The sequence below is a fragment of the Anabrus simplex genome, chromosome 10 (assembly GCF_040414725.1).
Source record: "Anabrus simplex isolate iqAnaSimp1 chromosome 10, ASM4041472v1, whole genome shotgun sequence".
Lineage (NCBI taxonomy): Eukaryota > Metazoa > Arthropoda > Insecta > Orthoptera > Tettigoniidae > Anabrus > Anabrus simplex.
This window is the reverse complement of record NC_090274.1, coordinates 919,898-991,986: the sequence shown is the minus strand read 5'-3', so window position 1 is coordinate 991,986 and position 72,089 is coordinate 919,898. Positions and strand designations below refer to the sequence as shown.

Below are 72,089 nucleotides of genomic sequence, written 5' to 3'. Positions count from 1 at the left end.
CGATACGAAATGGCTAGAACTTGGAAAGAAGCATCTGTGGCCTTTCCAGTCAGAACATTTGCCTGGCGTGGAAATGGGAAACCACGGTTCTTGCAAAGATGTTCCTGAAGATGGAATCTATCTTAACTGTATGTACTTTACCACTATTGATATACATTTACTAATCAAAGTCTTATTGATATTAGACCGTTGGAAGAGAAAAGTAGGACTGCCTTCTGAAGTGAATTACACAACCTTTATAGTAGGAATCCATTCCCGGCCAACTCGTTCGGTAAAATAAATTATTATTTGAGGGAATATGACCATAAAAATGGAACAAATATATTACGCAAATTGCAGTACACTTTATTTTCTACCTGAAATTAATATAGACCTAAACGTTCTAACCTATCTCTGTTCATGCAACGCAAAGCAACTTGCACAAATACATTTTTTAAAAAAATGTAGCCGAGACGAGACTCAAACTCACGTCATTGAGGTCCACAGACAAGTACGGTGACCACTTGGCCACTGCTCCAGTTGAATGCGGTGTAACTCTCCAAGTATATATGCCTTGCATTGGAATCGGGGATTCATCAGTTTTCGGGAATTATTACGTTGTGGACCTGACATATTTAACTAAAATGTGTTCACCTTTTAGTGTTCTCTCACCTCCACTTGGTCCGAAGCGGATCCTGCGTCATAACATTTCACCTCAATTTTTTTGAAAACAAAAGCATATTGACCTAAACTCTTCTACACGAGTTGCTGTTGAGTGTCCCCCCACAGGTACATCAAAGCTTGTTGAAATCGGTTGGGCACAGGGTCTGGCGTCTCCTTGTTAGCTCAGGAAAGTGATTAGGTCACCAAAGTTGGTTTGTTATCCGGATTTACATTTACACAAAGCCAGATGGATATATCCTAACCTTTCCTCTTTCTTGGTCTCTTGAAGGAGTGACCAAAAAGGAACGCTAATTAATTTGACCTCTTGTTTCAACTGAAATCAGGGGAGTGGAGTTTGTGAGCATTCCGAATTATGAATTTGGAGAAATGCATCGAATTACACAGAGAAAATGTTAATATGTGCATAAGTAAATTAATATGTAGTTTGCTTAAGTGAGTGAAGGTAAGACTAAGAAGCCAGAGGACTCCTTCAGGTTGTTATTTAACTAAGCACAAAGTTCACAAGCTTTAATAACAGGGGTTTAAACTTATACTGCCAAGTACTAAAAGCCCATGTCTAAAGAGAAATTCGATAGCTGGCCGACTTGAACTCATTTCTAAACAATTGTACGGAAGATAACAGTAATTTGAAATGTAGAAAGTGCTGAGAGCAATAAGAAATCTGTCAACTGAGTATTACGATGATAGAAATAGCGATATGTCACTGTGCACATGTTCAGTTATTGCTGAATTGGAAGAATCCTATCTGTTTTACTGTACTTCCCACTGTGAATACACTTGTCCTCTTTCGATAATTCACTTCAGATCCCATTTATATAACACCAATTTTGTCAAACATCCAAGGAACACTGCTTTTGTGATTCGTAGACAAAATACAGAAAATCCATAATTAACTCCCATGAAAAAATTTGGGGATAAATCCGTAAGCGTTAAGTGAACTTTTAAACCTAAGAGTAATGACTTTATTGCACCTAAAGAGTCTTATTTTGTATGAATTTCATTACTCTCTTCCTACAAACTTGTCTTTACTCTCCTTCAATTCAGGTTTTCTGTTCATTTTTGTGAATGCATCTACAATGATGCATTTTCTGTTCTTTGGTTCAAGATCAGGAAGAAAGAATGGAATACAAAAATTCCAGCATTCGTAACTGAATTCATTGTTTATAAGCTACAGCCTTTCTGGCCAAACAATCCTTACAGTCGTAGCCCTGCTGATGCTGCGAGACCGGGATGACAAATAATAATAATAATTGAATGGTCTCAGGATTAATACAAGCATCAACCCGCCATCGCACTGAATCCCGGATGTGTTGAAGTATTCATGCATGAAAGAGTTTTATGTATTATGCTGGTATGTTCTGTTCCTGTGTGTTCCCAACGATTATGTAGAGTTGTAGAAAATGAGTTCTAACAGGCCGATGTCTTCTTCTATGTGTGACGAATGTGTCGTGAAAGTTACACCCAGAGACGTATTTAGGCAGGGACCTTATGGGCCTGTCTAATAGTTTGAAAAAACTTTCCTAGTATTCAAAAGCGAAAGCTCCCGACATGATGTCAGTGATAATATTATAAATACCACCACAATGTTGAAACGCAGTCCCCTCGCATCTGCGTAGGGGTATCAAGATGAATTTGGGCTGCAACTTAGTCAAGCGGGTGTCAAGCCATTACACCAAGAGTTCTGCAGAAGTCTGTGAAAGCCATTTTTACAATACAGAGGGTCTAAAACAATTACGGTAAGTGGCACAGATTAGCAGAGGAGGAGGGAAACTGAATTGTTCTCTCAAACACTAAAATTAGACTTGTTTTCCACAGGATCCAAACTGTAACTCAAACAACTTCTCATGCAATGACGAAAAGAAAAGTGATGGTAATGGTACAGAAAACGATGAGTATACGCGCCACTTTTAGTTACGTTTCCATTGTGGTCTGCTGTTGTAACTGTAAGTGAAAATTGTGAAGACAATCTAGTAGCAAGAGAAGGTAACAACTGGCTTCAATGACTGGAAGCACGCAAATCAGCGGTTAACAGAAGATGAGAATTTCCACTCTCATCGTAATTACAGGGTAATGTTTAAAAGCCGGGGTAGGACTACTGAATTGTTCAGAGTTGACAGAAGTCTGCTCTTTCAGTTGGAATTATTATTTGATCATATTAATGCTCAATATTTCACCTTGGAGGCATTTTATTGTATTACTTATCCAGCTCCACAGCTAAATGGTTAGCATGCTGGCCTTTGGTCACAGGGGTCCCGGGTTCGATTCCCGGCAGAGTCGGGAATTTTAACCACCATTGGTTAATTTCCCCGACATAGGGGCTGGGTGTGTGTGTTGTCTTCATCATAATTTCATCCTCATCACGACGCGCAGGTCGCCTACGGGAGTCCAATCAAAAGATCTGCACCTGGCGAGCTGAACCCATCCTGGGATCTCCCAGCACTAAATTCCATACGCCATTTCCATTTCATTATATTACTTTATTCATTAAATAAACATAATAGTAATTTTGTGTTATCAAGTTTTAAGGAAGGGGGCTGCAAAATTATTTGGGCCTAGAGGCGTTGCATCAGTTAAATTCGGCCCTGGTTACATCCTGTAGAATGACATAAACCTGGTCAATGACGCAGAGAGATGAGAATAGCCATCCAAAGAGTGTAGTACAGAAGACAAGGAGGGGTACAGTGAGAAATAAAGAAGTGCAAAAGCTAAATGAAAAACTGGAGCAAAACAGGCAGAAGCAGTTTAGACTTATCAAGTGGATGAAGCACTGGATGGACAAATGAGAGGAAAGAAAGGGCGAGAAAGAACATGATAATGATAGAGGTAGTTGGTGAAGTATAGTACAAGACAACAGAACCTGGACTGGAAGACACTGCTGGTTGACAAATCGTGGAGAGTCGGAACAAAGTGGGGAGGAATACAAATACCACTGGATTAATCCAAGATTGAGTCTATCACCTTGGGCTAGCTGGCCAGGACTCTTCTGTAAGAGGCACTCAGCTTGGCCTACAATATTTTTCAATCATTATTTTTAGCAAAACTTTCAAAGCTCCCTCCTTTCCTTTGTCCCACTTTGACAGATAAGCAATGATTACATGTGCACAATTTAATATGGATATTTCTATTATAATTATGAATACATATCTTACATTTTAATTTCTTGAAATAAAAAAATTTGAAACAATTTCACTGTCATGTTAAGGAAGAAATAGCATTACTCGTATCTGAGTTCTTTCAGATGTCAAGAGAAAAGGCATGAAAGTGAGTGAAGAGAAACCGTCCGTTACCATTCTTATTGTCGTATATAAGACACATATTACAACCCTGTCACTCACGTCACTTGCCAACATTAAGACACCGTTTTGTTCACTGCCTGTGGATATACACTTCAAGCTTCAAGCAAGAAAAAGTGAGAGAGAAACATATGCAGTGATGAGCACTTGTTCTACCACTGTTTAAAACATAATTATCTTCATAAATTTAATTCATTATTTTTGACAGAGTCTAGCCTACAGATCAACATAGAAGTTTCCCACTGGTATGATCTGAAGGACAAGAATAGGTACACTGATTCTCAGCTAACACACCTAACAAGGGAACTATTAATGGGCTCATATCAAAACTCATCTTGAAATTTTTCTAAAATCACCTACTTACTAAAAATTATCTGCGACTTTTAATTGGAAGGTTCCAAAATTGAGCTCGGAATATGCCACACGAAAGCAGTGAGTTAGCAGCAGTCTGGCAATCCTGAACATTTCCAGACACTTAAGCGAAGGTGGGGAGCGTACTTGGCCACAGCATACATGTATGTGTTGCGGCAGTAATCAGGGCTGCCCAAACGTAACTCTAACATCCTATCCAGTTGCATTACTATGTTTCTCTGGATTTTGGTTTTGATTTTGGAACCTTCTAATCAATTTTCTTGTAGCTAATTTTGGTAAATGTGCTTCTTATAGGATGTGGACGATGTTAGCAAAATTTCAAGGTAGATTTCAATATGAGCTCACTGATAGTCCTCTTAGAGTTATCAGTCGTCTTAGAAGTGGTTTTCTCCATTTTTTTCAGCTGAATGCAGGGATGGTACAAAATACACGCACTATGATTGCTTCGTTCCCAATCTTGAACTCAGACAGAGATCATTCCTCACAGCTTATCTCTGTCACTTGTTTACCAAAACGTTCTAACTAGAAATAACAACTAACCTGTACCCCATTGCATCCCTGAGATTGTGATGACTACGAGGGTTGTAAATAAAGCAGTGGCAATACTCGCAGGAGATCGGGATACGGGAGTGTCATCTAGTTTGGAGTGTTGTTGCTGTATGGCGATAAAGGTAAGAGTGACAATTTCACCGCTCTAAAGCATGTTTTCAAACGGTAATCAGCGTTCACGGTTTTAAATTGAGGTTGCTCGCGGCAAGAATACATTAGAATGTTATAGAGAATTATGCAAAGTCTGTGGCGGGAATGCATTACTGTACATGACGGTTGCACGATGGGTCAAGGCATTTCGTGCGGATCGGAACGAGGTCTTGCAACACCCTTCGTACTCACCAGACACGAGTCCTTGCGACTTCAACCTCTCCTGTCGTGGGATCTGTTTTCCGTGCCCGACATTTGGCAGACCTGATATAGATGTTGATTCCCATAGGGAATCTGAAATATTTGTCCTGAATGAGCAAGTTTATAATACCAATATAAATGGTCCGTTATTGGACATTATAAATTTTCCAGCTAGCTCATTCTTGGTTGCCAGCGTTTCGTCCTCGTGTGCTAGGGTGGGCTCATCAGTTGGTACCTAGCACACCTACCAATACGCTGGCTAGTGCATACCGCGGAGGCCACTGCGTAGGCTAACTGGAGCCACCGGCAGTGCCAATGCACTAAGAGACTTTGTCTCATCACTAAAAATTGATGCCTGCTTGGCCATCAGATGATATAGATGGTGATTCCCATAGGGAATCTGAAATATTTGTCCTGAATGAGCAAATTTATAATACCAATATAAATGGTCCGTTATTGGACATTATAAATTTTCCAGCTAGCTCATTCTTGGTTGCCAGCGTTTCGCCCTCGTGTGCTAGGGTGGGCTCATCAGTTGGTACCTAGCACACCTACCAATACGCTGGCTAGTGCATACCGCGGAGGCCACTGCGTAGGCTAACTGGAGCCACCGGCAGTGCCAATGCTCTAAGAGACTTTGTCTCATCACTAAAAATTGATGCCTGCTTGGCCATCAGATGATATAGATGTTGATTCCCATTTATATTGGTATTATAAATTGGTATTATAAATTTGCTCATTCAGGACAAATATTTCAGATTCCCTATGGGAATCAACATCTATATCATCTGATGGCCAAGCAGGCATCAATTTTTAGTGATGAGACAAAGTCTCTTAGTGCATTGGCACTGCCGGTGGCTCCAGTTAGCCTACGCAGTGGCCTCCGCGGTATGCACTAGCCAGCGTATTGGTAGGTGTGCTAGGTACCAACTGATGAGCCCACCCTAGCACACGAGGGCGAAACGCTGGCAACCAAGAATGAGCTAGCTGGAAAATTTATAATGTCCAATAACGGACCATTTATATTGGTATTTGGCAGACCTTGCGGGTGATTACACTAAAGGAATCTAATGCAATTGTACTCGTCGCATTCAATCAATATCGGTACAGTTTTACTTTTAGTGCTCACATTTAGCTCTTGGCTTTAGTAACCAATCAACACCTGTCCATCCCCAGTTTCGTGTTATCGCAGCACTTGTTTTTATACAGGGTCATTTATATAAACCGGGTGGTTTTCAAAACGACCCCATTTCTGTCTGACAGCAGATAGGAGGGTGCAACTGCTTTCTAAATGTAAAGAAACTCTGGGAGACTCGCTTACCAACATTAGCCAATGATACGCAAGTTATTCTTCGTTAGGTGTCAATTGTTTCCTCAATTTTGCTGTAAATTCATTCATGATGCAGTAAACATTGCCACAGAAAGTGTTTTTAGCAAAAAATTATTGGATTATGAAGTCCATTGTAGGTATTTAGAAATTTCATGACCCAAAACAGTTTACCCTTGCCTTGGAAGATTTGAATTTGTTTACTCCGTCTAATGACGGAATATTTATTGTATTGAATTAGGAGGATACTCTCATTTTTCACCTTCGTAAAGTGAAAACCGTCAATACGGAATGATTCTAATATCTTGTAATTGGAAGATGTATTCAAAACCTTTCATTGGGATAAGAAAGGAATAAAATTCAACGGGTTAGATTTGAACCACCTGCGTTTTGCCAATGACATTGTGCTCATAAGTGAAAATCGAGATGAGCTAGAAAGCATGATCCAAGAATTAAAAACTGCCTCTGCTAAGATTGGTTTGGAAATGAACATTAATAAAACGAAAATACTAAGCCCAGACAGTCAACCACTTAAAATGGGAAACCAATATATAGAAGCTGTCAATGAGTACATCTATCTTGGACACAAGATAAAACTTGGAAAAGACAACCAACGTGCAGGAATTCCTCGCAGAATAGGTATAAGTTGGATAGCATTCCGAAAACTAAGATTCATCCTCACCAACAAGGATGTACCAATTAACCTGAAGACCAAGGTTTATAATATGTGCGTGCTGCCAGTTACTACTTACGGTCTGTAAACGATGATTCTGATGAAGGAAAGTGCTCGCAAGCTTCAGCGAACACAACGAGCCATGGAGCAACAGATGCTAGGGATCAGCCTTAGGGATAAGATCCGTTCAGAGGGCATCAGGAGAACAACGAATGTAACAGACATCCTAGAGATAGTGGCAAGACTAAAATGGCAATGGGTAGGATACGTAGCTCGACAAGACTACAACAGGTGGACTTCTAGGATTGTTCACTGAAGACCATGGGAACACAAGAGAGGCATTGGAAGACCCCAGAAGAGATGGCTCAAGACCGAAGATGTTGGAAGCATATGGAAAAGGCGTATGTCCAGCAGTGGATTGAAATAGGCGAGAAAAGAAGAAGAAGAAGAAGTATTGAAGTGGGATTACAATAACTGAAATTATTAGGGGTCCTCCTATTCAATACAAAGACATTTATTAATGTGAATAGATCACATGAGGTACTAGTTTCGGCACTTAACTTGTGCCATCATCAGCCAACGAGTCAAATCGGGCAAACACAAACAACTTTAAAACACACTGTAACACCTGCACAGATCAATATTAAATAAAATATGACGATATTGCACTTTGGTATAAAATCCTTTTAATAATGATGGTGATTCTGTTGATTTCTACACATGATGGTTTGTCCAGCTTGTATAAGTATTTAATTCTTTAATCTTATGAAAATATGCTGCAGAGTTTTATTAATGTCTTATGAAGTTGACACTTTGTTTAATCATTGGTTTGGTTCTGAGAAAATATAAACGTGTATGTGATGGACTTGGTTAGACCCAAAGAATTAATTCTCACTTCAATATGGAGGTTTGAAACCTGGAGAAGAAATTAAAAACCGAATTAGGCAAAATATAGAAGGAAAGAATAAAAATAAATGTCTAGTAAAGAAGAGAAACGACCACCATGTGTAGAAAACAACAGAATCACCATTTTATACTAAAGTGCAATATCATCATATTTCATTTAATATTCATCTATGCATGTGTTACAGTGTGTTTTAAAGTTGTTTGTGTTTGACTCGTTGGCTGATGAAGGCACAAGTTAAGTGCCGAAACTAGTACCTCATGTGATGTATTCACATTAATAATGTCTTTGTATTGAATAGGAGGACCTAATAATTTCAACACCGAGCGAGTTGGCCGTGCGCGTAGAGGCGCGCGGCTGTGAGCTTGCATCCGGGAGATAGTAGGTTCGAATCCCACTATTGGCAGCCCTGAAAATGGTTTTCCGTGGTTTCCCATTTTCACACCAGGCAAATGCTGCGGCTGTACCTTAATTAAGGCCATGGCCGCTTCCTTCCAACTCCTAGGCCTTTCCTATCCCATCATCGCCATAAGACCTATCTGTGTCAGTGCGACGTAAAGCCCCTAGCAAAAAAAATAAAATAAAAAAAAAATAAAATTCAATTATTGTTATGAAGTCCATTGTAGCCACGCAAAGGGCGTTCAGGAGAGTCCTCAGAACAGAGACATGATACTGGCTACAGTAAAAGTTGGAAACAACTGGACTTATGCTGTGGCTCTTTGCTCCATGTCTCCAGAAGAAAATCTCGACTGTTCACGAGGAAGACTTAGAATGCTTATCGTCGGTCATTGAAAGGGCTTGCTGCATGCTGGCACAGTGCGAGCTGATGATATCGGGTCATGATATCGTGTTCCCACTCTTACCCACACTAAATACGTAAAAATCCTAACAATTTCAACAGGGACGCTGGCTATCAGTTGCCAGCCATTAAGGATTTCCTGTCCTTTCAATTCTGTTATTTTGTTTTGTGTTTTCCACATTCGTAAGTTCACTCCAGGCTATAACGCGTGTACACCGGTTATGCACCCCCTCCCCTCCCACATCATCATCATCATCCACACACTTTCTTTCAGCTCTGCTCTATTCTACCCTGGGTGTCTTCATATTATTTTCTACTTTGTGTCTACAAGTACGGGCCGTGAAAGCCTCAACTGCGTCTTTGTTCCGAGAGTATGGCAAGCGTCGCACATCTGGTTTGGCAGAAAACATGCAGACTAGCTTGTTTCGTGACCTAGGAAATCGCTACGTCATTTGTCTTAGGAGGCGGGGTATTTGTATTACGTGTGTCAAAGAGCGACCATGGTAAAGGAACTGTGACTATACAAGATGACTGCCATTCATGAGTTGCATGATGCGAGTCCATTAGTGCACACGGTTCCTGGATTTTACTTTACGGCTACCGACAATTCTGAACATCACGTGGTTCACAGATAAGGCCTGGTTCAGTGAATTCTCAAAATATGTGCATTTGTCAATCAATCAATCAATCAATCAATCAATCAATCAATCAATCAATCAATCAATCAATCAATCAATCAATCAATCAATCAATCAATCAATCAATCAATCAATCAATCAATCAATCAATCAATCAATCAATCAATCAGCCAACCAATCATCTACATTTAGGTCTGTCGCCCAGGTGACAGATTCTCTTTCAATTGTTTACCTGGCTTTTTCTTAAATATTTTCAATGAACTTGGAAATTTATCAAATATTTCTCTCGATAATTTATTCCAATACGTTACTCCTCATCCTATAAATTGATATTTGCCCCAATATGTCCTCTTGAATTCCAACTTGATCTTCATATTATGATCTTTCCTACTTTTAAAAGCTCCACTCAAGCTTATTCTTCTACTTATAAACATACCAACTTTAATATGACATCTCTTAAATTTTTTAGCTCCTACCTCACTGACCGTCGGCAACGAGTATCATTAGGAACAATGTACTCAGGATGGCACAACAAAATAATAGGTGTCCCGCAGGGGTCGGTTTTGGGCCCACTTTTATTTGTTGTTAGTGTGAACGACATAGGGGACGCATTGAAATATAGCAAGTACCATATCTATGCAGATGATCTTCAGATTTATCATCACTCATATCCACAAGACATAGATGTAGCCATTGACAGTAAATTTTGACTTACGACGACTGAATGACTATGCAAAAAATAACAGCTTGTTAATAAATGCTAACAAAACTCAGACTATTATATTTGGTACCAAAATAAACCTCAACTTGTTAAAAAGTAGACATGTACCCCCCAATTATTTTAAATAACATTGTCGTGCCCTATTGTACGTCAGTAAGAAACTTAGGCGTTATAATGACTGAGACCCTCAACTGGACTGAACAAGTGACAAATACATGCCGTAAAGTGCAGAAATCCCTTTTTCCTCTCAAACGCTACTCTACTATATTTCCAAAAAAATCTTAAAATACAACTGGTAAAATCCCTAATCTTACCAATTCTAGACTACTGCGACACTGTACTTACGGACATATCTCAAGACAGTAACAAGATGCTTGAACGGAGTTTAAACACTTGTATTCAATTCATATTTAAGCTGCGATATGGTTCTCACATTTCACCTTATTACAGGGAGTTGTCATGGCTTCATGTTCATGAGCGTCGCAGTCTCCACATGTTGTCTCTTCTGCATGGAGTTCTAAACACAGGTGTACTGAATTATCTCTCTTCAAAATTTAATTATCTCTCCTCCTATCATAACCACGATACACGATCTGGCTCCTGTTTAACAATATCTCTCAGTCACTCCAGGACCTACAACCGCTGCTTTGTAGTCACTGCCGCGAGGCTGTGTAATACCCTACCTGCTACCATTAGGGATTTGCGTTCTCGTTGGAGATTTAAGATGGATTGCCGAAATCACTTTCTGAATACCTCTAGCTGACTTTTCGATGTGTGTAGTGTGAATGAGTGCGTGAATGAGCATATATTCATAAAAATTAGAAATATATTTGCTAGTTATAGGTTTTTTTTCTTCTGTGTTTCCGTCTCTTATTATCAATAGTGTTAGTTTTATATTTATTATCATGTACACTTAGATTGTAGTGTTGTACATTCTATAATAGTTTTTTTATTACAATCTCCAAATTTTCTATTAGTACCATATTATTTTAAAAGATATGTTGTATTTAAATATTATATGTACGTTAATCATTTTAAATATTGTGGTTAAGTGTAAGAGAGGGCCTTGAGCCCTACCTTCGCCACGAATAAAGACGAATTACTTACTTACACATAGTCAATCATCTTGTCTCCTTACTCCCAAGCCTTCCCAGCCCAAAATTTACAACATTTTAGTAACACTACTCGTTTGTCAGAAATCGCCCAGAACAAATCGTGCTGCTTTCCTTTGAATTTTTTCCAGTTCTCATGTCAAGTGAGGGTCCCATACACTGGAGCCATACTCTAACGGTGGTCTTACCAGAGACTTATACGCCCTCTCCTTTACATCCTTACTACAACCCCTAAATACTCTCATAACCATGTGAAGAGATTTGTAACCTTTCTTAACTACCTTGTTAACATTATTTATTACCCCAATGAAGATAATTCCTTACTTTGTTCCCAACAAGATACAATCACTCCACCAACACAATAATTAAAACTGAGGGGACTTTTCCTTTTGGTGAAACTTACAACTTGACCTTTTATCTCATTTGCATTAATACCATTGTCTGCTGTCCATCGCACCCCGTGCAATCACTCACAATCCTGCAACTCATTTACTACTCTATACAGCAAGAAATAAACCCATATTGTCAGCCTCAACAAGGATTGAGTCACTCCACCTTTACAATACAATACAAATCTGTGTTCACATGTGACAGATTGAGTCACCTTGACTCTTCAACATTTTAATATATGCGATTGTTTTTTAGTATTAAGATTATCATGTATTTTACCATAATAGCTTAGGTTGAAGATGTCTCACAATAGAAGAGACGAAACATGTCCCTTTTCTTAAAATAAAGTAAAAAAGAATATTGTAATCTACTGTAGTGTAAAGGTGGAGTCACTCAATCAATAAGATGTTATTTCTTGTCTACTCTATACATACAATAAAGCTGAGTACAAATGATCCACCTTATTGTATGTTAGTCTCCTTTCAATACGGACCAAATATCAAGTTTTTAACATTAAATACTCTATATAGTATAACATCAGCTGCAAATATCCTTATCTGTGATTACAGATCTTTAAGAAAACAAAGTTCCAATAATACTGCTCTGTGGCACCCTCCTCTTAGAGATAACACTTCACATACTCTAATTCTCTGAGTTCTATTTTCTAAAATTTAGTCACCCACTGAACCACTCTTTTGTCTAGTCCAACAGCCCCATTTTTGTCAGTAATCTCCCATGATCTAGCCTATCACACAGTATTCAAGAAAGACCCTTGCACCCACAGAAGGTACTATCCAAACATTCACCTGGAATGAGAATGTGGAGTGGAGGAGAAAACTACCAGACAAAACAGCTGTTGACAAAATATTCACACAAACTTTCCTTGTGTACATCACTGATATCAACAAGTCTTGCTCATCACTACAAACTTAATAAGGTGGAAATTTTAAAGCACATGTTATAACAAGGATAAAATTTTACTCCGAAAATCTAACACAATTCTTTATGTTGCAAGAAAAGGTGTCGGAACACATTCTCGTCAAGGGTAACAAGATATACTTCATTTCTGTTACATTCTTTAACTTTTTCTACTTTTAAATATATCTTAAAAACAGTCAAAATAAACAAATTTGTTTGAATTGCTTTCAATTTTACTTAAATATATATAAATACAGTATATGATATTCTTAAACATTGTAGCGACACCTTTTGTTTTATAAACTTTCATCAAATTTCAAATTACATACTTTGGATGTAATCCAGATATTCTTCAATGATTTTGATTAAAACAGAACAGTAATATCCATCTTGTGTCTCAATTTATGACTACAATCTAGCATTCTTTGATAAATTATTCTCCAAAATAATAGCAGTTACACCATAATGGTGAAAACAACTGTCAACTGTTCTAAAGAATCTACAAGATCCTAGTTACATGCTTCAATTATATTAAATCACACACACTCTCTCTCTCTCTCTCGCAACCGAAACAATTACAGACTGGATTATCAAGCTATTCACTGAGTTCCGTCGGCATTTGCAAGCACAGTGCCGGACATTGAGTGTGTTGCGCTGATCTTCAGGAGCTAGCAATTCGCTTCAATCAAGCGACTCGTCTTCGATTTCTACACTATTTTGGACTTCATATTCATTAAATTATGTTGTGACTTTACGTGTGATAATATATGCATGCTGTCTCAGTTAATTGTTCACCTCTTCTTGTAAACATTTGGAAACATTGTCGAACTTTGCGTGTGTTGTGCTACTATTCAGAAGATCGCGCCTTACTTCATATAAGTGACTGACCTACTTCGTCTAGATTTTACGATTTAAAATCACACAGTGCAAATCCCCATCATCTTATTTTTGCCTCTTCAACTGTTTTTGTGAAAGACTCATTCTTTAATTTCTTATTTACCTATGCATTGTTTTTGCATTTTATTCGGCTGATGATGACCCAAATTGGGGTCGAAACCGGTGCCGCTTCCGCTTATAATTAAATAGAAATGTAACTACATTTCTTATTTATTTGTATTGAATAGGTTGAACTACGTTATTTGTTATTTCAATTTAATTGTCACTCTTATGCCCTGCAAAATTATAGACGATATATTTATTTTAAATGAAGTTTCATGTGAGAGAAAGTCTCACGTGCGACCACTCGTGTTACAATTCGGCTAGCGACCATTTGCAGTTCTGAAGACACAGGGGTTGCCAGGACCAAATAAAACACGGAGGAGGACATATTAGCTATTAGAAGGCATACAGTATGTATTATGTAAATAAATGAAAAATGTGTATTTTATTGCCGTGTACCGATTAATTTGCATGGGACTGTACATACAGTCTCTAAGGTCTTCATAGAACATGGAAAGGTTTTGTAGTCAAATAAGGTGGTAATGTACAGAAAAAACTTCTTAATAGAAGGTTAGTAGTAACAATGCTAAAGTGTAGCTCAGAAAAGAGACTGAGGACATGGTTATTTCTGTTCACAGTTGTAAAATTTTAGTTCAAAAATTAAAAAAAATCTATTATTTAAAAAGAAATCAAAGCTGATGAATTCTGAGACATTAAAAGCACCTGAAACACAGTATTTACCCATGAAATTTTCAAGCTCTCATATTTCTGTAACAAACTTTCACAAGTACACCGTTAACAATACGAGTATATTATCAACCATACCATACAGAGCATGTCTTTCAACACAGACCAGCAACTAGTTGTGGAAAAAAATCATAGTTTTCTACAAAGAAGACACATTCTAAATCTAGGCACTTCATGTACTTCTCCTCTTATGTAAAATCTCTTCCCTGTATTCATACTTTGACAAACTGAAAACAAACAGATTCATTATAACATGATTTAATGATATATAGAGAAATCTCCCAATGATAAATTTTATATGTTTATGATCTAGCAATAAATGAAAGGATTGGCTGTTTATTCTCAGGGTTCTCTGACCATAATCTGAAGCTTGTTTGAAGTCCATTGCTAGATGATGATGATGATAATAATAATAATAAAAACAAACGTATATCTTCATAACAGACTATTATGCCTTTCAGCATTCAGTCTACAATCCTCTGTAAATTAATCAAGTGCCTTAAAGGCAAAGAGAAGCAGAGAGAGACCAGATGTGACCCAGTTTGTAAGGTTTTTAAGATAAGAGGTGTGGAACTTAACGAGGCCACAGAGATAGTTGTATATATAGGACCGTGGTGATGCATAGTTAATACACAGAGGCTTATAGATTGAGCGCTGAAAGTCATAACAGTCTGTAACAAAGTAGAGGGTTGCCCAAATGAAACTGACACTTCTGCTGGTTTCTGTAAGGGTTTATTGTTTGGAAAACGTGAGCATACAGAAAGTAATGTATGTCTAAATACTGTCAGCCTGTTGGTTTAAGGAGTGTGCCAGCAGTGCACTTGACGACTGATACCCCGAGAGAACGACGTGCACACTTGGCAGTAGAACCATTCTTCATCGGCTTTACAAATTCACCATTGCTTGCATCCCTTAATTGTGTTTTCTCTCACACGAAGCTTTCCACAGTGCCTGGCATCATGTCAACACTGTGCAGCATTATACACAAATATCAGCTCTGCTAACACTATCTCTCACCAGATGCTGGGCAATTCTGGACAAATTCATGGCAAAATTGTACCTAGTCACTTTACTTCTGCATGCACAAACAACACACAAATCAGGATACCAGATGACATGCAAATGACGCATGCACAATGTTCTCTTTCTTTGAATAACATTGCTCGTACTAAAGTCTGAGTTTGATTTGGACAACCCTCATACGTATGTATACTAGAATGTGCACATCTATAACTTTCTATCTATCTAGCTTGCCTACAGATAATAATAATTGTTATTTTTCAAAATTAACAGGAATGATTTAAAATTTGAATATGTCTCTATAGGGTTCACACTTTAAAACACCTGTGGTTCAGTTACATGTAATTCCATCATTATTTAATAAATATATTTAATGGTTATACCTTATAAAATTATTAACTGTGTGATATGTAACATCAGAAGAGCCGTCTTACTTTTAGAGATTAAGTTTTAAAAGCAGAATTTTAAATCATTTCTGTAGACTTATGTATTTGATTACTTAATTTCTTCAAGAAATGTAAGTGTGACATCAGATTCTTTTTCATATTTTTTTAGTGAGGACAATATGAATTCTTCTGTCTTTTCCCTGCAAAGAGCAATAGGTATTAATATTTATCTATATGTATGGATTTGGGAGGCTTCTCAGAAAGGACCAGAGAACCCTAGAATAAAAAATCAATGCTCTGTTTCTTTTAAGTGAAGAAGAGCCCTTCACGTGTGCTAAGTAGTTGGCTGCAGTGTATGATGCCAGTACCAGTTTCATAGACTTTTGCTGCCAGATCATATCTACGCATGGCGGCACTGTACTGCATCCAGAAACATTTCTTTACCAACATATCATCTTTATATGGGCAAAAGGACTGCCAGAGACTAAGATGCTATAGGATTCATCATTTGGGGTTGATAAATTTCACTGGTTTGCTCATAAACACAACAATAACCACCGCCATGATTTTCCTTGTCAAGCCGAGTGGTTAGATGGTGGTGGTGGTGATTATAGTTCTAAGAGGAAGTACAACTGGACAACTATCCTCTATTAACACTAATCGGAGGGGAAAAAAAGGAAGGGATCCGACACTTCAAAAAAAGTGAAGGACAAGGGCCATGTAGGGCATGAAAATCCCCAGCATCGAATGCTCTAATACTGTCGAAGTCAGAAAAGAACAAATGATTAGACCACACTGGTTGAGCGGTGAGGTAAACAGATCCTCATTCTGTATGAACCTGCTGTAATGATGCAGACTGCAACATTTCAGGCAGGCCTGTTCAAAAACTAACCAAACTTTGAAAATAAATCCTTTTATTTACAGCCTAGTAAGCTTTGTCTCCTCACCTCCAGAGTTGTACACGACAGCTCATGCTGAGCTAGCCAGACTGTTACGTTTGCTCGTCCGCACGCTGCGGTGGACCAACTTTTGTCTACCGAGCTAAATTTGGCTCAGCCTGCACCATTTCTACGCGAGACAGAGGATCTGAGCCGTGCAAACACTGGTGGCTGCTTGCGAAGGTTAATGGCTCCACACCCCTTAGCAGGAAAATCCAGAGAACCAGATCGCTGATTATGTACCATATTCACTTGCCTCATTAATTTTCAACTATAGGGGGGAAAAAAAATTGGGAAAAAAAAAGAATCAAGGAAAAAATAATAAAAATCTTAAAAGTGACTAGGCAGCAAATGCAACATTTCAATTAACGGTAAAAGCCACACTTCTGCACCACTTGTGAATTGGCCTTGCCTACTCTCTCCCCCTAACCTCTAATTCTCAATGCCCTTCCAGCTTCCGAACTCTGCGTCCCGCACAGTGGTGTATATCTCTATCAACAGTGGTGTATAGTCGTAGTGCGTAATTAGGAAGTGTCCAATGCACAAGTAGCAGTGAAAATGAGCAAGAGAACAAGTTTTACGGCATCCTTCGAATGGAAAATGTTACAATATGTTGCAGAAAATGGAGTTAGAGCAGGCAGTTTGCATTTGGGTGGTATTTTCAAAGTTTGGCTATTGTTTGAACAAGCCTTATACATTATGATTTTCTTTTGTTTGGGCGCTATGTTTGAGAGAGACTTCATATTGTTTTTCCTCTGAACAACTTGGTAAAGTGTTGGCAAGGAAAGATTTCCGGATGAGGCACCTCTGTCTGATACAACGGTACAGATAATAGCAATGCCCTTTCCAATCAACTCCTGCAGAAGCAACTCCACATAGGTTGCTGCCTACTGTTACTGCTGCTTGAGGAACTTCTATCAAAGCGCACGTGCCACGTTTTACATGTGGAGTGTGCTGCCCGGGGCCCATCAGCTGCTCCAGTCTCCCGTCTCCCGCAATGCTCTGGAGGTCAGGCGTTCAATCTCGCACAACAGCTGCTCAGTTTCTGCGTCCAGCTCCCCTCGGTTATCGCCGCCGGAGTCGGAGGCGAGAGGTGCTTCCACAGGATCCCACTCCAAGGAGTCGGGCGTTGACAGGCGGGACCAGCCCGCGGTCGATTCGTCGTCCTCCTCCGGCAGTGTGGCAATAGGAGGGGGAACACTCCGGGGCACAAAGTCTGTGGAAGAAATACACCAAAATATGTATACTTGCAATCAGAGAATCTTAGGTTATTCCATTTTGCTATACAATGGCGGATATCGAAAATGGAAAAAGGGAAATCTCCAGCAATATACAGAATCAAGAAGAAATAGTAAAAAAACGCGTAAGAAGTGGCAAGTCATACCGTATTTTTCAGAATCCAAGACAAACCTTTTTTTCTCAGAATCTCATGTGAAAAATCAAGGGTCGTCTTGCATTCGCAACCTAACAGGAATGAACACCACTGGCAGCTATCACGGTAACCATGCTGCTTCCCTTCACCCCCCACATGCGCAAAACTCTTGGACCATCGACGTCCGCGACAACCAACTGTACAGTGCCTCTGTGTAACGTCACTGGATCTCAGGATAGCGACGAGAGAATGACATTCTATCAGCCTCCACAAAAACGTTTCTCAAATCCAGAGAATGGCATCAAACATACGAGCCTTGGAATTCTTAGAAAGGCCATAGCTTCTCAGTGGCCGAGTTATAGCACGTCTACTGTACCTGAAGCTTAGTAAAATTAACAGTTTTATGGACAGCAGGAATATTTTCGTGATGGATTGTCGTATTATTGTAGAGACACATGGAACAGGTATTGCCGGCAAATTTTCAACAGGTTCTCTTCGATATTATGATGGCAATTTTAAGTTAAGAAATTAAGAATAATTGTGCAGCCGCAAGAAAATACGCCATAAGTAAAGCCATTGTTCTGCGTTAGCATGAAGATAAAGATAGCTTAACCACTTGACGTACTTTGACGGATCTCTCCGTCCTGGCTCTCGACTGCACTCCGGTACAAAGACGGATCTCTCCGTCCGCACGTAGTGTTTATTTCCGTACCCACTCCAAGCCGGTTTCCTTTGTGAAAGTATTTGATATTAGTAAGGTAACTTCTTGACAGATGGAATCACTGTTTTATTCCATTGATGTATTTGATAAGCAGGTCTGTGCAGTTATTCCGCGTAAGTGAAATCATGGCTGCCTCCATGTTGAGTGACGAAGCGATTATATGGGAAGTTTTAGAAGAGAATGAAATTGATATAGAAATAAGCGACGAAGAATTTAGTAGATATGGAAAGTAGTGAAAGTAGTTCGTGTGATAGAAACTGTAACACTGGTAGGGGTGAACAAAGTGCTGTTTTGCCGTCAAATATGACACTGAATTTTAGGCCTACAACTGATGCCGCACCAGCGGCTTCTAATCATGTTTTACGCAATAGGGTATGGAACTGGGAGCACGTAAGTAATACTCCAGAGTATCATTCATGCATCGCAACTGGTGAAATAGTGTTTTCCGAAGGCACCTAGGACACTGCCCGAACGAACTACAAGTTGTGAACGAATTTCTAACAGCAGACTTTTCAGGAACATCTAACCAATGAGGTAAATGCTTGTGCAAGTAAATGTCTTGTATCGGCTGCCGAGGATATAAATAGGGTAATGTAATTTGGAAAGGAGCACTGGTTTCCTGTATCTGTGGATGAAATGAAGGCCAGATTACCTTGAAGTGATAATGTATGATGGAAAAAGACATTCAGACCCAATCTTGTTGTTGACTACAACTATGGAAAGGGTGGTGTTGATTCCCATGACCAGGGAGTCGCATCATTCCCCTTGATGAGGAAGTATGTAAAAGGATACACAAAATATACTTCTACATGCTAGACATGACACTTCTGAATTCCAACATCATTCGTCCCCTCCTCAACCCTGAAAAGAAGCGAGTAGTCTTTGCCACCTTCCGGATCAATTTAGCCGAACAGCTGTTGGCAAGTGTGACCTTGCCTGACTATCCAAAATAAGGCACCCAAGCCCTGGGGATACACCACTGAGACTTCAAGAGAGGCACTGGGGACACTTTCTGACCAAAATACCCCCAACAACGAAGAAGGTTATCCCATCACGGAAATGCAAAGTCTGTGTGACACGGGGTCTGAGGAAGGAATCTTCATTTGAATGCCACCGGTGCAAGGTGGCGATGCACGAATATGACTGTTTTATGATCTACCATATTCATAAAGACTTCACAAAGTACATCTGAGAGTAGTTTGGATATTTCCTCTCATTAAGTTGCTGGAAAGCATGCTTTTTCAGTGTCGGTGATAATATCATGTAATGTAATGAAAATAAATGGTACACCAAGGCATAAATAAGTTCAGTTAAATGGTATGTGAATGGGTTAAAAAATGCATACTGTACGAGCAAATGCATTCAGTGGCCCACAACAAGGATGCTCTGAACAAGTCGAAGATGAATTGTGAGGTAAGTGCTTGAAAATGCAGTGGCTAAACGGCCATACCATGCCGCAATAAACGTTGATTCAGACCCCGCGTCTTTATTATACATCACTAGTCGCTGAAGTTGGCCAAAGCTGGCAAGCGAGAAGTGCGCCTAGTGGCAGCCGGTAGTACATGACGCTTAGTAAAAGTACCGCGATAGTTTTAATAACGGACTGTCTTATTGTAGAGACACATGGAACAGGTATTTCCAACAAGGTTCTCTTCGATATTATGATGCCAATTTTATGTTAATGGTTATTAAACTCGTGGAAATAAAGAATAATTATGCAGTTATATTAAAAATATATTGTGGATCCATCTATTCAATACAAGAAAACTTAATAATGCAAGGTCACAACTGGGACCGGTTTCGACCTCTAGTCACGGTCATCTTCATCGTTCAAAAGGTGCAAGGTAAAAATTCACTGGAAAATAACAAGAGTAAGTAGAAAGCATAAACTTGTTTCACATGACGAAAGATGCACTGGGTATTCAAAGGTCTTATAAATCTTGATGTGGAGATAAATAATTATCACGATGTTGGATGTTGTATAGTACGCGAAACGTAACAAAAAGGATTGTTGGCGTCTCTTTTTAGATGTCACAAAAGCATTTGACTCTATCGGACATGAACATATCAAACTATCTCTTCGACAATCTGAAATTCCTCCTAACTTATGTAGATTAATTGAAGTATTTCTTACAAAGAACACAGTTCAAGTGGAAGCTGATCATAAGAAATAAAAACTCATCGAAATTGAGTGTGGCGTAGCTCAAGGGTCCCGTATCTCACCACTGCTGTTCAATTTAGCAATCAATACTGTAATACAAAGTCTCACTGACCATGACATATCCCAACGTTATGGCTATATTTTATCTGATGATCTACCACAGTTATCCTCATTTGCTTTCGCAGATGACCTAGTCATACTCAGCATAACCGAAAATGATGCTACTACCTTGTTAAATTTAGCTGAAAGCAGCTTAGCAGAAATTGGTTTACATATCCATCCTCTTAAAAGCAAATCTATAATCCTGAAGAAAAGAAAATTAACTGAAGGAAACGTCACTACAGTTGAAGGATAAATAATCCCATCGATAAAAACAAACAATGAATGAATCAAGTATTTAGGAACCGACTTCAACAATGAAATTTCTCTTGACAGACATAAACTAATAAGCACAATAACTTCTGACTTAAATAATCTGGTAAAAACAAAACTTCTAAAACCAGAGCAAAAGATCAAGATTATTAACGAGTTTGTTTGGACGGGTTTGATCTATCCTCTACAATGTGCCCCTCTGACACAACTATCAAACACTTTTCTTAAAGATCTGGACAAAATTATAAGAAGTTCTGTAAAAGAAATAATGATGCTGCCAGATGGTACTCCAAATTCGATGCTGTATAGAGCCAGAAAGGTAGAGGGATGGGAATAATTTGCGCAGAATGGGAAGCTAATGTACAGCATTACAATATTTGTAATCGCTTACTCCATCTTCAGGACGTTCACCTACCATACGTAAGGAAGTTACCTGAAGAACAAGATATGGCACTCCACAGACTTGACATAAAAAAAGAAAGTCTCTCCCTAAAGATTGACGGAAGAAAACTACATGAAATTATGAGAAATCGATCCTTTCAGCTGTGGTGCCAGCTACTACATAAAGGAAAAGGAGTAGTATTATATTCAGACTGCCCGAAAGCAAACTCCTGGATGACTCGTAAATCACCTCTGTCCTCTTCTGAATACATAAACGCAGTGAAGATGACATGCAAACTCACCACAGTCAGGTCGGTTCCCGGTAGGTCATTCAACATAACCCGTTGCTGCCAAAATGGCTGCAATGAGACAGAAACCCTTGGACATGTGCTGGGATTCTGCTGGAGCACTTAACTGATGCACAACCATCACCACCACCGTGTCAGAATGTCGATTGCCCAAGGTTTGAAACAGCGTGGATGGGAGGTGCACGAGGAAGTTCACTGAATCTCTACCGATGACTCTAATCGGAGGGCGGACATCGTAGCCATCAACAGAGAGGACATTAAAGCAATGGTCTTAGATCCCACCATTCGCTTTGAGAGAGACCTTAATCAGGATCGGGATGTGGACCTAGAAAAGCAAGCTATTTATGTTCCATGTTTGCCTTACCTTTCATCTAAGTATAAAATACCTATCGATCGGTGGATTGTCAGAGGCCTGCTATTCGGAGCAAGAGGCACCCTCCCTAGTCAGACATCAAACTTCCTACAAAACTTGAAAGTTCCATTCTGCGAGTTAGAAAAAATAGTAATACAGATACTGAGGGACTCTCTGCAAATCATTCATTTCCATCTGTACCTGAGAACGTAATTGACATTCCTCCCCCACTAACCCTGGGAAAAAAAGAAGAACGATTAAATTTTCATTTCTTGATATTTTTAAACTTCATTGAAATCGAAACTGTATTCCGGATCCAAATGGTCACCCTCATTGGAGGACGAATGATTTATTTCTTTAATAAATCTCTCTCTCTCTAGTGATACATGGACACCCTAGTGCTGAATCGGGAGACCTTGGTTATCTTCGAGATTCGTACTGGCAACCTTTGAAACACAAACTATGAATTGCTTATGCATCACCGTGAGGGTCTGGCGTACACTTTACATATTAGTACTGTTGTTGTTTACACAGCAAAGCCAATCTATAGAATTCATGCTAGGAACAAGATTCACATCGAGAAATGTTATATAATGTGTGTGTGAGATACAGTTGTTGGCTGAAGATAATGAAGGTTTAGAAAATTGTCCTCTTGAATTCCAACTTTATCTTCATATTGTGATCTTTCCTACTTTTATAAATGCCTTTCAAATTTATTCGTCTACTAATGTCATTCCACGCCATCTCTCCGCTGACAGCTCGGAACATACCCCTTATGTCTCAAGTATTATTACAATATTATAAGTCCACCTGTTCAATACAGGTATTGTATTGTATTGTATTGTATTGAACAGGTGGACTTATAATATTGTAATAATACTTGAGACATACGTCAACTTCAATACGGAACCAAAATGAGAATAGTTACTTGTAACATACCCCTTAGTCGAGCAGCTCTTCTTCTTTCTCTCAATTCTTCCCAACCCAAACATTGCAACATTTTTGTAACGCTACTCTTTTGTCGGAAATCACTCAGAACAAATCGAGCTGCTTTTCTTTGGATTTTTTCCAGTTCTTGAATCAGGTAATCCTGGTGAGGGTCCCATACACTGGAACCATACTCTAGTTGGGGTCTTACCAGAGACTTATATGCCCTCTCCTTTACATCCTTACTACAACCCCTAAACACCCTCATAACCACGTGCAGAGATCGGTACCCTTTATTTACAATCCTATTTATGTGATTACCCCAATGAAGATCTTTCCTTATATTAACACCTAGATACTTACAATGATCCCCAAAAGGAACTTTCACCCCATCAACGCAGTAATTAAAACTGAGAGGACTTTTTCTATTTGTGAAACTCACAACCTGACTTTTAACCCCGTTTATCAACATACCATTGCCTGCTGTCCATCTCACAACATTTTTGAGGTCACGTTGCAGTTGCTCACAATCTTGTAACTTATTTATCACTCTATAGAGAATAACATCATCCGCAAAAAGCCTTACCTCCGATTCCACTCCTTTACTCATATCATTTATATATATAAGAAAACATAAAGGTCCGATAACACTGCCCTGAGGAACTCCCCTCTCAACTATTACAGGGTCAGACAAAACTTCACCTACACTAACTCTCTAAGATCTATTTTCTAGAAATATAGCAACCCATTCAGTCACTCTTTTGTCTAGTCCAATTGCACTCATTTTTGCCAGTAGTCTCCCATGATCCACCCTATCAAATGCTTTAGACAGGTCAATCGCGATACAGTCCATTTGACCTCCAGAATCCAAGATATCTGCTATATCTTGCCGGAATCCTACAAGTTGAGCTTCAGTGGAATAATCTTTCCTAAAACCGAATTGCCTTCTATCGAACCAGTTATTAATTTCACAAACATGTCTAATATAATCAGAAAGAATGCCTTCCCAAAGCTTACATACAATGCATGTCAAACTTAATGGCCTGTAATTTTCAGCTTTATGTCTATCTTCTTCTTTTCCTACCACTTTTTCCCACACCTGTGGGGTCGCGGGTGCGAACTGGGTCGCACATGTGGATTTGGCCGTTTTACGGCCGGATGCCCTTCCTGACGCCAACCCTATGTGGAGGGATGTAATCACTATTGCGTGTTTCTGTGGTGGTTTGTAGTGTGGTATGTTGTCTGAATTTGAAGAGGAGAGTGTTGGGACGGACACAAACACCCAGTCCCCGAGTCAGAAGAATTAATCATAAGCGATTAAAATCCCCGACCCGGCCGGGAATCGAACCCGGGACCCTCTGAACCGAAGGCCAGTACGCTGACCATTCAGCCAACGAGTCGGACCAGCTTTATGTCTATCACCCTTTCCATTATACACAGGGGCTACTATAGCAACTCTCCATTCATCTGGTATAGCTCCTCCGACCAAACAATAATCAAATAAATACTTCAGATATGGTACTATATCCCAACCCATTGTCTTTAGTATATCCCCAGAAATCTGATCAATTCCAGCCGCTTTTCTAGTTTTCAACTTTTGTATCTTATTGTAAATGTCATTGTTAATATATGTAAATTTTATTACTTCTTTGGCCTTAGTCTCCTCCTCTATCTTGACATTATCCTTGAAACCAACAATCTTTACATACTGCTGACTGAATACTTCTGCCTTTTGAAGATCTTCACATACACACTCCCCTTGTTCATTAATTATTCCTGGAATGTCCTTCTTGGAACCTGTTTCTGCCTTAAAATACCTATACATACCCTTCCATTTTTCACTAAAATTTGTATGACTGCCAATTATGCTTGCCATCATGTTATCCTTAGCTGCCTTCTTTGCTAGATTCAATTTTCTAGTAAGTTCCTTCAATTTCTCCTTACTTCCACAGCCATTTCTAACTCTATTTCTTTCCAGTCTGCACCTCCTTCTTAGTCTCTTTATTTCTCTATTATAATAAGGCGGGTCTTTACCATTCCTTACCACCCTTAAAGGTACAAACCTGTTTTCGCATTCCTCAACAATTTCTTTAAACCCATCCCAGAGTCTGTTTACATTTTTATTTACCGTTTTCCACCGATCATAGTTACTTTTTAGAAACTGTCTCATGCCTGCTTTATCAGCCATATGGTACTGCCTAACAGTCCTACTTTTAAGACCTTCCTTTCTATCACATTTATTTTTAACTACCACAAAAACAGCTTCATGATCACTAATACCATCTATTACTTCAGTTTCCCTATAGAGCTCATCTGGTTTTATCAGCACCACATCCAGGATATTTTTCCCTCTGGTTGGTTCCATCACTTTCTGAATCAGCTGTCCTTCCCATATTAACTTATTTGCCATTTGTTGGTCATGCTTCCTGTCGTTCGCATTTCCTTCCCAATTGACATCTGGCAAATTCAGATCTCCCGCTACAATCACATTTCTTTCCATGTCGTTTCCCACATAGCTGACTATCCTATCAAATAATTCCGAATCCGCGTCAGTGCTACCCTTTCCCGATCTGTACACTCCAAATATATCAAGTTGCCTATTATCTTTAGAAATGAGCCTTACACCTAGAATTTCATGTGTCTCATCTTTAACTTTTTCGTAGCTTACAAATTCTTCTTTCACCAGAATGAACACTCCCCCTCCCACCATTCCTATCCTATCTCTACGATACACACTCCAGTGCCATGAGAAAATTTCTGCATCCATTATATCATTTCTCAGCCATGATTCAACTCCTATTACAATATCTGGTAAATATATATCTATTAAATTACTTAATTCTATTCCTTTCTTTACAATACTTCTACAGTTCAACACTAACAATTTTATGTCATCCCTACTTGATTTCCAGTTCCCTGTTCCCTTATCACCGCTCCCTAGGCCATCCTGTTTCCCTGAATGTACCTCCCTATTACCCTTCCAAACAAATTTCCTAACTTATATGTACCACTGCGGTTTAAATGAAGGCCATCTGAGCGCAGATCCCTATCTCCTACCCACCCATTAGGATCTAGAAATTTCACTCCCAGTTTCCCACATACCCACTCCATAGTCTCATTTAAATCCCCAATCACCCTCCAGTCAGTATCCCTCCTACACAGTATTCCACTAATAACAATCTCCGCTTTCTTAAACTTCACCCGTGCTGCATTTACCAGATCCCACACATCTCCAACTATGTTGGTACTTATATCAGCTTGCCTTACGTAGTTGGTACCAACGTGAAACACTACCACCTTCTGCTTCCCCTCCTACCTCTCTTCTACTTTCCTCAACATCTGCCTCAACCTAATTCCTGGATAACATTCTACCCTGGTTCCTTTTCCTCCACACACTTTCCCCACGTGTCTAACGATGGAATCCCCCATGACCAGAGCCTCAACCCTCCCCACCTCATCTGATCCCCTCCCCTCCTGGTCAGCCCTATCTTCTCTCACTGCTGCAGAAGCTACTTCCTCCTCCCTTTTCTCCTTCCCATGACCCTGTTCCACCTGTCTTTTCCTATCCTCTACTCTACATTTCCCTTTCCTACCTTTTCCCTTCCTCCTACTTCCACGCATCTCAGCAACAGTTCCCTGTCCCTCATCTTCCCTCTGTTGTTCTACCTGGAGTGACTCGTACCGATTTCGCACAGACACCTGTCCTGAATTCTGATCCTGAATAGAGCCCTTAGCCTGCAATCTCCTTCCCCTTAGAACATTAGACCACCTGTCTTCTACAACTCCTCCCTTTCCTTCCCCTCCCTCTTGTACACCTACTGTAACCTGTACATTGTTTGAGGGAGTCCTATCTTCCTTCCTGTCTTCTGTGAGAATCCTAATTATCTCCCTCAAACTTTCCAACTTCTCCCTCATACCCCTCAATGCCTCACCACACCCACAATAAGTACACTCGCGCTCCTTAGCCATTCTTTACGGGGGGAAAAAAAAATTAAATTAAAAAAATAAAATAACTTATTTGCAAAAAAGAAATGAACGAAGGGATATATTGTCTGGGATAGTACACAACAATAAGGTAATTAATATACGACTACACTACAATACTACTTAGTCGTGCTCTATTTTTTTAAATTCTACAACCCGTAACAGGATAAATACTGCTGTTAATTACTGAATATCGAAAGTAATACACAAGAACTACACAATTCCAAACTGCAATTAAGCCTATCCTAATTACAACAACAGTATTTTAGTAAGAGTTTCTACGGATACCTCTACTACACCAGTACTACACAAATATTTTACAATAATAAAATAAGCACACTCAATTCTAATAGGATATTACTCGTATACTACTGTACAGTACACTACAGTAATTTTTAAACTACTTTCAGACGTATCCTAATTACGATAGGTCTCATCGGTATGTTGTCTTTGTGTATTTTCGGATAAGCGTTAGCAGTAGAAAGTACTTCAAAGTAGTCAAGAAATTCAATGTAAGCAAGTAAAAAACTGACCCTGTCCGCTGATGATTTAATGATACTGTTCTGCTTTTATCAATTATAAAGAACATCTGGGAGGATTACTCACCTTCGTGCTCCCATTCCAGCTCCAGAGAACTTGGCGGCGTAGAGGAGGCGACGCTACGTTCCCTGCCAGCTGCTGTCCTAGCGGTTAGCAACGAACGGGCATCTAATGGCTCGAGATATGTGTCCACCTCACTGCCAACAAGTGTGAGACATAATTACAGGGCAAATTTAAAAAAAAAAATTTGATTCTTCACCTTACAACTGCAAAAGTAATAAGCAACTAGATTTTTAAGTAGTAATAATAATAATAATAATAATAATAATAATAATAATAATAACAATAATAATAATAAAAAGTAAGATAATAAACGGACAATAGAATGGGTGATTTCCAATAAAGAAAGAAAGGTAAGATCTGAGAGAACAGAGAAATACTGGGCTGACAGAAAACTGGAAAATCCTCTTATTTTATAAAAGTGACTAAAGTTGTAACATAAAGCATAGAGGGTTTGAACCCCACTGTTCACAGCTGAGGATGTTTTTTCATAGTTTCCCATTTTCATACCAGGCTAATGCTTAATTAACGACACAGTCGCTTCCTTCGCAATCCTAGTCCTTTACTCCATAAACCTATGCGTGTTGGTTGTAACATAAAGCAAAATGCAAAAAAAAATAAAGATATTAAAAAATGGGGGAGTATTGAAAATCCAGATAGGGTGGTGAGCATTAAGCATCCTAAGTCACTGAAACAACATGGGGAAAAAAAGTTGCCTGTGGATATTTCTAGCCTGGTGCAGCCCTTGTGGAAGAAGAGCAAAGTCTGCGATGTATATGGGAGGAAGTGCACAAGGGTTGGCGATTGTGGGGCCCTCGCAGAGTCTCGCTTTGCTGTGGATATTTCTAGCCTGGTGCAGTCCTTGTGGAAGCAGAGTAAAACCTGCGATGTATATGGGAGGTGGTGAACAAGGGTTGGCGATGGTGGCCCTCACCGAGTCTGGCCTTGCTGTGGATATTTCTAGCCTGGTGCAGTCCTTGTGGAAGCAGAGCAAAGCCTGCGATGTATATGGGAGGTGGTGAACAAGGGTTGGCGATGGTGGCCCTCACCGAGTCTGGCCTTGCTGTGGATATTTCTAGCCTGGTGCAGTCCTTGTGGAAGCAGAGTAAAGCCTGCGATGTATATGGGAGGTGGTGAACAAGGGTTGGTGATGGTGGCCCTCACCGAGTCTGGCCTTGCTGTGGATATTTCTAGCCTGGTGCAGTCCTTGTGGAAGCAGAGTAAAGCCTGCGATGTATATGGGAGCTAGTGCACAAGGGTTGACGATCGTGGGGCCCTCGGCGAGTCGGGCCTTGCTGTGGATATTTCTAGCCTGATGCAGTCCTTGTGGAAGCGGAGCAAATGTGCGATGTATATGGGAGCTAGTGCACAAGGGTTGACGATCGTGGGGCCCTCGGCGAGTCTGGCCTTGCTGTGGATATTTCTAGCCCAGTGCAGCCCTTATGGAAGCAGAGTAAAGTCTGCGATGTATATGGGAGCTAGTGCACAAGGGTTGGCGATGGTAGGGCCCTCGCAGAGTCTGTTCTTGCTGTGGATATTTCTAGCCCAGTGCAGCCCTTGTGGAAGCAGAGCAAAGTGTGCGATGTATATGGGAGCTAGTGCACAAGGGTTGATGATCGTGGGGCCCTCGCAGAGTCTGTTCTTGCTGTGGATATTTCTAGCCTGGTGCAGCCCTGGTGGAAGAAGAGCAAAGTGTGCGATGTATATGGGAGCTAGTGCACAAGGGTTGGCGATGGTAGGGCCCTCGCCGAGTCTGTTTTTGCTGTGGATATTTCTAGCCTGGTGGAAGCAGAGCAAAGTTTGCGATGTATATGGGAGCTAGTGCACAAGGGTTGGCAATGGTGGGCCCTCACCGAGTCTGGCCTTGCTGTGGATATTTCTAGCCTGATGCAGCCCTGGTGGAAGAAGAGCAAAGTGTGCGATGTATATGGGAGCTAGTGCACAAGGGTTGGCGATGGTAGGGCCCTCGCCGAGTCTGTTTTTGCTGTGGATATTTCTAGCCTGGCGGAAGCAGAGCAAAGTTTGCGATGTATATGGGAGCTAGTGCACAAGGGTTGGCAATGGTGGGCCCTCACCGAGTCTGGCCTTGCTGTGGATATTTCTAGCCTGATGCAGCCCTTGTGGAAACAGAGCAAATGTGCGATGTATATGGGAGCTAGTGTACAAGGGTTGGCAATGGTGGGGCCCTCGCCGGTTCTGGCCTTGCTGTGGATATTTCTAGCCCAGTGCAGCCCTTGTGGAAGCAGAGCAAAGTCTGCAATGTATGTGAGAGCTAGTGCACAAGGGTTGGCGATGGTAGGGCCCTCGCAGAGTCTGTTCTTGCTGTGGATATTTCTAGCCTGGTGCAGCCCTTGTGGAAGAAGAGCAAAGTCTGCGATGTATATGGGAGCTAGTGCACAAGGGTTGACGATCGTGGGGCCCTCGCAGAGTCTGTTCTTGCTGTGGATATTTCTAGCCCAGTGCAGCCCTTGTGGAAGAAGAGCAAAGTGTGGGATGTATATGGGAGCTAGTGCACAAGGGTTGACGATCGTGGGGCCCTCGCAGAGTCTGTTCTTGCTGTGGATATTTCTAGCCTGGTGCAGCCCTTGTGGAAGAAGAGCAAAGTCTGCAATGTATGTGAGAGCTAGTGCACAAGGGTTGACGATCGTGGGGCCCTCGCAGAGTCTGTTCTTGCTGTGGATATTTCTAGCCTGGTGCAGCCCTTGTGGAAGAAGAGCAAAGTCTGCAATGTATGTGAGAGCTAGTGCACAAGGGTTGGCGATGGTAGGGCCCTCGCAGAGTCTGTTCTTGCTGTGGATATTTCTAGCCTGGTGCAGCCCTTGTGGAAGAAGAGCAAAGTCTGCGATGTATATGGGAGGTAGTGCAAGAGGGTTGGTGATGGTAGGGCCCTCGCAGAGTCTGTTCTTGCTGTGGATATTTCTAGCCTGGTGCAGCCCTTGTGGAAGAAGAGCAAAGTCTGCGATGTATATGGGAGCTAGTGCACAAGGGTTGACGATCGTGGGGCCCTCGCAGAGTCTCGCTTTGCTGTGGATATTTCTAGCCTGGTGCAGCCCTTGTGGAAGCAGAGCAAAGTCTGCGATGTATATGGGAGGTAGTGCAAGAGGGTTGGTGATGGTAGGGCCCTCGCAGAGTCTGTTCTTGCTGTGGATATTTCTAGCCTGGTGCAGACCTTGTGGAAGCAGAGCAAAGTGTGCGATGTATATGGGAGGTAGTGTACAAGGGATGGCAATCGTGGGGTCCTCGCCCAGTCTGGCTCCACCCTTTTCTATCCGACCTTCCTTTGATCCCGAAAGTATTACGTTATTAATTTTCACACCCTTTGTGGCTCTTCCCTTTTTTTATCCAACCCTTCAAATTAACTGAAACTCCGACCCTCAGGTCCAAAGCCCCAGGCAGTCATAAATCAATCACACAGCTAGACATTTTGAAAACTGAATGGGTTAGCAGAAAAATGAACATTTCTTAATAAAAATACATTTTTAAAAATTGGTTTTATATCCCACTAACTAATTTTGAGTTTCTGATGTCACTGAGGTGCTAGAATTTATCCCAGAGCAGTTATTTTCTGTTGTGGTAAATTAACCAATGAGGCTGATTCAAACTGAGCTTGGATCAAACTCATCACTTTCAGTTACCATCTGAGCCACTCGCCATGGCTGATTAGTTATAAGAGAGGGTGGTTATCTCTCACTTCAACCAGGCATGTCAAAGTCACGAGCTCACCAACAGTTATGTGTGCATAAGATCTGTACTATACAATACAAGTATATATTCTTTCTGCAGGGCTGAGTGGCTCAGGTGGTTGAGGCGCTGGCCTTCTGACCCCAACTTGGCAGGTTCGATCTGGCTCAGTCCGATGTTCAAATACGTCAGCCTCGTGTCAGCAAATTTACTGGCACGTAAAAGAACTCGCGTGGGACTAAATTACAGTATCTGAAAACCGTAAAAGTAGCTGGTGGACGTACAGCAAACAAAATTATTATTATTCTTTCATATAAGGACATACATCGTTAAATGTGTTCAACATGATGTTTGCATAAAATGTGTCTAACAACATGCTTTTTAATCACCGAGTACTAGGAAAAGAAGAACACTAAAGGTTGTCATAAACATTAAAGTACAAAATAAAAGGCTTTTTTTAAAGCAGAAGAATGCCAAATACTAAGCCGCTACTGTACAGTTCTGCAACAAAACATTATATTTTTATGAACTTAAACAAAAGGAACTAGGCTAGGATAAAACTAGCATCTCTTCAAAACACAGTGTTTAGGCAAAAGTACACAAAAACACGCACTAACAAGTCATTTTGCCACAGCCTATATAGCTGTGTGATTCAACCATTACTTGTAGAGCTAAACAGATAACTGCAGCCTGTCATCGGTAGGTATGCAGGGCCTCAAGACAGCAACATGGGGGAGTACAAGCCGACTGAGGTACAGAAATCTGCACCTGTGTGCAGACAGAGAGTGTGCGCTTATGACACGCAAGGTTTGACAATCACCACCGCTATCACCTGTTTGGTGCAATATACAAGATAAGATGCTGCTTACCGTTCTCCATTCTGAGATGTTTTGGGAAGCCTTGTACTACTCTCAGGCCTAGACCAAGAGTCATCTGTCAACTCGAGCACCACTTCTTGAGCTGGCTGCTAAGGAAAACAAGGAAAATGTTACTGAAAATGAATGGAATATAAGACCTGTCAGATATCTTAATTGAATTCATAAAGTAGAAAAGGATCTGAAAAAAGTAATGATCAAACACATACAATTGTTACAACAGCATTCAGACCCAAGCAGGTAGTATGGGGAAGTGTGCTGACACCATTATTGTTCATAAGAGTCAGGGAGTTGCAGATAACACTGTGGTATGGGAAAAAAAAAATGGAGGAAGTCCAAGGTCAAGTGAATATATGTGATGTCGCCAAAATCATTTTACGTTTTTTCCCTTCCTTCCTTCTTTACAATTCTGAACAATTAAAAAAATGTTAATCTCTCTAGCAGTAAAATAAATAATACTAATCGTATGGCCTCAGCTACCGTGTGCAGACATTTTAATTTGACGCCATCTGGCTGTCTGCTCATCAATTTTGACATTCTGTTTTACTCCAGGCCTACTAGATGGCACACGGAATAAACCGGATCTCTCTTGGGTGTCTACGGCTGAGATTTAATGAATTTTGTCGGGTAAACACCAAATGTGTCACCAGAGATCTTTTACATGCCAACATTGTACGACACGGGGTGTCAAATGGACTTTTTTTCCGCCCTTCAAGAATCCGACTACCTCTGCCAGGTTTGAACCCGCTATGTTGGGTTCCAGCAGTAAAATGAGATCTCTGATAGTATATCAAACTTTTACATACATTTTTACGATCGTCCTCCTCCTTTCCTCTTATCCAGTTCATGCCAGGTCGGCACTTCTTCACCTTCCTCCATTTTGTCCCAGTCCAGGTTTCTTCTTCTTGCACTCCTCTTTACTGAATTGATCCACCTCGTTCTAGCTGTCTGTCTCAAACTTCATCTCCACCATCTGTTTTGCTATTCTCTTCTCGTCCATCCTCTTTACATGTCCAAACCATCTTAGTTTATTCCCATCAATTCTCTCATTTTGTTTTCTATTCCACCTTCCTTTCTAACATCTTATTTCCTATCACACTACTTAAGTATTTCATTTTGCTGGCCTGAATTCTACTCTCGTCCCTACTTGTCAATATGGGTGCATACACTTCCACCTGAATTCTACTCTCGTCCCTACTTGTCAATATGGGTGCATATACTTCCACCTTAATTCTACTCTCGCCCCTACTTGTCAATACGGGTGCATACACTTCCACCTTAATTCTACTCTCGTCCCTACTTGTCAATACGGGTGCATACACTTCCACCTTAATTCTACTCTCGTCCCTACTTGTCAATACGGGTGCATACACTTCCACCTTAATTCTCCTCTCATCCCTACTTGTCAATACGGGTGCATACACTTCCGCCTGAATTCTACTCTCCTCCCTACTTGTCAATACGGGTGCATACACTTCCACCTGAATTCTACTCTCGTCCCTACTTGTCAATATGGGTGCATACACTTCCGCCTGAATTCTACTCTCCTCCCTACTTGTCAATATGGGTGCATACACTTCCACCTGAATTCTACTCTCGCCCCTACTTGTCAATATGGGTGCATACACTTCCAGACAAGGTTTCAATCTCCATGTCCAGCCTTGTATTCTGCATTAATTCACTCCCTCACAGAGATTTTCCCTTGTCTTTCTAGCACCATGATGATTTTCACACCATACTTTTCAATTTTCTTGCTCAGTGCATAAGTTGTCCCTGTACTTCTTTGCTGGTTGTTCCCCACACCACAATATCATCTGCACATAGTAATAACTTCATCTCTCTATTACCAAATGCTTCCTTTGTCTCCTTTATAATTTCATCCATACATTTTTACTCTCATTTCTGGGGAATGACAATGAACATTCAAGAGAAGGAAACAATCTGTACAGGTATATCATTCTGATTTCAATTTAACCTAAAGTGTTTAATAGGCTCTATTTTAATTAATGGATGGCACTAAATGCTAGTCATAGTCTTTTGACTTGACTTGTATTTTCCACTGTACTGAACATTTTCTCCAAGCATTGCGTCCACTGTTTGTAAGGGTGCATCACTTATTGATAATTATGGAGGGAAAACTAAGACAATGGTGTTAACTAATGAAGCAGTAGTGAAAAAACCAGTGGACAAAACCTAAAATGTGGGAAGTTTCAATTACTTGGGAAATGAACTGATGCAGGGTACAGAACTAGACGTGGAGATAAGTAAAATGATACAACAGGGAAATGCATTTTATCAGTGTGTAAGGAACTTAATCTGGAAGTGTACAGGCGTGAAGTATAAAATGTATCACTGTCACCTACTGACAAGTGTAGCCGAGACCTGGACACTGATGAAAAAGCAGGAGAGAAAAATCCAGGCCACTGAGATGAATATTTAAAAAGTTTGATAGGAAAGACTAGGAAGGACAGAGTAAGAAGTGACAAAGTCAGGGAAAAAAAATCAGAGTGGAAAAGTTTTCTAACAGAAAGGAGAGAAAATAAATGAATGGTTTGGAAATGTCAAGAGGATGGAAGAAAGAAGAATATCGAAGGACACTGGAGGCTAAGATTGAAGAAAGGAGGACCAGACTAAGATGTTTAGACTCAATCAAGAACAGTATTATGAGGGGGAACAGCAATGATGGTAGGACAGAGGAAGATGGAAAGGTGCCAACTTGACTTGAGCTGGAAAAGGGAAACTTAATGATGAAGAAATGAACAAACATGTAAAGGGTAAATAAAGACAGGTTCCAGTACAGCTCTGGTTACTGAGCACACAAGTTCTGTAACTTATCTGAATGCCACGTATGCCATTTTGACACAATATCCTGATACATGATTCAGTCCTTAATATCTAACAGCCTGACACTAATACAGGTCTACCACACTACACCTAGTTTGGCCATAAATACTCTTACATATTACCTATAACAACAATATATGAAGTGCAGACTGAAAAGGAGAAATAAGAGATTTTAGACATGAAAAAACATGTATTTATACAAAGACTTTTAAGTATAAAATTCAAATATGTCCGTCTTTCTTCTTTTGACCACCAAGACTTCATTCTTCCTGGCCCCACACCAACTGCATCACACACAATGTTAGTGGAAACACTGGCTTCAGCAATCAATAGGCTGTCAATATTAGGATGGCCCTTCTTGCAGTGCTTGGCAAATCTAAGTGAAACCAACAACAAATGCAAACTTCAGATAAGTCCCTTCTACCCTTTTGTCCCCAGTCATGCAAGACAATCTGTACATGGGAGTGTTCCATCATAAGCCAATCAAAGGGAAGAGTGCCAATAGTAACCGCAAGTCAGTGCTTGCCTACCTCTCATGGGAGACGTTTCCGTCTACTGGTCTACCTTCGTTCTTTGTCTGTCGCTGCGCTCAGCTTGGCAACATTGAGGCTGCTGACTCTCGTACGCTGAGTGTGAGATTTTTGCTGATATCTTTGTGTACTATGATAATTTATCTGCGAGTGTTAAGTGATGGCAAGCGCTAAATACAAAGTTGTTCATAATGTTGGGAGAGAGACAGTAACTGTCTACGCTGCTCTCTGTCACACCAGCCGACAGAACTTCCAGAGGACTGCCAGTTGGCCAATTAGGAGTAGAAAAAGACTGACAACAAGGCAAGGTACAGTTTAGCAGGTGGATTTCTGGAACTACCTCACAAGCTGTGACCGTGCTTTGATGGTTATCTCAGTTCATTTATAACTTCGACTGAATAAAGTTGAAAACATATGGTAGCAGTTTTACACTTGAAAAAGATACAATGCGATGTTTTGTTCTTGAAAGAGCATCGTCAGATCTATCAAATGTATAAACTCTAGCATAGAGAAGTGAGGATTTTAAGATAAGTTTCGAATGTTTAAACATTTCTAAATATTTGATAGATCTGATCATGTTCTTTCAAGAACAAAAAATAGTTCTTTTTGAGGTATAATACCGTTTTCTTTATCAGGTAGCTTATAAATGTATTTATTCAAAAATTAGTTTCAGCAGACTGAAGAACTTATAAGTGCTTTTCAACTGTGAAATCTTTCTCATCACGAAAGATCATTTTTCTGAGCAACGTGGCTCATGATTTGACAATTGTGTTGTTAGGAAATGCCCAGTGTTTTGTCTCTCTTCTGATTGGTGACCGGGCTGTGGTGTTCTAGCAGAACTTGGGCGGTCACACGTACTGCTGGTCTCATTGTTCCATAGTTGTCTTCCAACCTCATCCAGCGCCGTTACTGCAACTCGCCCCATTGCACGATTACGAGACCCTCGACTTTGGAGGTTAATGCAGACTGTTTACAGAAAAGTCACTTGATCATGGTGTGTGAAAAATGGCAAACTTGCCAGGTAATTTGTAACGATATTTATGGCCAGACTAGGAAATGAAAAACAATAACATTACTGTATAAAGAACAAATTATTAATAAAATCAACTAACCTTCTTCTGTCTCAAGGAAAGCAGGAAAGAAATACTGCTCTCCACAAAAGCAAGCACAGGAAAGAACAAAAGCAATTTAAATACACGAGTTATTTGTGATCAAATTACCACATATATGCAAATAATCCCCACACCCTAATTTTAGGAAGGGAAATTTTGAAGGAAAAACAACATAATTGTATAGCTTTGTAAAATATATTAGAAACCATGAAATAATACAGTAAAATAAATATGCCTGGTCTGCATTACTAATTTACAAGAGTAAATACAACTTTCTCTGGCACAAACTGATAAGAAATCTGTGAAAATTCAGAATAGTTTCTTCATAACTGGCTGGACGATTTTACTCACTGCTAGTTTTGCTACAAAGACTGAAGTTATTTCATTCAAGAAACACATGTGAGCCTCCATACTAGTCTTACAACATGTAATTTTTAACTCTCTAGCTTTCAGCAGACATTTCACTCAATAACACTATACACAAGTAATGTCTTTTCAGGCGCATAATCTGTTTTCAATATCTGCAAATTTTGCTTCTTGCCCGAAATGCTCTGCTGTTACTGTTTGTTTGTTCAAGATGAGCTTTATTTTTCCTCTCGTCCACAGCGCAATTTGCAATTTCCTCTGCCTCTTCCATAATGTGGAGGTTTTCTTTAGCTGTGAATGAGCGATAATGGGAACTCGCACAGCCATGCTAAACATGTTATACTACCTAAATCAACGCAATGCAAATGATTCATTATAAATGTGTTATGCTCCTCACTTCCGACATCAGGAGCACTGAAGCGACCTTGGCACAGATAATACCCGCAGCCCAACTTTTGAGGCTTATTCACGTATATACAATACTTTACAAAATGTGCGTGTGCATATGAAAAGGGACCATATGTCGGGTATTGAGATAAAGGTACTGTCGTGTTCCATAGTATGCAACTATTATCATGTAATTGAATGCCTCTGAAAGGAAATTAAGGTCTTACATTAGGATGTAATGTTATTACATAAGATTTCATAACTTTTCAGTACAGCTGATTAAAAATTTGGTTCCTTTGTGACACAAATAACTACTAAACTATTTGGAAGTTATGCTGGTGTTTACATTTTCATGTTCACTGGTGTTCTGACATAGAATGATTTTTAACGAAAATTACCAACAGATATTATTTACGGTCTAATTTTTTCGTGGACTATCTATCGATGCTAAGTCTCTGAGGTTTTATGACTTGCAGAAGGTCACCGAGGACAACTAATTGCAACACTACTGCACTTTACAAAAATCGTCACGTACCATAATGATCACAGCCAGCGTAAGAAAGGAATATCAGTTATTCGTGCTGAAGCGTGCGCTTTGGGCATATTATACGCCCTTTCACCATCTGGTCCTGATGTCCTGCCTCTCCACGTTAGCTGCAGGTGGGTCGAGGCTTTCTTCTTTGGGGAGAATTTTCTTGGAGTTGGTAGTTTTCTCTTCTGAGCCTTACTTGATTTTAGTAGTTACACTTTTTGAACAAGATGACGACGGTGTAATTATTGGCAGAGGAGGACAAACAGAAGACAGCTGCGTAAGATTTTCACTTGAGGTGGTTGGTGGCGGCATTATTGGAGCAGGGACATATTATATCTTTCTTATCTTCTGATTTGAAGGGTCTAATTTTTTTTCATGGAGATACATCAGTCTATCGAGGTTTGTTGACTTGTGGAAGGTCACAGAAGGATGTCTTTGTCAACACTACACCAGAGTGCTCTTTCGATGTAACTGGATTATTTGTGAAATGTTTCTCATTCCAGTCCTAAGTAGGAATTATGACACTTTTGGATTCTGTGTTAACCTGACAACGTTTATGGGCAACATTAATTACATCTTCAATAACTTCAATTTAATTTTTCCAGAATGCTCTCTTCAAACAACCAAAATACAAATCGGGTTGAAATTTCGTGTGTCCCACTGGCAAAAATGAAATTTTGCAACTGCTGTTTTTCCTGTCATAAGATGTTCTTATTTTCCCAACACAGTTATCAGCATAGAATTCTAAATGGTCCTCACCTAATGAAAAATTTTCCGAGAAGTGATGTACAAGGAATAAGACAGTATTTACTCCTTTAACTGCAATACAAGCTACCTCTGTGGATCAGTGGTAGAGTGTCGGCCTCCGGATCCCAAGATAGTGGGTTCAAACCCGGCAGAGGTAGTCGAATTTTTTAAGGGCAGATAAAAGTCCATTCGACACTCCATGTCGTACGATGCCGGCATGTAAAAGATCTCTGGTGACACATTTGGTGTTTACCCGACAAAATTCATTAAATCTCAGCCAGAGTGTTTCGGTTTACTCGGTCTGCCATCTAGTGGGCCTAGAGTAAAACGGAACGTCGAAACTGATGAGCAGACAGCCAGATGGCGTCAAATTGAAATGTCTGCACACGGTAGCTGAGGCCATACGATTCTTTTTCTTCTTGTTTCGTTTCGGCCAACTAAGGATGACGTCATTTCAACTGTTTCCCTTGAGCTTTAATATTGGTCCAGTATTCCTTCATTCGTATACGGTGTTGCCCCTTTCGCTCTTCCGTCCATGCCTTTCCAGTTTTCATCTTCGGCTTTGGTAGGAAACTCCGATGTTCTTGGAGTTTTTTCTTAAGTGGGACACGCTCCTGGATATCTTCAAATGAGATCCCAATCTCCTGCAGATCTTTCTGTACCTCACTGAACCATGCCCCCTTTGCCTTTTTCTCCTGGAGGAAAGTGAAAATGCGGTTGGTTAACCATGTTGAATTCATTCGGGCCATGTGTCCATAAAAAGTAATCCTCCTTTTTTTCATCACATCAGTTATTTTCTCCTCCACATGCGAGTACAACTCACGGTTGTGCCATCTCCTAAACTCGCCATTGTCTTTGACTGGAGCTAAGATTTTTTACAACAACAACAACAACAACAACAACAATAATAATAATTGTTACGGAGTTTTCCGTGGTAGTTAGAGGTGAAAGAAGGTGCAGGGGGTGAACAGGTCTCAGGCTACGAAATTAAAGTTAATTTAAAATTTAACAAGGTTATATTTTATTTGCAAAATCAAGAAATAACAAGCATGGCAGGTACAGAGTAGCAAGGTAACAAATTACAATTATAGTATTCACAGGATTTGGGCTTCGAGCCCCGAACTCACAATTCTTGGGCAACTAGCCCAACTTTACCCCAAAACAAGATTTAACAGAGGGGCAGAAAACCCCATTCATGCCCAGGAGCACTTGCTCCAAAACTACACAGTAAAGCCTCCTTGAGGCACCCAAAATCAATTTCAAAAGAGCAATCCTCTCTCAAATTTTAAGCCTATCAAAGGCCACACCAAACTCCACCTTCAAGTTGTCCTCTAAGGACATAAACACAGGGGTAAAATACCCAACCTACTGAGGCCTATTAAGTGAGAAAAGGTTAATTACATGCCTCTAAAATACCAATTTGAGAGGAGGCGAAGCTGCACTCCTAATACATTTTGTTTAAAACCTAAGCTGGCTCTAGGCCGCTAATGCAAAGGCTAATCCCATACTAAAGAGGTGACTTTAGAAGGAAACAATTTACATTACGTTAAGGAAGAAAGTAGTGAAAATAAGTTCACCTCAAAACAATATGAGTGGGAGTTCGAGAGGGTTAAGCACTCTCTATCCCAATATGTAGCTTTGAAAGAGAATAGATGCTAAGAGTCTTTACATTTTAGGGAAAGTTACATGGTAGAAACGCTTCGGACCCGCCCCGAGAGTTAAACTGCTGAGCTAGCAGGAAAAGAAGTTATTAAAAGGCCATTACCTTGGTGTTGAACTGCTCCCCGAAGAAAGAGGCGCTTCCCGCCCCCCGCTACGTACTTTACACTTTGAAAGTTGGTACTGAAGTGGCGCAGAGACCCGAAAATCAGCAGTTTATATACTCTCGTGGAAAGTTCGAGGCGTTTCGGAAAAGAGAACACCCGCCCACAAAAACTTTATTGGCTAGGGTTAAGCAAGATATTCAAGTTGGAGAAGATACATCTGATTGGTCAGAAATTAATTAAAGAAATTCGGGATTGGCTAAATTCAAAACAAGGGGAAGGAAAGGGTTATACAGCCAACTTAAACAATAACAGAAAGAAATTTAACAAGGAACAAACTTTTGAAATAAAAATTTCTCCAAAAAAAACAGTTCTTTTACTTCGCACTAGGGTACACCATTGTAGTTTTTCAGTAGTGTCCTCTAGAAGAGAAAGTTCACACTTCTTACTACAGGTAAAACAAAAATACATCGAAAACGGCCCAGTTCAGAAACTTCAAAATTTCCAGGTAGTGACATCTTCTGAGAAACTTGGAAATTAATACATTAGATAAAGTTCAGACTTCCTCCAGTAGGGGAGTTTCAACTGGCGCAAGGTTTGAATTAGCGGCGTGGAGGTGTACCGCCCGGTACAATAATAATAATAATAATAATAATAATAATAATAATAATAATAATAATAATACAAGCTTCTGGAATAATGTACAAAACAAATTTGTTAAGTGGTTCACACACTACACCAAAGAGACCCACTTTGTAGCCTGTAAGAAAGAAAATGGGTCCAACTTGTAGTGGATCGTATGGTTGGGCAAAATCAAAACTATAGTGCATTGTGCCTTTTTATGTGTTACAGTTATGCGGCCCAAGAGACAAGGAGTTTCCAGTTGTCTAATCCCTTTTCTGTAATTTTCTATGGTGTTTGAATAAGCAGTCTCCTCTGCTTGGACGTGATGAAGATGTTGTATAGCCTTCTCCATCAGATTTATTTTTCCTCTTCATCCATAATTGAAAGTTTCCCTATTACAGTTTGATTGCTTCTACAAGTCATAGAAAGAACAGTCTTTGGTTTCTGAACTTCTACGTTATTGTAAAATGTACGCCAGATGAAATACCAGGACGAGAGTGATACAGGAATTCTCTCTAATGATTTACAACTGTCAGAGTATAATGTATGAACGTACTTCTTAGACATGCCGGTTGGGAGAAGCATGAGATCATTTCTTCATTTTGTAGGGATCCGGCCTGGCATGACAAGCGCATTTTGTTCACTGAATGCATGTTTACGATCATCAAAAAGAATAGATTTTATGTGAGAAGTCTTCAATATGTTCTGGTGAATTTTAGGCTGCACCCCTTCTTTCTTGCTTTGTATCTTTAAATTATTTAGCCTCTTAGAGCCACAAGCGAATGCAAATTGAAGGAATGACTGACACACCTCCTGCCCTCTGAAGTGACAAATTATGTAAGTTTCTTTCCTGACATAATTTTTTCTCTTAGCAGCTATCGTGATTGGCTGTTTTCGTACTAATGCATTCATCGCACCCATCATTAATATGTGGTGATGACTGACATGTTCTCCACAATTGTAATCCAATTCCTGACGTTCTATTGTCAAAGAATGAATGAAGCTTTCAGGAAAAAGACCAGTGCACCCTTGTATAAAAGTTCTTTAACCTCCTCTGTATATTCGGAGGCTTTTTGAACTTTGTGAACATCATGTAGAACACTTGCGTCTGCATCAACAGAGTCCTCCTGCAACTCGTCTGTTGTGGAAAATTCAAAAGGTTCGCTTTCCTCTAAATCACTATCCTCAGCATAATTTTCACTTTCAAACTCAAGGGGTGCACTGAAGTAGTCCGAAATATTATTCGATAGTTCTGGTGGGAAGTCGCTGTCTGTATATTGTTTTAAAGCTTTCACGATAACATTTGCTGCATCACCAGCCCCTGACGTCGTGAGAATTATTACTCCTTATTTTGGAACCTGATGTATTTTAAAACGTTTTAATAAAATTATATTCACAACTATACAAATAATAAGGAAAACATCGCATTCTCCACACTATGAAATACACTGAATGACTGCATCAGTATCGGAAATGTTTGGAGCAGACAGGATGTGTATGAAACCTATTACTTTTAAAAGAGCCCAACTAGGGTTTATTTATTATAACATGAGATATCCGAGTCATCTTATCTTATGTTCGCGCAGCTGTGAGTGCAAGCGTGTTAAGTGTGTGGAGCCTCGCTTATGATGCTAAAAGTGGTCCCTTTTCTTAACATTAAATAAACCTCATGTTTTAGCAGTGGTTATTGTCAGAGGGCTTTTAAATTTATGCAGTGAATATATGACGGTCTAAGCAATACATAGGTATCAAAAATGAAAATTACCGGGCGAGTTGGCCGTGCGCGTAGAGGCGCGCAGTTGTGAGCTTGCATCCGGGAGATAGTAGGTTCGAATCCCACTATCGGCAGCCCTGATGATGGTTTTCCGTGGTTTCCCATTTTCACACCAGGCAAATGCTGGGGCTGTACCTTAATCAAGGCCACGGCCGCTTCCTTCCAACTCCTAGGCCTTTCCTATCCCATCGTCGCCATAAGACCTATCTGTGTCGGTGCGACGTAAAGCCCCTAGCAAAAAAAAATAAAAATGAAAATTCGACATTTTACAGCCTTGAGTGGTTTCGTGAACTGTTGACTGAGAAGTGGTCCCTATTCTTATGCACGCACACATATACACCGAACTAGTCCCACATACACTACAGTGCCACATAAAATATTAAGCTCGCCTACACTCAATTCATTGTAAAAGTGCCAACCATGGGGTCTATATGAAGGAATTACGAACCAAATGACTAAGACTGTACCTTCTTCTGACACTGAGGTATGATTTGAAACATTTCAGATCACCGGAGGAAGAACGGAGATAAGCAACAGATTTTAAGGAATACAACATTCATTCTAACAGTTTTCATGAGAAGTTCTTGTCACAATCATATCTCTGAATGTGCAATGCTAGGTGTATAAACAGAGTAGTACTGTTATCTTAGCAGATGTTGATAGCCTGCGTGCCACACTCTCTGATGGCCTGTGTGTGGTGGTTGGGATGAGAGATCATTCCAGAGGCGAGCAGAATGACTATACAGCAAAAGGATTAGTCCCGAGTCACTCAATGAGCAGAGCAGGAGAGACAAATGGGAGCCGGACAGTACCAGTGAAGAAAACAGAAGTCTACTATTTGTTTCATACCAGCTGTTTAACAGAGGGAGGGGATGGCTGGAAGAGAAGCCTACTGCTTGATACTAGTAACAAAAATGAGCTAATTTCCCATCACTGTTTATAACTCTATGAACAGATATTTCCCTCTTTAGACACGTTCTGATATGGAATGTGTCAAAGTGAAATTCTTGACAACATTCGTTGTGAGGATAATAAATAGATTTAAAAATGTATACATTACCCTCTACGAGGTTTGGAGTCCTGTGATGGAGGCTGAAAATAAAGAATGAAAAACATCATTAAAAATGCACCAAACGTGAAAATTCTATAACCACAGTGTAAAGAAAACAGATGCAAGGGCAAGCAAAACAAAACTATCCTCCTACATGGTTTAAATAATCACACAGCCGAGTGCCTAATTGGGATCACAATAGTTTGGATTATCGACCTAAACTTCAAAGAAATGTTATGGTATGGAAGAACTATAGTTAGAGCCCTGCATAGATATAGATATCCATGAAGTTAGTGTCTTGGTAGATGTAAACTGTATGGCAGTGCAGATAATTTCCAAATAATGAAATTTACTGATTTTCACTCAAGTATACTCTTATTTTTACTTTTTGTTAGGCGACCCTTGACATTAGTATGGGAGAATGGTGAGTCCATAAAGCTGTAAATCTGACCTAAGCCTAACTGGATCCTGCCCGCAATTAGCGAAAGAAAGGAACTGAGATTCTGAAAGAGAATCACTCAATATGTTGCAAGAGGAAATTCCTCATAAACCTGTCACTGCAGGGAGTCTGGTCTGTTGTATTATCGTAACAGATCTATCCGTTTCTACTTAGTTAAATATTTGCAATATATTATTTGCAGGAAATGGGTGCGGATAGTATTCTGTATACCCGTGCAAGTCTCTAACTGCAGTCACGTCACGTTTTCAGCTTCAATACACACTTCAAAATACTTTCTGGTAGCACTTTAGTACCAGGGATGCATAATTAAGAATGAGAATATACACGTGAAAATGATGTGCAATGATACCTGAAGTAGCAGAGAGGAGAGATCCTTCTTTTATGCTTGTCAAGGATCCACCAACCCGCCACTAGAGGTGCTCTCACTTGTATAGAAGAATTAAAACCGAGACTATGTAAATGTGCAAAATGTGACCATTTTCTGTCTTGCAATTGGCTGAACTCCATTACACAGTTTGTATCATACCTGGCCAAAGGGCTGCAGCATTTCATGAAAATAAGGAAACTGCAAAGTTAGTCAATGTTCATTAAACCGAGTGAGTTGGACGTACTGTGAACTTGCATTTGGGAAAAAAGGAGGAGGTGTGTGTGTGTGTGTGTCAAACCCCACTGTTCGCATTCCTTAAGATGGTTTTATGTAGTTTCCCATTTTCACACCTGGCAAATGCTGGGCCTGTACCTTAATTAAGGCCACGGCATGTTCCTTCCTGTTCCTAGACCTTTCCTATCGCATCACTGTCGTAAGAGCTATCTGTGTCAGTGCGACGTAAAGCAACTTGTGGGAAAAAGAAAAAAAAAGTTAATTCACGTTTCCTTTGAACACAGAATGTGCTGCTCTCGCAGGGGATTCTAGAGGCCTGTAGGCAGACTGCCTTTGCTTGTCGTGCAAGACTGGGAGTTAACCCAACCAAACCAGAACGATGATTTCATCACGTGGCAAGCCTTGTGTTGCGTATTGTGATGTCACGCGAGCCACAGCATGTTGGATTCCTAATCACTCTTTCGCAACCCTCTTAGTAAAGTTTTCCCTACTTCCCTTAAGTTGCCTGTGGTTGCATTACCAAACCAAATCCAAACTTTGAGTTTGGATGTGCCAGTTAAGGCTATTATCCTGTACAAAGTTGAAAAGTAGGTAATTCCTGGAAAGTTAAATGGTCAGTTCGTTGAGATAAAGAGTTCAATGTAACTTTTAAGTTCTCCAATCTGTTGAACACTAAATATAACAAGTACAATCCTATAACATACCTGTAAAAAAAACAACAACAAAAAAATGCATTATTAAACAAAGAATGACATGCTTTGTCCCTGAAAGGGCATCACCAGATTCCAGACTCTTATGACCTGATTAATGGTCCATGGTGGTCCGTATTGACTACTTACAGTGACAATCTCACTACACCGAAAAAAGGAGATAATATGAACCTGCCTTGTCAATACCATCTGCGAAATAATATTTATCAAAAGCCAAGGACTTTATTAGAATGACAAATTGAATAGATGCTCAACTATTATCAAAACAACTAAATAATTTGTCATTCTAATCAAGAAACATGTACAGTTGTTGTATAGTACTGACAGGACAGACTGAGGGAGCTACAGCCCTAGCATTTGCCTGGTGCAAAAACAATCTTCAGGGCTGCCGACCCACTATCTCCTGAACGCAGCCACTCGCTCGGTATAAACAGGATTTAAACAAACATTTCTACATTTTAAACCCTTTTCATCAATTTATAATAACTAATTGAGAAAAAGAAAAGTGTGATTTGGTGGCTCTTTCAGGGACAAACCAAGTCATACTTTATTTAACAATGTGTTTTCTACATGTATGTTACAGAGTTATAAATATTATATTTAGTGTTGGACAGACTGGAGAACAGGAAGAGTTCATTTAAATATTTGGAATACTTGATCACGCAAAACATAATGAAACAGAAATTTGCTGTCAAATTGAAGCAGTTAACATTAGCTCTAGTTTCAAAGACTTATTAGCACCTGAGTCGCTGACTAGCTAGTTACTCTGAACGTTAAGCAGGTGACATAATAATGTAAGTGCACAGAATCAAACATCAAATGTGTATGTTATTGTTGTGTTCTAATTAATTTGCAGCATGAAACTATATCTCCTCCCTGTCCATCAGGGTTTATGAGATGGAGCAAATATCTTACTGATTAATGCATATTTTGGTGCTCTGTCTTATAAGCCTTTAAAAATAAGAGTTCTCTATAGTTGCTGGGATTGCCCAATTAAAACCCATAATTTACAGCACAGCACCAGCTCAGCATTTGACCAGAAATAATATCCATGGGAGTAGTACATCAAATTCATTTTCTGATCAAGTAATGCAAAGAGAGAAGAAAAGTGAATCTACCATCAAGCCTCAACTAAATACATCTTTTCATAGCCATTCAATTTAATACAGATATACCTCAGACTATGTAGCAGTGTTTAAGTTTAAACATTTAAAAGTAGTTATTTCATACTTACTTTGACATCATCCACAAGGAAGTCAAACTAGAAACACATAAAGTAACACAAATTTATCAGAAAAGGAATACAATACAGACATGTGAAATTTAAGCCATACGAGGGGATACAAAAAAAGGAATTATTTTTTAAAAGCTATATATTTAGAGTTTGTTTTACAAAACTACCATATCCCCTTCAAAATACTCTCCGTTACAACAAATACATTTGTCCCACCAGTGCTTCCACTGTTTGAAACTTTTTTTGTAGTCATCTTTAGAAATAACTGACAGCCCCACCCTCGTTTTTCTCTTGAGCTCTTCAATGTTGTCAAATCAGTGTCCTTTCACGCCCCTTTTCATCTGTGAAAATAAGAAAAAGCTGCACGAAGGCAGGTCAGGCATGGGGTAGCAGAACCATGCTATGCCATTTTTACGGACCATAATGAAATTCATAACTTATGACAAAAACTGTAACAGAGATGGCTGTGTGTGCAGATGCGTTGTTGTGGTGGACGAACCAGTCTCCGGTCTGCCACAAATTGGGTCTTTTCTGATGAGCACTGTTGCACAATCCTCTTAAAACTTTTTAATAAAAAGTCTGAACGTTGTTCACTTAAACTTGACATCACAAAAAACGAAACAAGAACAAAACAGCGCTAGCAAAAACAATCACTGCAGATGAACAGAAAAAGCCAGGTTGACAACACAGGCCTAGCGGCAGAAATGCATACTACACAAGCTTTGCTCTTGGCAATGTTATTCCGGTTATTTTGGGTACCCCCTCGTACATTTGTAAGTGATACTCTACAGAAGTGATTCCCCAAAACCACCACAAGGGAAAAGTTTTGTTGACAAATACAGTTTTCATTTTCTACTATAAACTAATTTCAAAACTGATATGACAGGGAGAGAAAATTATCCACGCAAAGATGAGAAACACAAATACATTGATTAAAACACCAAAATAAGTTCCAGCATACTTTTCTGTGTGACTGATGAAGACTGTGCAATTATTTCTTTTACTGGCCTTTCTAAGAGCCTCCGTGGCTCAGGTGCCAGCCTCTCACTGTGGGTTCCATGGTTCAAATCCAGTCAATCCATGTAAGATTTGTGCTGGACAAAGTGGAGGCGGGACAGGTTTTTCTTCGGGTACTCTGGTTCTCCCTGTCATCTTTCATTCAAGCAATAAAGTACTCTCCAATATCATTTCACTTCAACTGTCAGTCATTAATCATAGGTCCAGAAGAGTGCGACAGTCATCGGCAGCCGGCACAATTCCTATCCTCGCCGCTAGATGGGAGCTTCATTCATTCCATTCCTGACCTGGTCAAATGACTGGAAACAGGCTGTGGACTTTTTCATTCTAATCTCCAACTGAATGTCTTTCATTGCAGAGAGTAGTCAGTCAAGGTGCTCCAGGTGGCAGAAGTGAATGCTGATACATTTGACTGGCTTTCAAGTGGGCTTATACATGTGAAATTAATGTCAACAAATACAAAGGCATATTATAAACCCTCTTCCCTCTTTTCAGTATAGAATTTCAATAGTCCAGCATCTCTCAAAAAATAGTAATCAAAGAGATGTTAAATACATGACATTATTATTATTATTATTTACATTTTATGGCCTTCATTGGACTACTCTAGCCAACTTTATACAAAGAATTTTTCAGTTTCCTGTCAGCCCAGTACTTCTTCATTCTCTGTGATCTTATCCTTCTTTCTTCATCGGAAATCACCCTTCCTATTGCCTGTTTGTTGATTCTGATTTGCAGTCTGGCTTGTTTGTCTGTGAGTTTCTTGATTTTGTCGGTTTTGTTTCTTGGGTCTTCCACTGTAATTTGTAGTTCATCCATATCTTCCTTGATTTCTGTAATCCACTTAATGTTGCACTTACTATTCCATAATTTTTCTATTATTCTCCTGATGATCCTGTTCTCTGGTGTCCTGATTAGATGTCCAAAAAATGAAATGCATTTCTTCCTGATTGAGCTCATTACTGGTTCTATTTCCTTGTAGACTGTTTCATTAGAAGCTACTCTCCAGTGTCAATCTTTTTGGTATGATTTGTTGATGCACGTTCTCTCTATCTTGAGTATTTTGTCTATTTGTGCAGTGTTAGTTGTTTTGAAGATGGTTCCACTTGCGTATGTTATTTCTGGTTGAGTGACTGTTTTGTAATTTGACAGGCCCTTTTTGTTGTAGGTATTCTTGGTGACATATTGTGCTCTGGTCAGTTTATTTATTCTGTTATACCATGCTGGCTTTTCATTGAGGTTATATGTTATGATTTCTCCCAGATATTTAAATGATATTATTATTATTATTATTATTATTATTATTATTATTATTATTATTATTATTATTATTATTATTATTATTATTATTATTATTATTATTATTATTATTATCCCTCTGTGGATCAGTTAGGTACAGTGTCAGATTTCAGACCCCAAAATTGTGGGTTCAAATGTGGCAGAAGAAATCCATTCGATGCTCCATGGCATGTCGGCAAGCCAAAGAAATCTGATCACACATTTGATATTTCCAACAAAATTAATTGAAACTAGGCCATAGATCATCCAACAGAAATCTACAATAAACAAAGAAAATAATAAGATCCACCTATTCAATACTATATATTACGTGAAAATTTCTACATTTCTGTTAAATCATCACGTTTATGAACTTTTGGTACCAGTTTCGACAAAACTATATGTCATCATCGGCCTAGGACAAATTATACAAAGACTCTTACAGTAATATCATAATAGTAATTTCGAAAATATACATGTTAAAACTAAAATAATATTTACATATATAAGCTGATAGTCAATATACAATAGTGGTCGGTTTTTATAAGGTTTTTATAACCTTAGTAATTATAATTAAAAATAACATGTTAAAAGAAAATTCGGTTTTTGTACTATAAATGACCACTACTGTATTATTGACTATCAGTTTATATATGTAAATATTATTTTAGTTTTAACACGTATATTTTCTAAATTACTATTATGATATTACTATAAGAGTCACGATCAATGTATTTTATTGTCTTTGTATAATTTGTCCTAGGCTGATGATGACATATAGTTTTGTCGAAACCAGTACCAAAAGTTCATAAACGTGATGATTTAACAGAAATGTAGAAAATTTCACGTAATATATAGTACTGAAAAGGTGGATCTTATTATTTTCTTTGTTTATTGTAAATCTTGATTCAATACGGAACCCGAAGAATAAAATTCTTAACATTAAACAACAGAGATCTGGTTTACTTTGCCATTCAGAAAAGTAAACAGAACATCAAAATTGATGCACAGGCAGTGTAAATGGCATCAAATTGAAATGCTTTAACATTGTAGCTGAGGCCGTATAATAATAATATTTATTATTGGGGGTGTGATTAGCTCAGGGGCTTCACTGCTGGTTTCTCACTCCGAGGGCTGAGATTTGAATCCCAGTCGATCCTGGGTTTCTTCTCAAAAGTCACATAGCGGCAGGAAGGGCATCCAGCCTTGAACCCCAGCCAAAACCAAAACGAACGCAGGCGGCTCCAGCAACCCTAGAAATATCTGGGTTAAGGTGAAGAAAGTTTAATAATTTTGTCCACATCCAACCTGATTTATTGGCTGTATTCTGTCCAATGTTTACAGATTTTTTTTTTTTTTTTTTTTCTAAATTTAGAAATACTAGGGGACCCATGTGAGAAATCTCGCATGTTCATAAAGTATGTGGTGGAGTAGCCCCCTGGGGAACTAATCAGTACAATATTAGACAGTCTTGCTTACCACTTAATATAATATTTGATTTTTTTAACATTTATGGTATCCACTCAAATGGAAGCAAATGCAAGCGCATTATTATACTGACGAATGTTACGGAAGTAATTTTTGGTTTTACTATCTTTCTTTTCTTAACTGATCATTACAGCACGTTATAATGACATAAAACAGGCGGCCAAACTGTGGAGTGGACAGCAATTATGGCACTTATTTTCCTACAGCAACAGTATTTACAAATCGCACACTTCGTACAATTTTTTAAAACTCATTTTAAAAGGAAATTATCGATAATGAGAGTCAATTTGTCACTGCCAATATCTATTCTCTTTCTTTTGAATGCTCATTTGTCACGATCGGTTACTTGTGAGCGCCACAAAAGGGATCTATACTACTGAAATAAAAAATATATATAATATACATAGCCAATTTTTTTGTAAGAACAGTGCAGTATCTGACTCATTATTTGAAAATCGTGGGTTCTATGCAAGCCAAAGCGGTCTGTTTCTGAATGCCAATGTAATATCTCGACAAATTCACGGCTTAATTGAGACCACATTAAACACATCTGGTGGTGCGACCCGAGTCTCCTGACAAAACTAATTAGAGAGTCTTGGGAACTCGAACCGCGGCTGGGTCATTTGTGACCCAGATATATCTTTGTTCCCTATCCCCTGCCAAAAGGAAAATAAATATTTGCAGCATGTGTACAGCCAAGGAATATTATGTATTCTCAACGTGTGCGTCGTGGGAAGTACCATTCTCACAAATAAAAAAAGGGTAATGTACATCATGTGTACTGATGTCAGATGAATGGTCTCTAAAAATTGAGGAGATGGAAGCCTTTCTTGCTATACTGCACATTCATGGTACCATAGGAGCAACTGGACTCATTGTGGTCAGCGAAGTGGGGCGATCCTATTGTCCGCATATTCCATCTTTGTATAGTTAATATTCTACAATTTCAGCATAGGAACTGGTATATTCATTGGCTGTGTACACTTGCTACAAATAGATTTTAGAGAATAAAGAACTAACAGCCGCGGTTCTAGTGTTAAGTATTGTTTCAAACTGGAAGACAACAGTGCAATCAGAATGTAATTGCTAGGAAAGCTGTCTAAATTCAAGTGCTTCAGAAGATTTGCAACTAGGTGGCCGAGTTTGTATATTTAAACATTCAATTCTTGTATAACATAAAAACATTGAAAGACACTGGAAAATGCATGATAAATCAAGCTGATCATAAAAAACTACCTTGGGCTACTCACTACGATACAGGCAACATCTGCTTCTGATCATCAAATTTCATCAATAGCAATCATTTTTGTCATACATTCTTTTACTATTTAGCTGCTAAGTGGTACCATAAAGCTGTTCAAATCTACAAACTACAGTAATTACAGTATAGCTTTGTTAGCTTTACAAGGTTTAATTACACTGCTTAGAAATCAATGCTATATACTATAACTCTTATACTTTAATGACATTATAAGAATAATGTAATCAACAAAATTACCACGGTAAGCTGAAATTATACATTTCATTGTCTTGTTATGCTTTGTTCATGTGGGAACCTTCAAGTAAGAGGGGTTTTTGTAAATAAATACTCCAGTCTTACTAGTGATACGGCAGCTGTTTCATAAGTGCGTCGTATCTTCCAACAAAGCTGCAGCAATATAAATGTGTTCGAGGGCGACTGGAATGTGGTTCTCAGTGCTAGCATAAGGAAACAATAACAAAATCTATACCAGATGTTTTGTATCCATCTGGAGCACTTTGATCACAAAGGAAGTGAGATGATCAACTGAAGACTTTTTTAGTTCTTCCAGGTTGAACTGTGTTTGTGTTTTCTGTGCATTCGGTACAGTTTGCCGATGTTTAGAATACATTGCAGTATTCTTTGTCAAGGCGACTAAAATACTCCTACTCGATCTGAGGTAATCATTCTCCCAGGCAGCTAATCAAATACGAGAGTAGTTAAGGCCTTAAATAGCCTTCTCTCTCTGGCTGATGTAAGCCCCTTGCAGTCTCTTGAGAATTCTGGAACGAACGTGTCACAGCTAGGTAGCTGGGATTAGCCAGTGCTATTACGTAACTTGAGGTTCGTTCTGTATGTTCATATTGTGGCCTGCATCTTTTAATCTATGTATAATACGCATCCAAGAATGGCTGATTTTGTATCCTTCCTCTAAATTCATATTGTTCTTAACCCAAATGCAACCATAAGCAGATTGGTATGCGCTCTGTCTTGCGGGGTAAATATCCATGAACGTACCTGTCCGCATCCGTAACCCCATTAGCGCATTGGAAAAGCGGAGGAGAAAGGAAGAAAAACCAACGATGGCTGAGGGCGTACTCGATCTGAAGTGGCTCCTATTTATCTACTTTTCTTCTTCTTCATCATCATCATCATCATCATCATCATCTTCTTCTTTCCTTCTTTTTTCTTCTGCTTTAGGAAAAACAGTGCAGAATGAAAGAAATAGAGCAGTTGCTGAGGGCTTACTCGATACAATATGGCTTCTTTTCTTCTTCTTTTCTCATCTTTTTCTTCTTTCTCTTCTTCTACATTAAGAAAAGCAGTGGAAAAAGAGAAAAATAATAACAGTTGCTGAGGGCTTACTTGATCAAATCTGGCTCATTCTTTTTCTTATTTCCTTCCTCTTCCTCTTCTTTCCTTCTCCTTTAGGAAAAGCAGTAGAGAAAGACAGAAAAATAACAGTTACTGAAGGCTTACTTGATCCTTCTTCCCTTCTTTTCTTTTAAGACTAGCGGGGAGAAAGGAAAAGAACAATTGATGAGGGCTTACTGAACCAAATATGGCATGTTCTTTTTATTTTCTTCTTATTATTATTACAATACCTTATTCGTTGCAGATAAGGCAATTTCAGACTTGTTCGTGGCATTTCAGAACAGTCCTGCTAAAGGCTATAACACCAAAACTGCACAACAGAAAGTTGGCAGATTCCTATCAATGTCAGTGAACATGGCAGCTGGGTCCATATGGGTTAATTTTGATAGTCTCACAAATTTTCCTAACAAAATTTCAGGGAATAGGTGCTAAAATCTTTGATCTGTCAAACGAAATTTCATGTCTTTTCAGATGCTTCGTTTTGCCTAAGCAACACATCCCGAAGTGTCCGGTTTCTACCAGACTTAAAGAACGTATCCGTTACACGAAGAACCAAGACACAGACATTACAGCCAAGCATTCCTATGAAAAAAGACATGAAACCTCGTGCCAGAAATGAAGTGAACTCACCTCGACATTATCCTGTCCACGGTTGTACATGGTACGCTGTGAACGATACACCCTGAAACAGACGTAACACTAGAAATGATAATTCAACTAGTGTCTTTACCTTTCTGCAATTTGATACACTATTCACAGTATAAAAGATGTAAGTAAAGAAAAAAGAACAAGCAAGTTAAGGCACAGGCAGAGAGACAAGAACACAGTGACATGTTAAGTCAGACAGAAAGGAACACACAAAACAGGACTAACACAATGGCAGGTCAGTGTGGGAAGAGCGAGACAAGGACAATCTCCACATAACCTCCTGATCCATATGCATAGGATACAAATGGAGAGCAATGATTCATCACGTAAACATGCACAGATGGGGCACACGCAAAAGATCCAATTAGAGGAGCATGAAGTGAGAAGAGGGCTGACCACTGCTGAAAAAGTAAATGGGACAACAGACAAGGGAATGGTGCTTCGTTATGTTCAATACAGACAAGATGTTGATGACTTGACAGTGAAACATTACATAAGAGATGAATTTCATGTCTGATCTGCATTGACAAATTTACAATGTATAATGGAGTTCACTATTTTATTGATTTTTGCCAATTTGTACATGTAAGTGTCTGAGGATGACCTCTTAGCAGGTCAAAACTAGTCCCAAGATAATGATAATATACACTTGGATTGAACAGGTGAACCCTATCTACTCCATTAACCAAATGAAAGGTGTCTAGGTATAGCATGTCTCCTCGGAGGCCCTGCGTTTGATTCTTGGTCAGGTCAGGGATTTTTAACAGGATCAAAGGACTGGGTCGTGGTTCACTCAGCCTATGCGAAAACAACTTAAGAGCTATCTGATGGAGAGATAATAGCCCAAGTCTAGAAAATCAAGATTAATGGTTGAGAGTCTGGCTCCATGGCTAAATGGTTAGCATGTTGGCCTTTTGTTACAGGGGTCCCGGGTTCGATTCCCAGCAGGGTCAGGAATTTTTACCATCATTGGTTAATTTCACTGGCACGGTGGCTGGGTGTATGTGTGGTCTTCATCATCACAATGCGCAGGTCGCCTATGAGTGTCAAATCAAAAGACCTACACCTGGCGAGCCAAAACTGTCCTCGGATGCTTCCGGCACTAAAAGCCATACGCCATTTCATTCATTTCAATGGTCGAGAGGATTCTTTGCGCTGACCGTGCTTCACCTCATAATCTAGCCCACCTGGTTGCCATGTTCGTTAAATTGTCAAGCCCATATGGTCTGACACCATGGTTAGCCGGTTTGAGTCCTGCTGCTGGAAAACATTTTTCACAATCAGAATGTTAGGGTAGGAGAGGTGGTGGTATACACTAGATTGCGCGCAAAAAGCCTGGATTCAATTCCAAACTTTTCTGCAGTGTTCATATGGAGTGAACGCTGCTGATGGAGATTCGTTTGTCGGATGAAGAAGTTAAGCTTTGAGCAGTTGTGTTATTCAACAGGAGTAGGCTATTTATGACATTGGGTTTCAAACTCTCCCTTTTTCATCAATATCATAATCATCTCACATACAGATCAATACGATGTCAACTAGAAAGCCCTGCACCAGACTTGGTATTTTCAGATAAGAGTGTATTATTGGCAACTATAGATGATGTCTTAAATTTGTCAGAATTACAGTATTTCCTCTTGACAGTATTTCTTTTAACAAGGATGATGATGATAATAATAATAATAATAATAATAATAATAATAATAATAATAATAATAATAATAATATTGGCTTTACATCCCACTAACTATTACTCGCACAACTTTTAGTGATACTTGTTTGTACGGGGGTGAGGAGTAAGGAGGGAGCATTCCTGGTTCTGGTAATACTGCCAAGTGAATGGAAATGTAATCTGAACTGAATCGATAGTATGATCGACCAATATGAATTTTCTAAACTTTCATTATCTTAAGCCAACAACTGTGTCACACACACATTATATAACATTACTCGATGCGAATATTGTTCCTAGCATGAATTCTATAGGTTGGCTTTGCTGTGTAAACAACAACAGTACTAGTACGTAAAGTGTATGTCAGATGTCTCACGGCGATGCATATGGGATTCATAATTTGTGTTTCAAAGGTTGCCAGTACGAATCTCGAAGATTGCCGAGGTCTACCGATTCAGCCTAGGGAACCCAGGTATCACTAAAAGTTGCGCGAGTAATACTGCTACGGTTTTTGGAGACACCAAGGTGCAGGAATTTACTCCTCAACAGGAGTTCTTTTATGAGCCAGTAAATCTACCGACATGAGGCTGACATATTTGAGCACCTTCAAGTACCACCCGACTCGGCCAGGATCGAACCTGCCAACAGGCTAGTGCCTCAATCATTTGAGGCACTCAGCCCAGCAGGAAGAAAAAAAAAAAAAAAAAAAACCTTTTGGATCAACACTAAGAATGATTAGTGTATTTGCCTGATGTGAATATGGAAATCCACGCAAAACCATCTTCAGGGCTGCCGACAGTGGGGTTCGAACCCACTATCTCCCGGATGCGAGTTCACAGCTGCGCGCCCCTAACCGCACGGCCAACTCGCCCGGTCAAAATCATCTTTAAGGCTGCCAGCAGTGGGGTTTGAACCCACCATTTCCTGAATGTAAGCTGACAGCTATACGACCAAAATCGTGCAACCAACTCACTCGGTGGCTGATGAATTGCAAGAAATGAATGGTTTTTTAATATGGATAGAATTTTGCAAAGTAAGTTTATCTGTGTTAATATCATCAATGTCCGACTTGTTGGCTGAATGGTCAGCGTACTGACCTTCGGTTCAGAGGGTCCTGGGTTCGATTCCCGGCCGGGTTGGGGATTTTAACCTTCAATGGTTAATTCCAATGGCCCGGGGGCTGGGTGTTTGTGCAGTCCCCAACATCCCTGCAACTCACACACCACACATTACACTATCCTCCACCACAATAACACGCAGTTACCTACACATGGCAGATGCCGCCTACCCTCATCGGAGGGTCTGCCTTACAAGGGCTCCACTCGGCTAGAAATAGCCACATGAAATTATAATTACTATATCATCAATCACTTTGCATTAAAGGTTTCAGGAAATTCATTGACACAACACAAGTTACTCATACTGCAGGGAGAATTAAACAATACAGGAGACAGTTTGGTCAGCTTGAGACTGTTTCGTGTACACGGCCTAGTGTTGTAGCAATGTGTCACAGTCTGAGGACAGCCATTTCACACAACTCAATAGCAAAGTTCCCACAGGACCATTGTAAATTAACATTTCAACACAACCTGTTACTAAAAATAAAAAGCAACCCTCAAGGAAGATAATCAACACAACAGACAATCAATAAGAAACTTGAAGACATCGATTTTAACATAAGCAAGATTAAGCAACCTAATGTTTTTATAAAAAGTGCCTAATTACAGACATTAAGATTTTTTAAATATATTCAATTAGAAAATAAGTTTTTTAATATTACCGTAGACGTGAATTGTAATTTAAGTACCTTTTTACACATCTCAGCGCTTTAAGTAATAGTTATAAGTTCCCATGGGAAAGTAATTTAAGATTTTAATGTACTTACTAATCAAACTGTTTTTAAAGACAGCTGAAGATGACCACTAAGTGGTCGAAACATGTCCTGTATATGATAATGTTTTTTTAATTCTGCCAAAAGACAAGAAATAAAGTATTGATTAGGTGGCATTTTAAATTAAGTTGTTTAAGAATTTGTTGATTGGATTCATCGATACGGTTGGCTGAATGGTCAGCGTACTGGCCTTCGGTTCAGAGGGTCCCGGGTTCGAATCCCGGCCGGGTTGGGGATTTTAACCATAATTGGTTAATTCCAATGGCACGGGGGCTGGGTGTATATGTTGTCTTCATCATCATTTCATCCTTATCACGATCCGCAGGTCGCCTACGGGAGTCAAATAGAAAGACCTGCACCTGGCGAGCCGAACCCGTCCTGGGACATCCCGGCACTAAAAGCCATACGACATTTCATTTCATCGATACGGTAATGAAGCGGACAGCTTGCAATAGGCGGAGAGCAGTTGTTAGTAAAGTAGGTGGTAGTGAGTGAGCTGCACGTACCAGTAATATATGGAACTAGCTGATGTACCCGTGCTTCGCTACGGAATTCTACATTGTATACAGAATTCTAGGTTAGGTAGAGTACATGCTGTGTGCAAGATAGTGTTAAATTGCATAGCTCTTAACGTTACTCTAGAAACGCGCCGGGGAAGTCGCCAAACGTCTTTTCTCGTATGAAGACTGGGTTAGGGAATTTTAATTGTAATGGTAGGCCCGCTTGCCTACCATCGGTCACAATCAGGTTGGGAAGTTTTCATTATAATGGCAGACACTCACTCTCCACCTGCCTTTTTACATCCTCAGAAAGACTGTCTTCTTGGTCTTCCCAACTGAAATGAACATAGGTTATTACAATGACATCAGAAGGAATGGCGCGATTAAAAGCAATGCTTTCATATGAAATACTCGATCAAATGAAAAACCACACAGTTCAGAGTTCCAGAGCTGGAATGACCAACCCGCAGACAGCTGTGATCCGTGAACACTCTTTGGCTTTTTTCCGCGGCTGGGGGGGGGAGTCAAATAGTGGAGAGTCCCAGGGCAAAAACTATGCCCTTTTACTAATCTGTTTCCTAGGAGTACCCGATGGGTCAGGAAATCTCAATGCACTACACTGGCGGCAGAAAAATCTATCTGACTTGGAGGCAAATTTTTCCTCCAAGCCAGAGGAGAACCCCCCCCCCCCTTCATCACTGCTAATTTGGAATAAAATGAATGTAGAACTGAATAAAAGTGAAAAGGAAGAAGTTTTTCTTCAGAAACAGTTCTTTTCAGGGTTGAATTTTGAGTTATTTAGTGAATTGTGGTGCTATAATTTGGAATAGTCCTAAATTGTAATTCTAAACCAGGTCATGCTTCTACTAAGTGAGCCTCTGCCTTAAGCCTAAGTGTTCGCACTGCTCAATCAAAACAGCGCGTCAGAGTAGGGATCGAATAGCTGGAATACTGTGAAGAACCAGTGTGTTACGTACCAGCAGTACAGTATCAGAAAATGTATGAACCAGAGGAATGGCATGCTAAAGAAGGAAGTTTTCTAACTCCCCAGCTATTTTCCGCCAATATTCAGTCAGGCTGTTATACTCGGTACGCAGCAGTAATCCCATCTATTGGAGTTGAGTGGCAGAATAACAAAGAACATCACAACAAACAATGGTCAATGTAATGTTATTGCTGATCAATGTTATGCGCTTTTGATATTGTAGACCTTCACATTTAGTCTTCTGCGGACTCTGAAATACCACTCTTATCATAGTCGGTATGGTAAAACCGGAAATTGTATTCTCTGTAACTTTTGTTATGTAGTACTTTTCATTAGGACCAATAACATAGGTATTTAAAAATTAAATTTTAAGCACCTTCCCATAAACTGCAATTTTATCCAGGGTGAATAAAACTGTTTATAACTTAGACTGTAGTTTCTTATTCCCCGACTCTATATACTGATTTTCATTAAATTCTGATTACCCATTTTCTCGTGACTCGGTGCTGATATGGACTAAGCAATAAAAATACAAATACATCTGTGTTATCATAACCGGTACGGTAAAAATGTATAGGACATAAATGATGGGAAATTTAATTCTATATAACTTTAGTTATGTAGTATTTATCGATAGGACCACTAATTATATAAATATTTGAGAATTAACTTTTAGACTTTCCCCTAAACTACTATTTCACTCAGTGTGCATAACATTATTTACAGCCTAGATTGTAGTGACTCATCCCCCAACTTTACATACCAATTTTCATTAAATTCTCTTTAGCCGTTTTCTCGTGATGCATGTACAGACAGACAGACAGACAGACAGACAGACAGACAGACAGACAGACAGACAGACAGAAATTACGGAAAAGTAAAAAATGCATTTCATTGTTACTGTGGACATGTCTGATACAGAAATACCATTCTTTTCAAATTCTGAGCAATGTACAGACAAAACTCTTATTTTATATGTATAGATTTGTGCATTTACTTCAAGAAACACAAGGTCTGTTTTGTCCAACAGGAAGAAATTCACTTCCACTCACAACAAATAGACCACTGACATAAGCCTATTTTTATAATTTCTGGAGTAGAAAGAAGATTTTTAAGATTTAAGACTGGTTGGAGATTTTAAGACAAAGTGTACAGTGGCATCTTTTCAGTAAGAACGTGTTTCTTGTGAACAAGATATGTCACACTCAAGAAGACTGTAAGAATCACAAGATCCTAGAATTTTGCTGTTCCCAATAATAAGGATATTTTAAATAGTGCTGTTAATTGTGTAATGTTTTATGGAACCTGTTCTTTGTGTATACCGGGCGAGTTGGCCGTGCAGTTAGGGGCGTGCAGCTGTAAGATTGCATCTGGGAGATAGTGGGTTTGAACCCCACTGTCTGCAGCCCTGAAGATGGTTTTCCACGGTTTTCCATTTTCACACCAGACAAATGCTGGGGCTGTACCTTAAGGCCATCCCATTCCTTGGCCTTCCCTATCCCATAACTGGTTTGACAGAAGGCAGTTCAAGTTTAGGAAAGGTTATTCCACTGAAGCTCAACTTGTAGGATTCCAGCAAGATATAGCAGGTATCCTGGATTCAGGTCAAATGGACTGTGTTGCGATTGACTTGTCTAAGGCATTTGATAGGGTGGATCATGGGAGACTACTTGCAAAAATGAGTGTAACTGGACTAGTCAAAAGAGTGACTGGATGGGTGGCTATATTTCTAGAAAATAGATCATGGAGAATTAGCGTAGGGGAAGCATTATTTTTGATCCTGTAATCGTTAAGAGGGGAATTTCTCAAAGCAATATTATTGGACCTTCATTTTCTTATATATGTAAACTAGCAAGATACCCGTGCTTCGCTACGGTATTATACTGAAATTTATACTTGAATGCTTAACGTTTTATATATAATCCGCTGAAATTCAGGATCTGACTCCTTTTCTAAGAGAATCCGCCGAAATTCGCAATCTGACTCGTTTTTTGAGAGATTATGACAAAGTTCCTCCCATTTTCAATCTTTCTTTCCAGCAATCGATTTTGTACTTCCCGGGCTAGGTCCAAGTACTCCACCTGGTCAGTTGGGTCCCTAAATCTTTGCCACCTTTTCCTATAAGCATTTTCAATATGGATCAAATCCTTGAGGAGATCCGGCGTGGTGCCGTCTTGGGCGCCTTGGTGGTACTGAACCCACGGCCGGACTGCATTCGTAGTCATTACCCAACCAGGACCCATTTCCAGCGCGGTCCACACATTTTGATGATGGTCCAGAACATTATTATTATTATTATTATTATTAGGGTGGGTGATATTAGTTGAATTCAGTTTATTATTATTATTATTATTATTATTATTGATGATGTTCTGGACCCCGCAGCAAGATGCAGGACTGCTACTTGGCAGCAAATTGCATCTGCTACCATTGTCATTGCTGACAACGTGACCAGCACGATTGTCGCGCGTAGGCAAGTGCGCGGGATTTCTGGCGATACTAATGGTATACTTCCGTGCATTATTGACCCTATCATAGAGGTGAACAATTGTACGGTCAATATCATTCTTATCATTTATTTCAAATGTGTTTAAATTTATATTTATATGCCTTACTTTAAGTTCTCCAAAGGAAAAGATGGCTCGTGAAAACGAAACCAGGAAACATTAAAAATGATCGCTTTATGATCAGAATCAAGTATATTATGAACAGTAAAATCAATTGGTCTCAACTCCTTTTTCACCCCACCGCCATTAAGTTGATTTACCCCCCTCCCCCCACAAAAAGGAAGGCGTGTTTCTTTATGTTTAAAGGAGATTCCAAATACCAATGTTCACGTCTGTTACCTTTGGTTTTTAGATATAAGTATCCCCATAAAAAGAACATCCATTTTTTCACTTCCTTGCACACTCCCCTCCGTTAAGTGAATTTTCTGAAAAAAATACTTGTTTGTTTATTAGTAAGGGATCTTCTAAATACCAATTATCACTACTGTAACATCTTCAGTTTTTGAGATACGTGTCCTCATAAAAAGAATTCAACCCCTTTTCACCCCTGCCCCCCCCCCCCCCCGCCAAGATGATTATACCCCCAAAATGCATTTTCTTTGTTTTTAAAGAAGATCCAAATACCAATTTTCACGTGTGTAACAACGTAAGTTTTTATTAGATGTAAATATCTTCATACAATTAATTCAATTAATGTTTCAATTCTTTCATCCCCCCCTTCATTGGATTTTCCAAAACCAAAGGAATACAGGTTTCTTTACTTTTAAAGCAGATTCTAAATACCAATTTTCATGTCCGCAACATTTTTCGTTTTTTAGATAATAGCATTTTCATACAAATAATTCAGACCTCTGCCCCTTTAAGTGAATTTCCAAAACAAAAAATAGGTATTTCTTTATTTTTAAAGGAGATTTCAAATACCATTTTCACATCTGTAACATCTTCAGTTTTTGAGGTATCAGTATCCTAATATAAGGAATCAGAGGTAAGGCTTCTTGTGGATGATGTTATTCTGTATAGAGTAATAAATAAGTTACAAGATTGTGAGCAACTGCAAAAAAACTTTGGCAATATTGTGAGATGGACAGCAGGCAATGGTGTGATCATCAACAGGGTAAGTCCGCTTGCGAGTTTCACCGATAGGAAAAGCCCTCTTAGTTCCTTACTGGGCGAGTTGGCTTTATGGTTAGGGGCGCGCAGCTGTGAGCTTGCATCCGGGAGATAGTGGGTTCGAACCCCACTGTCGGCAGCCCTGAAGATGGTTTTCCGTGGTTTCCCATTTTCACACCAGGCAAATGCTGGGGCTGTACCTTAATTAAGACCACGGCCGCTTCCTTCCCATTCCTAGCCCTTTCCTCTCCCCTCGTCGCCATAATTTTATGAGTCGGTGCGACGTAAAGCAAATAGCAAAAGATACTATAAATACCTAGGTGTTAATATAAGAAAAAATCTTCTTTGGGGTAATTTCATAAACAGGATTATAAATAAAGGGTACAGATCTCTGCACATGATTATAAAGGCATTCATGTGTTGTAAGTATGTAAAGAAGAGGGCGTATAAGTCTTTGGTAAGATCCCCACCAGAGTATGGGATCCTCACCATGATTACTTGATTCGAAAACTGGAAAAAATCTGAAGAATAGCAACTTGATTTGTTCCGAGTGATTTCCGACAAAAGAGTAGTATATGATATAAATTTCATTGTTGGTCTGTGGTGGATATATAGTCTATGTAATCAAAATTTATAAGAAGTAAACTACACCTTTCCACCACAACGAGAATATCTTGACTATTTATTTCTACATTAATTCTACGTTAACTATGGGACGTTTCGTCCTGTTTAGGACATTGTCTGCCGTAATTCCTTGTTTCTGATTAAAAATTTTTAAGACACAAAGAACTTTTTTTTTTTTTTTTTTTGCTATTTGTTTTACGTCGCACCGACACAGATAGGTCTTACAGTGACAATGGGATAGGGGTATTGGTTCAGCCTGTGGACCCCTTTATTTGTAATGTTACAAGTAACTGGAATTAGTGAAATCTTACTTGGAGAGCATGGTATTAGTTCAGAACTTGGACCCCCTTTATTTCTGTTACAAGAAGTGGAATTAGTGAAATCTTACTTGGAGAGCATGGTATTAGTTCAGACCTTGGACCCCCTTTATTTCTGTTACAAGAAGTGGAATTAGTGAAATCTTACTTGGAGAGTATCTCAAAGGAGAGATGTGTTTGTTCATTGCAATGTCCAGGAACCCAACATCCCGCCCCAAGAAACACATTTACTTTTATAACCTAATTAAGATTATTACATGCCATTTTCATTTCTGAAGTAACTACTTGTATTCCTTTTTGCAGACATGTCTAATATAGCCTAATCAAGAATAATGCTTTCCCAAAGCTTACATGCAACACATGTCAAACTGACTGGCCTGTAATTTTCAGCTTTATGTCTATCACCCTTTCCTTTATTCACAGGGGCTACTATAGCAACTCTCCACTCATTTGGTATAGCTCCTACATGCAAACAGTAATCAAGTAAGTGCTTCAGATATAGTACTACATCCTCGGAAATACTATCAATTTCAGCTGCTTTTCTAGTTTTCAACTTTTGTATCTTATTGTAAATGTCTTTGTTATCGTAGGTACCGGTAAATTTCAATAGGCCTACTTTGTTAGTATTAGTCCCCTCCTCTATCTGGACATTATCCTTGTAACCAACAATATTTACAATACTGCTGACTGAATACTTCTTCCTTATGTATAGTACGCGCACTTTTTCTTGAGCCCTAGTTCCCATTCGTTACTATGGAGATCCGGGCTCAAGATAAAGTGCGCGTATAGTAGATCCTCACATACGCATTCTCCTTGTTCATTAATGATTCAAGAGAAAAATAATAAAAAGGAATGTTGATCCACTAGCTATCAAGATGCAACTGCTGGTAAATTTGTAAAGGAAAATGTAGTAAAGATGAATGCTATTTGAGTGAATTAAAAACACTATTTGAGATTCTTTGTAAAAATGTGATAAGAACTAGAGTAAAATTCTAATTAAGGTTATAACAAATCGTGGACTACTAATTTGATGATTGTTTTGGTATTGGAAAAAATATAGTTTGTTATTAATACCGAAATGAAAGAGAACAGGTCAATTTTCTATTTTCTTTTTCAAAGAAAAAGGATTTAATACAGGTCTACTGACAGAATATTTACAGCTGTTACCGTTCCCAACCTCCAAACGTACACAAGTCGATAGTCAAAACCCAGGCTATGACTCACACGAACATAGAATGAGTGTTACCTTTTAGAATTTTGGAGACTAAAGCACCGGCCCATACAGGTTCCCATTATAGGCCAGTGCGGCTGAATCACAACCTTGACGCAGCATGGAATTATATCACGACAAGAAAATACATAAGTTTTCAAGCCGCACCCCTAGAGACAAACCAATATGACAGCTGCCATGTTAATTTAGTACGACAACAGAGCTCCCAGCGGCAAAACATAACAATGACAAAAACAAGAGACTAATGGAATTGAAGGAACTTGTCGACAACGTCGATAGATTACCGGCGAATTACTTTCAATCGCCATCGATAGTATCATGAGATTCGAAATCTTGCCCTTTTTTATATTTTTTATAAGAGACTAATGCAGAGCAAGTATTCGGCATTTATAGAGAAACAAACCAACAACCTGAGCAAAACACCGGCAGTAACTCATATAGTGAGGAATTCTTCTGTGGGGGTCGTGTTTCCAAGAGAAAGCAGTGATCGATGATCAACTCAAGTTCAAGAATTTTACAAGAAATACATAGCCTTCAAAGCTTACCGGTACCCAATATATCTTCATTACAGATTGTTATCTCGTCTAGTTCTACTCCTCTTGAGATCATCAGAAAGTGAGTGTAACATTGCTTTGGTCTCCCTCTGACCGTAGCCTTTGCTACCGGTATTTCTTGTTGAGTAGGAAAGATTAGAATATGAAGTTGGAATTCAAGAGGACAAACTGGGGCAAATATTCGTTTATAGCCCAGTAGCGGCGATAAGAAGTTGCCCCCCCCCCCCCTCACACACACACTTTGAGGAGAAAAAGATATGTATTCCACTTCAGCCACCTGTTTTTTAAAATATGTTTCGGCAGACTGAAGAACAGTTATTAAAAAATCGCTTGAAACTACGAATCATAAAAAAGCAATTTGTACAGTTTGTTTTTCAGCGTAATTCCTTCCTTTAATTTATTTAATTATAAAGACAAATACTTAGCGGAAATCAGTGGCGGCTGGTGGTATCTGAAGCTGGGCGTTGCACCAACATTTTCAGTGTCATATTTTGATAGCTTACAGAAGTATTAATAAACTCTATTATCGTTACCGGTAAGTAATGTACTACATTCCTACTAAAACTGAAGTATATCTGGCAATTACAGTCCAGGAAATAAGAGGCTAATTATACACTGTAACTACAGTTACTCCTAATAATAATGTTAATTGGCTTTACGTCCCACTAACGACCTTTTACGGTTTTCGGAGACGCCGAGGTGACGGAATTTAGTCCCGCAGGAGTTCTTTACATGACAGTAAATCTACTGACATGAGGCTGACGTATTTGAGCACCTTCACCCCACCGGACTGAGCCAGGATCGAACCTGCCACGTTGGGGTCAGAAGGGCCAGCGCCTCAACCATCTGAGCCACTCGCCCTGGAACAATTACTTTTGCCTCACTTGAATTTAAAATTTGCTGTCCTGTTTTTCATTGAAGCAAGACGTGTGGTCTAGTATGGCGTGGGAAAGAAATTCCCCAGCAAGCTGGCCGCGCGGTTAGGGTCGCGTAACTGTGAGTGTGCATTCGGGGGATAGTGGGTTCGAACACCGCTGTCGGAAGCCCTGAAGATGGTTTTCCGCTGTTTCCTACTTTCATACCTGGCAAATGCTGTGGGTGTGCCTTAAAGCGACAGTCGCTTCCTTCCAACTCCTAGCCGTTTCCTATCCCATCGTCGCCGTAAGACCTAGCCGCGTCGGTGCAACGCAAAGCAAAATTTGTAAATTAAAGAAAAAAAAAAATGGAATGAAATTACCTTTGTGAGAGGAAAGAAATGAAGTAATCTCCGCAGAGTGGCGCAATCTAACGGGGACATTTAGAACTGTTTGTCGGTAGGGGACTTGCAAGTCTCGTGCAACTCCCTGAGACCGACACTGGCGAGCATGCTACCTGATGCAATGCAGGCTTCGGCTCGTCCCTGCAAGGGAGTTGCCTTAAGAAACAAACCCCCTGAGTTTGATTCGAAACCAGCAGCGTTTATTGGTCCGTTACGAAGCATTTGTACAGCGAACGACCAAAGATGGTAGATTTTAACATGTTTATGAATAGCGGTATATGTTAGGTTTATAAAACTAAAACATTAGAAGAAAAGACGACAAATGAAGTGCAAAATTATTGGGAGTTGTGCAACACTGCACCGCCCATGGCGGAAATACGCAGTCGTTCGTTGCGGCACAGCAAGTAGTGGAGACTCGCGCAGCAGCACGTAGCGTGAGGAAGGGTAGCATATTCGTTAGCCTTACTGTGTCTGTTACTTTACTCAAATACTAAATGATATTTTAATTGTATAATCGCGCCGAACTTCTATTTAATTGTAATACGTATAGTTCCTTTGATGAAAGTTTTATTGTATAGTACTATTATTACCGCACTAAAGTTGGTTCGTCCATATCGAAATTTGCTCAGAGAGCATCAGAAACCTTACATTTTGTAGATTTTTTCAATTTTGTTACCCCCCCCCCTCCGATTTAGCCCTAGATCCGGGTACATTTTCTTGGCCGTGCGGTTAGGAGCGCGCAACTGTGAGCTCACATCCGGGAGATAGTGGGTTCGAACCCCACTGTCGGCAGGCCTGAAGATGGTTTTCCGTGGTTTGCCATTTTCACACCAGGCAAATGCTGGGGCTGTACCCTAATTAAGGCCACAGCCGCTTCCTTCCCAATTCTAGGTCTTTACTGCCCCATCGTCGCCATAAGATCTAACTGTCGGTGCGACGTAAAGCAATTAGCAAAAAAAAAAAAAAAGTTTATTCATTCCCCCCCCCCCCCTCCACTTCTGACTGCCAGTTTCCGCTACTGCTATAGGAAGGGGAGTCAGCGATTGGATTAACTTACCAAGGGAGATGTTCAACAAATTTGCAATTTCTTTGCAGTCATTTAAGACTAGAAAAACAGCAGATAGGAAATCTGCCACCTCCACTCTTCTGCGACTGAAGCTGGTATTAGCAATTGTTAGCATTTTGCAATTGCCTGGTGCATACTGAAACTCTGATCCTGACAGCTCCTCTCACACTGCTGATCGCACCGAACACCTAGCCTGGGATATACCTCGATAGTTGTTGCAATCCTTCCTGTTACTTGTCTTATAGATACGTACAATTACTGCTTTCCTACTCTATGAAGTCATTTTATCCCTATCTTCCCACTATATTTCACCATTTCGGGTCTAATTTTAGTTGTTTGTACTCCTTTATGACAATGGAGTTTACCATCCTTTTCACTTCCTCAAGCGTAACTTCACCAATGTCATTGTCCTCCTTCCTACGAGCTCGGTTGTTAGCGACGTCACCAGGAAGATGTCCTTTTATGTTGAGAATATTTTCAAAATATTCCTTCCACTTGTCCCGTGATTCCATGAGATCTGTTATGGGTTCACCCGATTTTCTCAAAACACTATTCATTTCCTTTCCCCCCACCCCTTCCTAAGATTATCTATTACTGTTCAGAGAAGCTTCCTGTATAACTTCTTTAACCGCAGTAAACACAAACGTAATTTCTCGATAAATGTACTTGAATGGGTTTTGAAAACTATATTCCTTTCGACAGCCCAATTGATATTTAATACTACACTGACCTTAAACTTATTTCCCACCGTTCGTTACCCACTCGTTTTCACTGCGAAATTATTGTGATTATTACTGCTACCACCCCGACATTTCCTTTTCAACCCAATCATTTGAGATATATATTTTACCTTACCAGAGAATTTTCTTTCAACACTTTACCCCCAACTCCAGCCGAAAAAATTATGCTCTTCCAAATGTATTCTTCATTTTGAAGCTGCAGCAGGTGGCTCCAAAACCTTCTGGTGATCAGATAGTGACTCCAAAATACACTGACGATAAGCTGGTAATTCCAAAATCTTCTGGTGATCACCTAGTGACTTAAAAATCCTCTGATAATGAGCTAGTGGCTCCTAAAGCTTATGATGATCAGCTGATGACTACAAGATCTTCTGATGACGAGCTGGTGACTACACAACCTCAATCATCTTGATGTCCATCTTTGTAACACATTCGGAGGGATACAGCAGCCCTGCTACCAAAGGAGGTGGGTTATAGAAATATAACCACTTGCTGACATGGCTTTTCTTCTTAGAACACTGTAACTTCCGACATGAAGTGTGGGAAAAGTGTTAGCACAAGACCCAGTGCACTAATTGCTGGTATGTTAGTTCGTACGACATTAAAGGCATGCTCTTTCGCCTTCCTTATATAGTCATTGTGTGGAACGTGCAGAGAACAGCACCACACGACAATAGCAAGTTCATTATTTACTTCGGATGTGGAATGTTACCAGAAAAAAGTATTTTAGGAATATTTTCATTTTGTAGATGATTCTTCTCGTTTTACAACTGGAAAAATTAATGTCACTATAAATGTATTATACAGAATATGACGGATTTTCATTGAAACTGATTGTAAATCTATTCGGCATATTTTTGTCTTTCACTGTGAAGTATCCTCTTCCTTAAGAATAATTCCTGGAATATATTTCTCATATAATCACATTGTATCAAGCTGTTGCGTTTTATTTGGCCCCACGCAAGAGTGTGCAAATAAAATTAGTTCAGAATTTCCATGGTAGAACAATAAACACGATATTAATAATAATTCAAATAATAACAACAGGTTCGTTAGAAAAGTAACTAAAATATTTCCTTTCCAATGTATAAATATTTGTGATTCTGCAAGCTAGCTTGTACTCATATGTGCATATGGATTTCGCGTGAACTGCAGTTTCTCGTAATATTAATAATAACAACAAAACGTGAAAGTACTGTATGGGCATTGATACAATTGACGCCAAAAGCCCTCTTCTCAAACATGGGGCATTTAATAACATTTAAGTCAGCCCTAAAATAACTGTTGTTCCCTCGCTTCCCTAATAATAATAATAACAGTCATAATAATAATAATAATACCACGAGGGTTGGGGCAACTATTTTTTTCGAACGATTGCGGGATCTATTAGACAAATGGAAATATACAGACGGGAGTGGAGAGAGTCAAGTGATATGGAATAGAAGGTTTACCAGGTGGTGGTGGTGGTGATTATTGTTTTAAGACGTAGTACAACTAGGCAATCATCCTCTACATAACACCAATCAAAGAGAAAAATGGAAGGGATCCGTCACTTCGAAAAATGAAGGTATCGACCAAAGGATGACAAGGGCCACGAAGGGCGTGAAAATTAAAGAGACGCTAGACCTCGCAACCTAATACCGTCGGGGTCGGAGAATTGACCAAGGGAGGTAGAATAGGATACGGTACCTGAAAATGAGGTGCCTAGCACAAGTAAGTGGAAGCAATGGCAGGACTCAGCTGAGGGTCCAGTAATAGCCAAGCCACGATACCTTTCAGTTGGTTCTTACGACAGGCAGGTGTTGCCGTGGATATTATTCTACCGCTCCCGCCCACAGGGGGAAGGAAACTGTCAACCATGAAATCGTATAGATACATAATGTTTATTCTCAGAGAGTACAGTAGCGTTTGCGGTAAACGCTCAAAGCAGTCTCCTAGATTGTCCAGGACACATTACCAAACATGCGAGAGGCCGCCCCACCACGTGTAACACCGTTGGCAGTCTCCTAGATTGTCCAGGACACATTGTCAAACATGCGAGAGGCCGCCCCACCACGTGTAACACCGTTGGCAGTCTCCTAGATTGTCCACGACACATTACCAAACATGCGAGAGGTCGCCTCACCACGTGTAAGTTGTGCAGCACCGTTGACAGTCTCCTAGATTGTCCACGACACATTACCAAACATGCGAGAGGTCGCCTCAACATGTGTAAGTTGTGCAGCACCGTTGGCAGTCTCCTAGATTGTCCACGACACATTACCAAACATGCGAGAGGCCGCCCCACCACGTGTAACACCGTTGGCAGTCTCCTAGATTGTCCACGACACATTACCAAACATGCGAGAGGCCGCCCCACCACGTGTAACACCGTTGGCAGTCTCCTAGATTGTCCAGGACACATTACCAAACATGCGAGAGGCCGCCCCACCACGTGTAACACCGTTGGCAGTCTCCTAGATTGTCCAGGACACATTACCAAACATGCGAGAGGCCGCCCCACCACGTGTAACACCGTTGGCAGTCTCCTAGATTGTCCACGACACATTACCAAACATGCGAGAGGCCGCCCCACCACGTGTAACACCGTTGGCAGTCTCCTAGATTGTCCACGACACATTACCAAACATGCGAGAGGCCGCCCCACCACGTGTAAGTTGTGCAGCACCGTTGGCAATGTCCTCTCGTGCCGCAAACCGTCTCCCTTGCGAGTTTTTTTAAAACTTTGGGATGAGGTACAAATCGCACGGAGACAGTTCCGGTGAGTATGGCGGGTGTTCCAGCAGTTCCTCAACCGAGCGCTGAAGGCGCCTCATCACATCCATTCTGCACGGAACCTGACTTCCATCGCCCTGTGCGTCACGCACCATCTCCTACTGTACAACGATGGTCGTGTTTTCTAGGACATATAGGCCCTAACACCCTTCTTGCTTCGTACAGGCCGACTGAGGATCACATATTTGGGTGGGCCAAGTAATTGCACATCTGGCTGTGAGTTGTTCTTTCCTATCCTTTGTCCGGAGGGTACCTGTTTTCCTTCCTGATGGTTTGTTTAAGCATCCTCCTGAAAGACGTCCGGTCTTTTAAGTCTCTGTCTGTTCCTTTCAGTTCCTGCACTTGGTCTTCCTCTTTGGCCAATAAACGGGAAGCTGGATGCATCCTGTAGACTTGTCCATAAAATGCTAGGCGTCTCTTCCTGGACACGTCCGTGTTTTTATCACAGTATTTGTAGAGCTCTTGCTTGGGTCGCCTTGTGTATTCTCTCCTTTCTTTGACTGGTCCTAATCTTCCTCAGTATTTTTCTCTCCTGTTTGTGACTCCCTTCTTGTTGAATATTAGACCATTTGAAGCATATAAGGCTTCAAGGTGGATGACTGTCTGGT

At 39.8% G+C, this 72,089-nt stretch overlaps 1 protein-coding gene across 1 annotated transcript; it reads right to left on the bottom strand.

Annotated features, from left to right (window-relative positions):
• Positions 1 to 17,690: 17,690 nt before the first annotated feature.
• Positions 17,691 to 71,865, bottom strand: LOC136882228 (uncharacterized). Its single transcript, XM_067154785.2, has 7 exons — positions 71,735 to 71,865; positions 54,237 to 54,288; positions 47,210 to 47,236; positions 36,957 to 36,999; positions 32,469 to 32,559; positions 27,925 to 28,055; positions 17,691 to 17,956 (listed from the first exon to the last, which is right to left on the bottom strand). The coding sequence occupies exons 1-7, from the start codon at positions 71,863 to 71,865 to the stop codon at positions 17,709 to 17,711; spliced, it is 723 nt and encodes a 240-aa protein (XP_067010886.2). The 3' UTR covers positions 17,691 to 17,708.
• Between the last annotated feature and the right edge of the window lie 224 nt (positions 71,866 to 72,089).

Excerpts from the sequence above, each read along its gene's own strand:
- LOC136882228 (XM_067154785.2), bottom strand. The coding sequence starts at position 71,865 with ATGCATCCAGCTTCCCGTTTATTGGCCAAAGAGGAAGACCAAGTGCAG. Across the intron at positions 32,560-36,956 it reads CTTGAGACAGAAGAAGGTTA|CTCAAGAAGTGGTGCTCGAG; the intron begins GTTGATTTTATT and ends CTTAGCAGCCAG. Across the intron at positions 17,957-27,924 it reads GCTGGAATGGGAGCACGAAG|ACTTTGTGCCCCGGAGTGTT; the intron begins GTGAGTAATCCT and ends TTTCTTCCACAG.